Below are 72,089 nucleotides of genomic sequence, written 5' to 3'. Positions count from 1 at the left end.
AAGAATTTTAATATATGGCCTACAGACTGTTTTGTGGTATTTGGGTGAAGAATGTGGCTGCTTTTTGCCCTTGTCTGAAGAGTCTACCTGAGGCTAGAGTAAAGAGATTTATATTAATTGCATTGACAAAGAAAGTCTCAAAAAAGTCCATCAGAGACTTTGTTCTTTTGTTAAGTCTCATGAAGAGCATTTTGAACAAGCATAGAAAGCTCAGAAAGGAAAAATATAAAATAAATGGTCTGAGTATTAAAGGGGCACCAGGAAGTGAAATGGACATGAATCCTGTGTTCTAGGAAATAACAGAGTGGGGGCAAGACCCTATCCAGCTAAGTTTAGATCCAGGCATGGTTGTACATACCCTTAATCCCAGGAGACAAAGCCAAACAGATCTCTGAGTTCAAGGACAGCCAGGGACAGAGCAAGTTCTAGGTGAAGAAAAGCTTAAGTCCATGCATGATGGTACACACCTTTAATCCCATCAGACAAGCATGCAGATTTCTTGAGTTCAAAGTCAATCTACAGAGCAAGATCCAGGACAGCCAAGCTTAGGCAGTAAAGAAGTTGGAAATCAGAAAGCTAGTGATAATGTTAATAGAACAAAGGGACCATGTTCCAGTTCCTGCAAGTAGCAGAACTCAGCAGCATTGGCCACATGGCTCTGGCTTTAGAGTCCAGAATAGAAGGGACAGCTGGGACAGTTGATGCTGGTTAGCTGGAACTAAGAAATTAGTGGTGATTAAGAAGAGACCAGCATCACTGAGGTGAAATTTTCTGGGAAGTGTTTTCTGAGAGCACAAAGAAGTTGTGTTCCAGAGATAACTAAGGTTGCAGTGCATGGAAGAGTCACCCGGGTAGTACTGGCTTTGAAGGTATGAAGGGATAATGAAGAGCAGCTGAGGCCTAGCACTGTGAGAGGCCATGGAAGGACACTGGTTGAAGGTATAGTCTCAGCTGCAGTGAATGGCCCAGGACTGGCGGGTCATGCAAAGGATTTGAGGCCTGGCACCATGAAGAGAACCTATTAGAGGCTACTGATAAAGCCTAGTTGCAGCAGAAGACCCCAGTGTATTGGGTATGCCAGCACCATGGGATGACCACCAAGAACAGCAGCTGTAGTGGAGTGGATCAACCTGAGCTTTAGAATGCTACAGAAGGCAGAACTGGAGAAGTGATGCCAGCCCATTGGAGGAGCCTAGAAGATCATGCCTGGATCCCAAACATTGAAACAAGAAGCTATAAAGTTGAAGCTGTCTTCGAGACTCAGGGTTTTCAAGATAACACAGTCATAGGATATCTCCTGAGGAGTGCTGCTAACAGGGCGGAGAACCAGTCCAGGAAAGAAGTTTGTTGCAGTCAACAAAGATGAAATAGAAGTTGGAGATCTGAAAACTGCTATGACATCAGACATGGAGATGCAGAGTTTGAGTTTGCCCAGCTGTTTCCTGTCTTGATATGAGGATTACAGTTAAGTGATCGGATGGATCTCAGAAGAGACTTTCAACTTTGGACTTTTAACATTGCTGAGACTGCTATAGACTATGGAGACTTTAGAAGTTGGACTAAATGTACTTTTTATTATGCTATGGCTAGAAATAGCCCCCACAGACTCATATGTTTGAACAAATCTGTGGGGGGCCAGGGAATAGAACATGATGGTTTACATATGGTTGGCCCAGGGAGTGGCACTATTAGGAGGTGTGGCCTTGCTTGAATAGGTGTGTCACTGTGAGCACGGGTTTAAGACCCTCCTCCTAGCTGCTTAGAAACTAGTTTTTTCCTAGCAGCCTACAGGTGAAGATGTAGAATTCTCAGCTCTGCCTGCACTATGCCTGCCTGGATACTGCCAGGTTCCTGCCTTGATGATTATGGACTGAACCTCTGAACCTGTAAGCCAGCCCTAATTAAATGCTGTCCTTCTAAGAGTTGCCCTGGTCACAGTATCTGTTCACAGCAGTAAAACCCTAAGACAAACAGTAAAGAAAGTCACGTGTTCATGTTTTATATCTGAAAGCTAAGAGAAAAGCTTTTGAGTTCAGCAAGACACGCTATTACAACTTTATTTCTAGAGGTACAAGAATTACCCAAAAAAGTGAATTGGTTGGGACAGCCTTGGGCAGTGAAGATGAAGAGGAGAAAGGAAGTAAGTCTGGGTTTCTAGCGTGTGCTGAACCATTGGTGTGTGTGTGTGTGTGTGTGTGTGTGTGTGTGTGTGAACATCTTCCCACCCTCCATCCATAGTGTCTGCATCCACAGATTCAACTAACTGTAGATGGAAAATCTTTGGGAAAAAAAGCGTGTGCAAAGAGATATATATATCCCCTTTTTGTCAATAACCCCAAATAATACAGTATAACATCTATCTATATCATATTTGCCTTGTAATTTACATTCTAAGTACAGTTTCTAAGAGCATATAAGAGTATGCAAGTCAGTTTTATAAAATGCTGTGCACTTATAGAATGGACTTGTGTGTTTGTTGATCTTGGCGTGGGCAGAAGACTCGTGGCCTGCAGATGTCAACAAAGAACAAATAACTCCATAAAGGGAAAAAGACATTGTGTGTTTTCATGGAAAATAGCCAAAATAATATTCCTTTGTGTCATAGAGAAAAGAAAAAGTAGATTTATTTTCATTTGAAACAGATTAAAGAATTATTTTTAAAAGAATTTATAATATTTTATCTATAGTTTTGTTATGCTCATGGTTAAAAACAATGATTTATTTTGCACTGAAAATTACTCCCCAAACAGATTATTTTCAAACACTTATATGTGGAAAATATATGAACTCGGTATAAAAGTAAGCACTACATTTTCTAATCTCTTTTGTCAGGTCTAAGTTTGTATAGTGTTGTCTTTTGCTGCTTTATTTTGTATTTTGGTGGTATTGCTGCCTGGATTTCAATTTTAAAATTTATCAGCAGAGACCTGAGTAGAAAACTATAGTTTTCAGCCAAGTACCTTACTTTGATGAAAGTTATTGAGTCCCACAATTACTTCTTCTCAGTAGAACAATGTGTTCCATAAAGATGGATCCACCTTTACGAGACGGAACCAATACCATAATTATGAAACCCTAACAATAAGGAACAACTTACTGAATTTGGGTCAGTTTGTCTGCCTAATGACACTGCTCCTCTTTACTGTTTCAGACTTGACTAATCTCCATTGTGTGCCTGACATGTTTCGTAACCGCTTGTAGGTAATTTTAAATCTTCATTTTTGGAAAATTACATATTTATTTAAGATGCGTGGGTGTGCACAGGTAGCGTAGCTAACCTGAAGTTTTAACACCGTGAAGAAAATTAAATGGCACAACTCATCTAAAGATCTTTGGAGGAAATCCATGACTAGGAGGTGGGGGAGGTGGGCAAAGTCTGCTAGAATCAGGAACTGCTGAAAACCTGCCCCCAAGATCCACATCCACGGACAGATTCAAAGAAGCATAAAAATAGAAAAGCCAACGGGATATGCCAAGATGGTGCCAGAGTAGGAGCTTCCACCATGACCGTCAATGCAGTGGGGGTCAAAGGGGACTTTCCTCCAGGGACTTCTTAAGTCATCTTCAGTCGTCTGTGGCCTGCCCTCTGATTGGCTACTCATGGGGATTCTTTTACCCAGTAGGACATTTGTTGCCACTAAGAAAGGCACAGCAAACATAGATGCATTTGATTTCCTTGGGATTTGGTGGTCTTTCACTGAATCTCCTTTACATCCAATAGCATGAGAGTTAGGAAGGGCTCCAGTTTGCTTGGGTGGGAATGTCCTCTAGTAGGACCCACAAAATAAGCCACTGTACACTAGCTTCCTGAGAGACTCAGCTGTGCTTTCTAGTGTTTAACTTTGACGTAATGTGTACTTTGTAATATTAGGCTCACAGTTTTTTCTCATCCTTGCAAACATTTGAGAAGAAGCATTGGATGCAAAAAGAGGTGTTCTGGGTGTCTCCAGGTAGCCTCAAAGTTAACTCTGCTTCACTTAGGCAAATATACACAGTTATACTGAGAGCAAAAATTCAGTGGGCAGGAAACCAAACAGTAGAACTTATCTGAAATCTTTGGGTGATGCCCATGGCTAGGAAGTGGGACAGATAGCAATGTCTCAGAACAGAAGACTGTTGAAAACATGCCCGAAAACCATTCACTCTTGGTCTAAGGTCATATGGACTCTCAATGCTTTCTGAGATCCCACTTCAAATCTTTGCTAGACAAGCTTCCTTCTTTCCCACTGTTAATACAGAAGATGGTTATAAGTTTGCTCATTTTCCCCAGTGAGGAGGAACATGGCTAACATCAGCAGCTTCTCAAAAATTCTTGACTTCAACTCCATCCTGGTCCTTTTACATTATATTCTGTATCTCTTACTAAGAACAGAGTTTCTAAATCTATTCTTGATCTTTCTCTCCAATGTTCCACTAATCTGTCTCCTACGCAAAAACAACTTCATTTTCTATGATGCTGAAGCCTGAGCCCCAGAACAGGACTTGATCTTTGTTTACTTGTGTACTTTCCACTGTGCTTCCCCTGTCTAGCACAGTGTCTGTAAGTGTTAGCTCCACCCACTCTCTATTCATAGACTCTGCCACCTACATTCTTTGTGTGAATGACAAAAGCCTCAATAGGTTTTTACTTTCTTTCCTACTGTGCACATGGCCACTAGACTAACCTTTAAAAACAGATGTCAAGAGCCATCCACTGTCAGTATCCTTGAAGCCTAAATGTCACAGTGTGGTTTACAGGAGTCTGGTGTGGTTGTGGTCCATGCCCACATCTCTAAGTCTCATCAACCCTATTTTCCTTCTATCTCTGTGGATGTCTTTCACTTGGCTGAACATGGCTGAATTCTTTTTCAACTTGGGACTTTCATATACTTAAAGAGTTTTTTTCTCCCAGTGCTTTGTTTGATGATGCCCCCACTTCCTGCCTTCTAACCACCCCTTCATTGTCACTTACTTAATGTTTTTTATCTGGGGCTGAAATATGAACTAGAGACCCTGCTAATACATTAAACTGTTACTGTGGGATTCATCAGCACTTGAACCACTATGTTTGTAAATGTGTGTGTGTGTGTGTGTGTGTGTGTGTGTGTGTGTGTGTGTGCGTGTGTATATACATGTGTGTGTGCTTGATACTCAAATATGAGTTCTATGCTAGAAGGAACTGCATCTCACTCATTTTTCTATTTTTAGTACTTAGCACAGCACCTCATATGCAGTAGTATTACGGTTCAAGTTAGAAATATCCCTAGAGACTCATGATTTGGACACTCAGTCCTCACACCAGTCATGGTGCTAATTTGAAGGCTGGTGAAGGTGGGGCCTGGCCAGCAATAGCAGCTCATTAGAGGGTCTGTGAAAGATATGCTTGCTTCTACTTCTGGTCTGTTGTCTCATCTTCCTAGTCTCCACGGTGGCAACAATCATCACCACAAACTTCTTTGCTCATGCAAGTGAGTCTTTTCCACTGCCAAACCATCCCCACAATGATGGACTGAGAGCCATAGAAACCATAAGTCAAAATGAACCCTTCCTGACTTCTGCTGCTTCTGTCAGACATTGACTACAGTGAATGAGAAAACAAAAGACATGTAGGCAGCTACATACCTGCGTACTATTTCTATGAATCGGGACAGATAGTGAAGGTCAGTCGATAAGAATCTGTGAAAACAGGTTTCTGGGTGGTAACTTAAAATATGACACACAAAAAAATTAAAGTTTGTTGGTCACTAGGAAGGATAGGCCACACTGCTACAAGCACACAGAAGAGAAAGAATATGAGATAACAGGATAAAGAAAGGCAGGAATGGCAAGCTAGAGCAGAAACAAGACCACTCACGATGTCCCAGAGCTGCACATAGCTCCTTGCCCACAGGGCACTATGCCATGAAAGCCTGTGAGTCACATCGCGATTTTATTCCTTCCTTTTAGATTTGTATTTATTTATTTATTTATTTATTTATTTATTTATTTATTTATTTATTTATTTGTATGCAAGTGTATCTGTGCACATGTACGTGTGTGTGTGTGTGTGTCTCTGTGTGTGTGTGTCTGTGTGCTCCTAAGTGCAGGTACCCACAGACACCAGAAGAGGGCACTGGAAGCCCTGAAGGTAAAGTTACAGAGAGTTTTGAATTAGGTGTCTGGGACCAAACTCAAATCTGTGCTAGAGCAGCACGTGCTCCTAAGTCCAGAGCCATCTCTCCAGTCACCACATGTGTATGAGCTTAGATTGTCTATTAGCTACATTATAAAGCATAAGTGAAACTGATGAAATTAATTTTGATACAGTATATTTTACTTATCCAGCATGTCAGAAACATTACTCCTCCGACATGTAGCCAATACAGAAAGCTATGAGACATTTTACCCTATTTTTCAAAGAAATCTTCACAAGTTACTGTGTTAAACAGGCAGCAACTCTCAGTTCAGGCCACTTACCTTTGAATCAACTTATAATCACTAAGGATGGTAAGTGATATCCACATTTGGACAGCCTTTCAGATTTCTTGCATTATATGGTTGGGTGTTTAAAACAAGATGCCATGGCCCGGGGCTCCTAAATTTCAGATGGCTAACTTTCCATACCAGAGTGGCACTGTGGCTAAGATTTTGGGAAGGATTTTTTTCCTGACTTGATGATGGCTTCTTTTTAGCCTTGTCTTCAGAGAGCAGAGAGGGAGAGGAAGGGAGAGAGGGAGAGAAAGAGATAGGAAGTGGGGGAGAGACTGTGTCCCCTTGCTTCACCTTATAAGGCCACTAATCTTATCCTTTGGTCCATCTTCACAATATCGTCCAAGTCTAATTGCTGTCCAGAGAGCACATCTCTAGACACCCAATGGAAGGCTAAGTTTCTTCCCATATGCATTTTTTGGGCACTCAAGCATCCACTCCTCAGTTGGTTTCCAAAGCTTATCTCTGCCAACCACAAACTTGACTTAATTTTCTTATTCTAGGATACCATGTCAGGTAGAATATGTTTCCTTAAATGGCACATCCTGGGAAACTTGCATACCTGATATGTAGGGCTGATGTGCAAGAGAGGAAGCATTTGTGTCCCTCCAGAATACAGAACTAGAATGGAATTTCAAGGGGGCAGATTGCTTTGAGGGCTTTAAACAATAAAGTGCCCTGTTCTGCAGATTTTTTTTTTCTTATGAAAAGAGCCAGGCAGAGGCTGATGCCCACTTGGGCCAGAATTCAATAATTCACTGAAGGCTACTATCAGATGATCTTTCAAGTGGTTTTGAACCAGGAGATTCTATAATTGAATTAATCTTGCAACATTCTTCCAACAACCAGTATTTTCTTTTGGATTCTCATTTGGCATTAGAAAATGCTTTAGCTGACATTTTATTGTCCTAGCAAATACACTTTTTGTTATAGCCACACATGCCTGCAGAGAGAATGAAAACAAGGGGGTGGGCCTCTCTTTAACCCGTTGTTCCCCGACTATGAATTTATCCTTTCACAGCATGTCATATTTGTCCTTAATACCAGTGGACTACACAGCACATGTGAGTGGCAGTTGCTCTTTTTTTTTTTAAACCTTGTCAATGAAATGCGAGCAATCTGAAGAAATCATTACTATTTCTCAATAAGAAAACTTTCTGTGTTATAAAACTCTGCAAGCCAAGTCAATGGTGACTTACCAATGGTATCTACCCTTGGCTTGTTAGGTTCTTGTGGGATGAAGTGTGCTTGTGTTTGCTGTTAGCCATAGCCTTGGTGAAAGCCAGGCCCGTTTGCTGCACACACTTCAGCCTAGCCAGAAAGTAAAGGAAATAAAGTATTAGCACGTTTTTAAAGTTGAAGAACACATAGACATCCAGCCAATGATATGAAGAAGAGTAGAACGTTGTTCTTCACAGCAGCGGTCACTTCTGACACGTTTCGCTGAAGTACTAAAGTTACAGTTGTGTGATGGTTCATATGTGAAATGCCCTCAGGGTCTCAAGCACTTGGACACTTGGTCTCTAGTGATGGCATTGCTTGGTGGTGTTCAAGGTGGTAGAGCCTTACTGGAGGAAGTTGGTCACTGGGGAAAGGCTTTGCAAAACACATCCAGCTCCCTCTCACCATGCTTATGATGTTAGAACATGTGAGATTTCACGTTCCTGCTCCCACTCTTACACGTGCAGCTTGTTGCCATGCCTCCCCACCATCATGGACACTCTCATGCCTCTAGAACCATAATTCCAACTCTCAGTCTCTTCTATCATCTACCTTGGTCATGGTGTTTTAGCTTAGTGACAGAAAAGTAACTAACAGGCTGTTTCTAGAAACTTGCAAGTTACCTTTTGGCATTTTGGGTGTGATTATTTTCAATGTCAAGTGCTTCTCTATTTGAGAAGAGAGTCTTCCTCTTTCAACTCCATGGTCCACATTCTTCAGCCATGGCCTGCCTCCCACCCTCTGGCCACAAGGATGAGCACACTCAAACCAGCAAACACCTGACAATCGGATCCTGCTCTGCTATTGAAACACTTCCCTTTTTCAAGTCTAGGTGACAGGTACCTTTGCCTCTCTTAGCTCATCATAGGCTCTTCCTGTCATATCAGCTACTGGACAGGACACATTCAAAGACTCATCTCAGAGGTATTAACTCTGTAGTGTAAACCACAGGAGAAACTGTAGGATTCAGAATACTGTCCTATTAGAAATAATTTCACTTAGGTGAACATTCAGCCCACTTTCTATTTTATTCTTAATAATTCCCTCTTTCATTTGTTCATTAAAAATTTCCCAAATACCCACATGATGCCAACCACAGCACAGAGAGTAAAATTCATTTCATGTATGCAGGAACTCATTTTTTTACACACTACCCTCACTGTAAGATTGTAATCCACAGAGTGGACAATGTGTGGTGTCATGTGGCGGCCATGCTGGGGAGGGAGTGAAAGCTCACAGAGGAGGTAGGCTTTGAGCCAGGCTTTCAGGAATGCTGGGCACTCCTGGCAGTTGGCAGAGGGAGGGTGGGGGCTGAAATGCAGGCTGGGAGGATAAAGCAGAAAGCAACAGGTGAGAGAGTAACCGGGCTCTAGAGAGATGACTCTGAAGCCATGGACGGGCAGATTCTGAGAAGAGTGAGGGTTGGGTATTTTTGACCTAGGAATTTTCCTGTCTCCCTTAACCTTTAGAATGAAAACCAAAAATCTGTCTAAAATGGAGACTATAAAGTCTTCTAGAATAAGAAAAACAATTATGTCACATTTTGGTAGTGGTGGTGGCCTTTATGGCCTCTGCCTCCTCCCTCTCCTCCACTCTTTTCTCCTCTGTTATAAAATGTAAGAATGCCTTTTGTTGTTATGATTTTGCAAACAACAGTGCATAGATTGTCCAAGCATAGCCATACTGGGTGACACTCTGTACTGGTTTCCTATTCAGAAACAAGACATAGTTAGTTCATGCATAACCAGTGTTACTGAGCTGAGCTCTGTGTGCTGTGTGACCCATGGGGCAGGATCTGCTGTGGATGGCTCTGGGCAGTGCTGGATAGAATGTCCAAATTCAAGTAACCTCCTCAAAGCCCTACTGTAATAAAGTTGCCCTTAGCGTGAAGGCAGATGCTCACAGGCAGGCCTGTGACAACAGAAAAAGAGCTATCCCATCATCTCGAAAGGGTTCCGCAGGTTTCGGTAGCAGCATGGCTGTGGGCTTATCTCCTCAATTGAGCTTGTGGATCCCACGGGGAAAATGGAAAATCCAAAGTGAAAACCTGCGCCCTGGACAGCTGAGACATCCCAAAGCTAGCACAGTAAAAAAAATGAGTGATTAATTCCATTGGCTCTGGAGAGCTAGTAATAGGATCCCAAGAGCCAGGATCATGATGGTTCTCCTAAAGGTTAGATTAATCCAGGGACCACGCTGTATTGTGCATAGAGACACAGCCTGGATCCTCATGACACATAGTTTCTTGGCCTGAGTTTTGATAAAGTGCTGTGTGCTTATATATGAGATTAGCTCTAAATCCTTGCTGCTGACCTAAATGCCATGCTCTTCCAGCCTCCAAAAATATGAGGCAGCAGGCTTCCAACCTTGCAAACTCACCACCATAAACACTTTTCGCAGTTCACGTAAGCCACCCTAGAAACTCCAGCATGCATTTCAGAGCAGCATTAGGAGAGAGACCAGTGAACTGACTTTGGGCAAATGTAAGCGTCTTAGATTTTGACCAGTTTTTCCAAACTCTGTCTCAACTCTCCTCATCCAGCCGTGACAGTTCCTCATCTGTGAGCATAACACCTGTTTCTTCCTCTGGTAGCTCTGTCACCCAATCAAGTGTGTCACTTTTATATTGGCTCCCTCTGTGCTTCCCTACATCAGCCTCCTTTATCTAAATCCTCACCTTTCTTGCCCTTGAGGCCCTGGCTCTTATTTCAAGAAAACACAAATATGTCCTCCCGTTTGTTTGTGTTTTCACGGATACTTATAGGATGGTGATCTTAGGTCATCGTTATAGGATGTGAGGAACAAGGTGAAAACATCCCATCATCTAAGACCTTACAACTGCAAGGAGAAAAGCGTTAGGGAGACAAATATGCAAGACTGTCTCTGAGAAATAACATACCAAATCACACCCGCAGTCCTGTACAGGAACCCTAAACATCAGAGTGACAATGGGGAGCTAAGAGAGACCCCAAAATGGCTGCACTTGAACTTAATACAAACAGCTTAGGATTTTTCTACTGTTTTCCATACATTGGTCTTATTCGAGGCATTTCATTACACATGGTGCAGCGCTCATAAGCCAAATGAACAGCTTTGTCCACTGTGGCAAGTCTGATGTCAGAAAGACAGCAAGCACCTCCAGCATGGGCCCCACCCTGACATGTTCCCACAGTCTGCAGCAGACAGCACATGCTTGGTTCATCCACATACATCAGAGATATGTCATCACAGACAGGAATATGACGGCTTTATAATTGCTGCAAGCCATCTAAAGGTTAAGGATGCCTGGCTTCTTTAAAATAGGGTGTTCCAGGCTGGAAAGACAGCTCAGTGGCTAAGAGTGTTTGCTGTGAAAACAGGAGGACCTGAGGTCAAATCCTCAGTATCACGTGAAAGCTGAGCGTGACGACAGATGCTTATAGCCCCAGCGTCAGGGGTGGAGACAGGTAGATGCCCAGAGCTCACTGGCCAGCCAATTTAGCTGAAACAGGAAGCTTCATGTTCAGTGAGTGTCTTAAAAAAACTGCATAGAGGACATCCAGCATTTTCCCCAGGGCACTGCATGTTCAGACACAGACACATGCACGCAAACATGCACATGTACTTGCCACACACAAATAAAAGAAAACATAATGCTTTGCACAGAATAACTGCAGTCATTGCGATGCATTTCAAATAGGACTGTTCTCTCTAAAGCACCACACCACCATCTACCTAGAGTCTGTAGAGATGGTCTGTGGAGCCCTTAGAGATGCTGAGATGTTGGAGTCTAAATTTAAATCTGAAGTAACTTGCGATCTCAGATCAACCCCTTCCAGAACATAGTCACCTCATGGTCCCGGGAGTGATATCTTGACATCAAATAGCAAAACCCATTTTCGGTGAAAGGTGGGCATCTTGTTTATATTTATTCCATGTTCTTTATGTTCAAACAGCATTCTTTCTGTTGCTTGGTGAGCTCTTTGCCCCAAGACACCTCAGATCCTTTATTGAAGGTCTTTCCTGGTAGTTATTCTGGCCAATCTTCTTGTTGGGCAGGATGGGACTAACCACTCAGAAGCCATTGCTGTCTGTGAAAGCCTTCTCAGAGGCTCTATGCTTGTGCCCTCTCCCCCAGCAAACCAGGACCTACAGAATCTCTCTATACCAGACACTAGCACACCCCGATTCTCCAGCTGCTCTCACACACAAAGGGACAGAGCAAGGTCTGACCACTTGAATGTCTCTGTGTCACATTACTGTCAAGACTGAAGTTTTCATGTTGTGCAATTGTGCCCTTTGGATCAGAAGAGCCCGGCTGTCTAAGGACTTGATTTTCTGGACTGCTGGCTTGTGTTTGAGTACGTTTCCCAAGCATGGCACTAAATGGTTCGAGGAAATGCTGATACGACTGTAGCAATTTTCTCCAATTTGTTCCTGACAAAGAATTCTCTTCAAAATTGAGTTGGCTTCTTTTCTTTTGTTCAAAAATGCTGGTAAACACAATTAGCCTCATTAACCTCAGTTTCTATTTCATAACCGAAAATTAGCCTACAATCACTGGTTTGCTGGAAAGCACAGTTGTAATTAGTCTTTAACTGACTGATACAAAAAAATCTGCCTCTTTAAAAATTTTCTCTGACATCTCAGTGCGTATGAAAACAAGTCTGAACCTTTCTATGTTAGCACTGGGGATGGAAGTAAAAATAAATGGGACTTAAATCAAGGCTCTCAAGCTGAGACATGAAAAATGGTATTCTTGGATGTAGAAACTGGATAGATGATGCATTTGTTAGAGGAAGCTGATGGTGTTAAAGGTAGATGCCATGAAGCCAATTCTCAACATATCTCATGCCCAAAGCAAGTTACCTATGACACTAATGAACATGCTATCTACAGGCCAAAGCAAGTTATCATTTGAAAAAATAATAATAAAATAGAAATAGATTGGAAAGAAGGGATTTTCTTCCTTGGCACAGTTGAAATGTCACTTTCAGCCCTTGAAATCCACATTGTTGGCTACCAAAGGCAACCAAAGGACAGCTTTTTTGGGAAGAGATGCTAAAGTCACATTTCATGAGCTGTCTCCACATTGAAGACTGGACCACTCATTTTTCGGATCCGCAAGCTAGAGTCAGAGGTCCTATCAAGAATTTGCCTGGCCATTGCAGTACCCAAAGCAGAAGGATGAAGTTGTTCATTTCTTTTCTTTTTCTTTTTTTTCTCAATAGCTAATCTTGAATGGAAAGGAAAAAGAGAGAAAGAAGTTTGAAGTAGTTCAGCTAGGTCTTTGGAAGGTGGTAAATGCATGCCTATAGGCAGCAGAGTCAAGCCACAGCAGGCGTCCATCAGGTGGATGCACACGTCTGATTAGTCACTGGCTAGTCTGATCTGTGGCTACACAGTAGACCAGATTGCTTCTAAACGGCGCAGATGCACATTTCTGATAGGTGAATTAAAGAGCCAGTGTCACGGAAGATCCTGTGGTGAGAAACAGTTCAGTTCCTAGTTCACAGGCTGCCATCTTCTTACCCAGCCTTCATGTGATAGGGCAAGCGGCTCTGAGGAGCCTCACTTAGGAAGACACCAATGTCATTCATGAGGGCTGATTCTTCATCACTTAACAAGCTCTAACGGTCTCTTGTCATTATCCCACTGAGTTGGCATGATTTCCATGTTGTTATGTTTTAAAAGGATAGAGAGAGAGAGGATTACATTCTATGGAGGTCTGGGGGAAGGGGTGCCTCAGTGGGTCCATGCTCAAGCATCCTTCCTCCTGAGGGACCAGCCATACGACACTGTAATATATAAGAGAGTTTATTCAGGACATGGGAAGGGAAGTTAAAAGGTTAGTTGGACAGAGAAACAGAGAGCATAGAGAAGAGTAGGAGTAGAGGAGTAGAGTAGAGGCCGGCCATGAGCAAGTGGAGAGAAGGGACAAAGGGGCAAGAGAGTGCAAGAGGAAGCAGGGGCAAGAGCAAGAGAGTGAGGAGGGGGCAAGTAGCTCCTTTTACAGCGTCAGGCATACCTGGCTGTCACCAGGTGACTGTGGGGTAGAGCATACATGGCTGTTGGCTGTTGCCAGGTAACTGTGGGGGTGGAGCTTAGACAGAATGCTAACACATGTGGGTTTAGGTAAGCATTAATTGAGGACCCATGCAGTTAGTGCGGCACATGGTCCTGGTGTTTGTCATTCTGGGCCGGACAGCATTATAAAAAGAAGCATTTCAGTGATCAGAAACTTGAACCTATAAGACATTTTATTAGTGATTGATGTGGGAGGTCCAGGTCACTGTGGTGTGATGCCACCCCTGGGCGGTATATAAAGCAAGCTGAGCAAACTTGGGGTGCAAGCCAGTACACAGCGTCATTCTGTGATCTCTACAGGAGTTCTTGCCCAGGTTCCTGCTTGAGTTCCAGCCCTCCTTGAACTTTAGTTTCCTTTAGTGATGGTTGTGATTGGGACAAATAAGGCAGATAAACCCTTTCCTCCTCGTGTTGTCTTTGGCCTTTCCGCAGAAATAGAAAGCAAACCAGACAAGCAGCTCTGTGGGGCTTTAGGCCAAATCTGGAGTAACTTCAGATAAGATCTTTGGAATAGTGCTCTCCTAAACTTGGGAGGTGACAGATCTGTGTGGAAAACATCCCTTCTGTGATCGGCATCCATTGGGGAGTCCCAAGACCTCTCTAATCTCTGAGTAGATACTAAACAAGACCCAAATAAATCATCCTTAAAAGAGATGTGGTCCTTTCCTCCTCACTCCTCCATTCAAGATTCAGCAAATTCCTCATTTCCCCTAGCCCACTGGTTGTCAGCCTGTGGGTCTTGACCCCTTTTGGGGGTCAGAACAATCTTTTCACATGGATATCAGATATCCCCCATATCAGATATTTACATTATAATTCATAACTGTAGCAAAATTACGGTTTTGATGTAGCAATGAGAGTAACTTTATGCTTGGGGTCCCCACAACATAAGGAATTATAGGGTCACAGCATCAGGGAGGTTAAGAACCACTGGTGTAGACTTAAATGATGCCCCTGGTACCCACCCATTCCAGGACTCTGCACTGTCCCCGTTTATATAGACACTGACTGGGAAACTGCAAAGGGAGTCTAGGTGTCCTGTCTCAGTGCCCGAGTTGCAAATGAGAAGTCTTATAATTCAAATGGAACTTCCCTGGTGTCACTCCCTGAAGCTCTTATCAAGCCCCATAATAGGGAAATGAAAAAGTCACTGAGTCAGGAAATAATCCAGGGCAGTAAAGTGGATTTCATTAGGGACCTAAGGCGTCAGATGCTAATAAAGTAATGAGCGGGGAGATTAGTGTTATTTCTCTATGGCCAGTTGGAGAGAATGGCGTGTGACACTGGACTGCATGTCAGGAACTCTGAAGCATTTTCCCTACTCTCCGCAGCTTGTTTATGTAAGAGGCTCTGTTTGTGCAATAGCCAGTGGGAAAGATTATATTGCTGGGAAGTGGATATCATCACGAGAACTTTCTGACTAGAAGCATCTCTCTTTAACTTGGTTTTAAAATTCTCAGCAATGTGCCCTCTAAGAGCTGCCCTCTTCCAAAGAACAACAGACAGCCTTTACTTTCTAAGACATGGCGTTACTTGACTATATTCAACTCTGAGCATATTCTACTTTCCCTGATGTCTTAGACATATGCCTTTTCCCATTTTAATCTCCATTTGTTTCAAGCTAATAATATTGCATATCCTCCAGAAAGAGGAAAGACCCTGGGGGTGGTTATTTTGACAAGCTATTGCTCCTCTCTTTCCCTGACATTCATTTCTTGTTTCTTTTGGGTAATTAAACACAGAAAAGGTCACCTAGCATTCTGGCAATAACAGGACGTGGGGAGGGGAGCAATGGCAGCCAAACAATACGAGGAAGGCGGCACTATTTTTATTTTTCTTCCCGTTTCTCTAGGAAGGATTAGTTATTTCTTGATTATTCATATGGTATTTACTTCCTCTAAGACTCTCGAGGCAGTGAGATTTGAAAGCACCCCAGAAACACCTGCCTGTTACTAAGTTTAATTTCTTGGCAAAACACCATTGCCACACCAACACGAAAATTCGATTTGAGTGCTTCTAAGTTCCAGTGGAATGGAAAATTCATCTCACCTACAGCAGCTGTATTCACTGGTACCTGTTCTCTGTTCCACCATCCACTCCTGCAAGCCCCGGGGAGGCATTTCCCATAATGCCTTGCTGAGAGTCCCAAGCTAAAATGGTGGTGTACATGACGCTGCTCCTTTCCATTTCCTGTACTTGCTCTTCTCGGCTCCACAAGGGGCATAGGCTGCAACTTCTACAACCCAGCATTTCAAGGTCCTGGATGGTGCCGAACCTCATGCAGTGGGGCACCTTAGCTGGTTGATGGCTGTCTAGGCCAGTTCAAAGCACCACAGCAGTTGCAAACCTGGGCTGTTTTGTTAAATGGTGTCTTCGTTGTCGTGCTGTGAATACGATTTAGACTTTCTCACCCATGGTCATTGTCATGTTATTCTTTAGGCCTAAAAGTCTCTCTTTTTAAGTGATTGTAGTCCTGCTCATCGTCATGGCTTTGGTGAAAAGATTACTTACTGCTGTACAAAGCATGAGAACTGATTGTTGTTCTCCAACGTGGGTGCTCCGCTACCAGAGACAACAGCGCCCAGCAGCCCCAACATACCACCGCCACTGCTCTCCAGGGCAGCCGCCCCGACATATTGTTGCATTCCCTCCCCCATTACTCTCAAAGGCAGCCGTGTAGTTTGATCGCTTCACCTATATTCACCCACCTGTCAGCAGACATCTGTGTCTCACTTTTGGTGGAGTTCTTTCACGCGGATAGGGCTTGGGGAACTATGATGTAATCCAGGATCGCCTTCAGTAAGAAACATTTATTTCCTCCACACGGTTTCTCCTCTTCCATTAAGTGACTCGGGTTTTGTTTTAAGATACTGTCAGGTTTGTGGGAGAAAGACAAGGACAACCCCTTCAGCCTCAGCGCAGGGTTGGCACATTAGCCTTTGGTTTGAGTTGGCCCCCGTAGTTTCAAAGTTTGGGGAACTGGTTTATAACCCTTGTCACACCTCCCTGGGAGAGAGAACGAGAGCGAGAGTGAGATCACTGTGTGCTATCGGTCTGCTTCAAAGCTTTGGATAACCTGGCTTGAAGAAGGCTTCAGCTGTGGTTTATTTCTGCTGTTTTTGAAAGCTATTTTAAAACGGGGCTTATTTACACTTTATTTTATCTCAATTTCTGACTCCCTCACTGTCGGGAGCTGCTCCTCACTGTTTGAGCCTCTGGTTCCTCAAGCACACAAGCCATATCTTAAAACACTTACCTAACACCAAGGCAGAGACATAAAAATAAGTTCTTTAGGTCGGGACTGACCTCAAGAGATTATCTCTGCAGATGCCCAGGTTGGCACAGCCCTCTCTCATCGGAAGGGCAATAAGATCGGTCCCCAGAGCACATGCAATGACCCCTAACCTAGCCCTCCGGCCTTCATACTGCAACTTCCCATCCGTGGTCAGACATCTTCCCCTTTCTCCTTTGCTTTCCCTGCCTGCCTCCCCTCACAGTTCCCTGGTAACAGAGGTGACTCTGTCTGTCCTAGTCCCCAAACCCAGAGGCACAGAAGGAGATAGCTTCCACCATTAGAGCAGTCTTCTAATCAAGGGGTTTCCAGAAGAATTCTGGCACAGTTGGGGGAATGGTGGTTCCTTGATGTACTTTCTTGCTTCCCTTTCATCAGTGTCCGTAAGGCCTTCAGACATGTGACCCCCTCTGCCTACCGTGTCCTGATGCATCTTTCTGATGGAGCTATGTTTTGGGGCTGCAAAGGTGGTCCAGTGAAGGGCAGATTGCTCTCAGGAGGAGAAATATGGAGACGGCTCTCCATAGCCTTGTTAATATTGAGAACTCTGCAGAGTGGAGTTCAGTTCATACTTTTGTAATGAATCTCACTCCCACCCTGACTTCCTGGCGATGTTTGAAGCTTTGGTTTGCAGAACTCTGTAGCTTTTATAATCACGATACATCCCCATGGGTCTCTTGGTTTGGCTTAATTCTCCAGTCACAAAGCTGAGAAAAAAAGAGCCTGTCTTTAGGTCCCTGGAAAAAACATTTTTCCCCCCAGAAAGCCACACGGCCCAGTTTGGGGCCTTTCTTTATAGATTCCATAGCCCTATAGTAGAGCCCTGTTAGTAGAGCAGTGTCTTTCAGACTCACCCTGAACTTTGCGACTTTGGGATAATCTGATAGTCCTGGCCATTCCTTCTCTTTGACCATTGACTGGGGTCCTCCCAAGTTGTCTACTGTTCAAGGTGTCTGTTCCCTGTAACTCTCAGGTATTCTTACAGAGTCCCAGTCGCCCTTGAAACCTACCTTCTTGTCAGAAAAGAAAAGACATTTTGTTTACATTACTTCTCCAAGGAGGATCCCTTACTCTAAAATCAGTTTTGGTTGGATTTTTTGTTTTTTATCCATAATCAGGATCAGTTTGAAAACTCATGAGTCAGGTCTTTCTTAAGACTGTCTAGAAATGCTTATTAGATCTGAAGATTTATAACACGTTTGAGGAAAACAGAATGAGGTTCTCTATATTCTTTTAGATCATAGAAACCAAGACTCTACTGTACCTTGAACAAAATGCAGAATGTATTGATCCATAATAAACCAGGCATAATTTAGATACAAGAACTTGATGTATATTACATGTAATTCATATATAATTTACACACATATATGTATATGTGAATAGATATAAATATTATAGATTTATACATGTGTATGTACTGTGTGTGTGTTACTGTATGTCTGTCTGTGTGTGTGTAGTAAAGCAAGGTAGGAAACTATTTCACTGTTTTCAGTCACTCCCCTGTAAATCTATTCTGTTGTCTTCCCTCCTCAGAGATTTTGCAGTTATTTTCGTGTGTGTGTGTGTGTGTGTGTGTGTGTGTGTGTGTGTGTGTATACCTCGGCTTGGGGGAGAAGGTTTCATTGGCAAAGCATGAGGTTCTGAGTTTGATCTTTAGCATGGACAAAAGAACAGGGTGTAATGGCATAGGTCTACAACCACGCCCCTGAGATAGAGATCTCATGACCCTTGAAGGGGTGAAGCTCATGCACAGTCTTGTAAAATTAGTGAGCTTCTGCTTCAGCAAGAAACCCTGACTCAAAAACTAAAGTGAGTCCTGAGTGACAAAGACATCCAATGCTGACCTCTGCCTTACGCACATTGTGTGCACCCTACTGCCAAAGTGGGGGTGGGGTGGGGAGGGAGGGAAGGGGAAGGAGTTAAAAAAAAAAAACTTGATTTCATCCTTCTAACAGAACACGAAGCCTCAGGGCAGAGGGCACAGTGGTTCTATTGTTCTTTCCTCTGGTCTTTCTGTCCCTTGGTGGTCTGTACCCTAGCAGGAGAAAGCGCATGACTGGTACTGACACCGAGTGTGGTGGAAGTTATCTGGTCTGCTCCATGTTGCATATGAGAAGTTTCCTTAGATGTGTTTCTTAGAAATAGGAAATGCTGTTTCCTCCTGAACATTTATGATTTTAGGAATCCATGTTGTATTCTCCACTACTAATCACAGGCAACAGGGGCCTTAGCCCCGAGTCTTACCAAAGTGCTCTCCATCTACAGGCAAGAAGATGGTGGAAACGGCTTGTATAGCACGTCCTTAAGGCTGGTGGATCGCTCCCAGGAATTCCTGGCCTTACTGCCACCCAAATGTCACTGCTCACCTTCTGATGGCAGAATGCTTCTGGAATCCATTCTCTTACACCAAAAGGCAGCTATTTATGGGCAAGCGACGGCGTTTGCACACACGATTCTACTCCCCTTCTAACTGAGGGATGGAGTTGGGGCAGTGGGCAAGGGAGTATCTTCTACCAGAGGAGGAGGAGCCAGAAAGTCGGGTGTCCCCACAAAGCACCTTCATGGGTAACATTTGGAGATGCCTGGCAACTCTAAATTCACACCTAAATATCAAATGTGTGTGAAAGCGTATTTGTGAAGGTGTGAATGGAGTTTAATGTAAGCTGGAGTACTTGGATTCGTGGGAGTGGTACCTGGCTTCAGGCACTGTCAGTTAGCAGGAAGCCCTGACCCTTTCTCTAGGGTTATGGGGACAGCTTCTGTGAGGTGATCTATTCTGGCTGCTCTGCACTGCCCTGCTTGTAAGAGAAGCAAGCCTTTCTCCACCAGCTTCCAGCTGCCCACTTAGGCTCTCAGGGTCTTTTTTGTCCCACATTTTTCTAGGTGTGGACTGAGTGCCATCCTTTGGTCTCCCCACCCCATGCCCTAAAATCTATGCCATCAACTGCAGGCACAAAATTTGATCTAATTTTCATCAACAAACTCAGTCATCAATGCAGTCAAGACAATGCCTATCCTCAGCCCCCAAACGTCCCCATTCCCTCTTCTTTGATCTTTGGCCTCTCATCTGCTTCCTAAGTTTGGATGTTCCACATTTCCTGGTAAATGGAGTAAAGCTGCCTTTTAACTTTTGTTGGCTTCTTTCAAGGTAATTTTTAATTTTAAAAATCAAAATATAATTATATCATTTTCTGTTTCCCCTTTTCTCCCTCCTACCCCTCATATGTGCCACCCAACATACCTTTTCTCACAAACTCTTGGTCTCTGGCCTTTTTTTGTTACACACACACACACACACACACACACACACACACACACACCACACCACACTCAACCACAGACACACTCATACACTCACACAATCTATTCAGTACATACAATGTTATTTGTATATATATAATTTCAGGCTTACCATTTGGGATTGGATAACCATTTGGGAGATCCCTCTAGGGAGCAGACTGCCTCTCCTGCTCTGAGCACCCTTGATAACCGATAGTTCTTTGTCCAGAGTGATACCTGTGAGGTCTCCCCTTCTATGCTAACATGTCTGTTAGTTCAGGTGTTATTTAGTCAGCCACGTTGTTCAGACTTCTTTTATGAGTAGCTTCCTGACAGTTCTAGGAGACACAACCTCACGGCAGACATCCCACTCCCGCGGATCTTACAATCCTTCCCATCCCTCATTCCTTGATGTTCCGTGAATCTTAGCTGATGGAGTTATGTTGTAGATGACTCAGCTAAGACTGGCATCATGTGCGTACTTATTCTCTGCATTTTGATTGACTGCGGTTTTCCATAATGGTCTCTGTCTGTTACAAGGAGAAATTTCTTTGCTGAGGGTTGAGAGCTACACTTAACTGCGGATATAAAGGTAAATATTTAAGATGCGGTAAGGGATTATGGTGGTTTAGCAAAGTAGTAGTTGTAGGTTCTCCCCCAAGATCCCTCCAGCCCCAGGTAGTTAGCTAGATTTCCAATACCAGGTATGATTTCCCTCCTGTAGGGCAGGTTCTAAGCATTTTGAGCCTCGTTTGGATTGTGTTTTTAGGATTGAAAAGTTTGTCCTTTTTGATTGTTTAGTCTTCTATTGTTTGAATATGGCACTGTCTGCTCCCAAATTAATGGAAAATGTAGTTGTTTTCAGTAGACATGTAATGAGAATTTGCACAAGATTTTGTGTGAAAGTGTATTTTCAGTTCTCTTAAATACCTAGAAATGGATGGTGGAATATATGATGGCCTTATAAGATACCTTGGCATGCAGTGTTTCAACTCTAGCAATGGCACAGTCTGCCCTGGACTTCAGTGTGTCAGCCCACTGAGGCACCAGGACTGTCAGAACCTTTACTGTGACTCACCCTCCTTCCTATGTAACTTAGTTGTGGATTACAAACTAGTAGTCGGTGTCAGAATCACTGAATGAGGACAGGATCCCTGGACACGGGTCTTATTGGATTCTATGGGGGTTCTACTGAAGATGGTGATGTAAAAACTACCCTTACTGTGGCTGTCTTTTCTCCTTTTGAGTTCTTCTTCCTTCTTTGCCCTTATTCTTCTATCCTTCAACTCCCTAAACCTAGATAAGGGGGGTGAGGATAGAGAGGAGGGTAAAGAGATCCCTGAATAAAGTCAGAGGTTGAAAAGAGGGAGCTAGTATCATTAGACTGCTTCCTGATGATTAGGAGCCTTGAGTTACTTGGGACAAGTTTGACCTTCACCATCAGGATATCTAATTTCTTCTTGTTTCTTCTTTCTGCATGACTGCTTAAACACCAACCAACAACCCACACTGCCCGTCTGGGTCACAGCATTTATATATACCCTCTAAAAATTCCCCAGAAGTTCAAACATCACACGATCTCAGAAACTATCTACAGCAGGCAAAATCATACCCCTGCTAGAGTAGTAGGCAAATCACAGTCAGCTGTCAGGACAATCAAAGCAGCCCCAGAACCCACACCTGAGATTAAAACAAAAATATATTCTTATAATATTTCCATGTTTTTTAAAAGAAACTAAAATTCCAAAATTGTCACTACACCTTATTACATTCTTGTATGTCAGAACTTGTAGAAGGGACAGTTCAGTACAAAGGAGTGGATACACAGGCCCATCGTCCCCCATTCAAGTCACAGCCTGAGTTAATCTAAGGAAGGCCCTCACAGAGATTGTATAGCAAGGTTAAAGATAGACACCAGTTATGTCTCCACACCCTCTCGTCCTTGAATGGTTTCTCTGGCAGAAGCTGAACATCATTCTTGGTTTCAGTTCTCACCCGAAAAGCCTTTACTGTTTCTAGATCCTTCTACTGACTACAACCTACTTGTTTCTGCATAGCCCTTCTCTTCTGTTTTGCCCCAGATGTGGTCATGATTCCTATGTTACTGATTTCTGGACTTCTTTTCTCTTCTCCTGGTTGGTTCTCAACTCCTGATTGATGCTTGGCTTATCTGTGTTAAGTCCTCTCCATAGTGAAATGTCTTTCTGGTTAAATTTTCATTCTGTTTCATTAGGCCACTATAGTTCATATGTACAGCTTCTTTATTGGGGATATAGTGATCAAGAAACAAAATGCACAAGACACTGTCTGAACCTGAAATGAAGAAAATTTCCCTCCACAAATAGAGAAAGTGACATCATCCAGAAAAGGGTAGCAAGAACCACACTGGGGATCCTGATAGATAGATTCGTTTTCCTTTATTATTTAAAATAAATTAAATATGTATATTTAAATATATAATTTATTGAATGAAAAGTAAAATAACTTTAATATGTAGAGACTAAATAATTTTAAGTTTCAATATATAACTGATTAAAACAGCTTTGTAAAAATACAAGTTTGTTTGTTATGTGTTTGTATAAGAGAGACACTTACACAGAGACAAAAGGCACAGGGACTGGGAGAGGGAAATGCCACAGCACATATGTAGAGGTCAGAGGACAATCCCTTGCCTTCCACCTTCTTGAGCAGGGTCCCTTGCTTCTGCTGCTGTATGCTGGACTCCAGGCTAGCTGGCCTGTGGGCTCTATCTCCACACTCTGCACTCCGGCTCACTGGGATTTCAAGTCAGGAGATCAGGTGTGTGAGATTACCCACTTTTATTCACGAGTAAGCTCCCCAGAATAAAGGTTTTCTAAGCCATTTGACTGTGAACTGGTTTTATTATTGTTCTCATGAATTTGTCTACTTTGAACTACCACTCTCCTTTTACAGTCATATAGGAAGAGATGACTAGACATGCTTTAAGTTTACTGATGAGAAGAAAGCCATCCATGAGACCGCTTGTCTTAGTAAGGGTTTTACTGCTTGCCCAGACACCATGACTAAGGCAGGTCTTATAAAGGACAACTATTAACTGGGGTTGGTTTACGGATTCAAGGTTTAATCCACCATAATCAAGTGAAGAGCATGGCAGCAACTAGGCAGGCATGGTGCAGGCAGAGCTGAGAGTTCTACATCTTCATCTAAGGCTGCTAGTGGAAGACTGACTTCCAGGTAGCTACAACTAGGATATTAAAGTTCACACCCACAGTGACTCACCTACTCCAACAAGACTATACCTCCTAATAGTGCCACTCCCTGGCCTAAGCATATACAAACCATCACAATGATCCTATCTCTTAAGCCTTATATTCCACAGTGCCCCCCCACCTCTGTGTGTGTGTGTGTGTGTGTGTGTGTGTGTGTGTGTGTGTGTGTGTAAAGGTCAAACTTGGGTGTCATTCCTCAGAACTGTCTCTCTTATTTATTGAGACAAGGCATCTCACTAGGACCTAGAGCCTCCAGAAATGTTTAGATTGGCTGGACAGAAAGCCCAGGAATCCATTTGTCTCTACCTCCCCTGTGCTGAGACTACAAGCAAGCACTACCATGTTTTGCCCTTTTCATGAATTCTGTTAATGAGATTAAGGTCCTCTAGTTTGTGTAGGAAGTACTGTCTCCCCAACTCCTACATAGTCATTTCCTCTGTCATCACATTAACCACATGGCCAGGCCACAGTGGCTACACACTGCACGCACATGTCCTCTTGTCTTCTCCCTGGGCTTTGTGGTTCAATTCTTTTGTTAAATGAGCTCACCATGAGATATGTGCATAGGACCTGGTACTTTCCAGGAGCCATTTCCTTAGTCTCTATCTAGGTCTGTTAGTCTATGATCAAATTACCCATCTTCTAACTTTATGCTGTACTCCAACCTCCCACACCATCTCCTTTTATCTTTTTCAACAGATCTCCCCAGCAACTGGATCAGTTCTCAGACACAGCTCTTCTTACACTAATTTACTAGGATGATGGAGACCAGCACCTATTTTGTCTAACCATTTTGTCTGCAATTCTGGGTATAATGATCACAGCTGTTAGTCAAATCAGGCTCTGAACTTGGTCATGGCCACGGAGACCCCATTTTTGGTGCCAAATGTCTCTATGACTTCTGGACAAAAGGATGATCCCAGCTATGAGGCAAGATAGAGATAGAGAAGTGACAGGTTCAAAGGTAGTCTTGGAAAGTTAGCAATATTTCTGTGCACATTTTAAAGATCATTGTTTTAAGGGGTACAGCATGTGCCTCTCATAGACAAAGGCTTACGTTCAATCCTAGTAAACCACAAATGGTGTGTACTAGAGGGGCTCAAAATGTTAAAGAAAGCTGACTGTTCAAGATTCAGAAATGTGAATCAATGTTTTAACTACTCATAGCTCAAAATGGATCAAGTTGGGTCTATTTTCTGTCTTCCCAAAAATTGCTTATCAGAATACTCCTATGTTTGGATAACTAAAATAAAATGAGAAAAAGAAAGAAATGTTTTCCAAGCATGAGCAATCAGACAAATTTTGTTGAAAATAAATTTTTAATTGGAAGTACTTTTAGGTGGGCTTTTGGAAGTTTATGCTTCAAAACCATTCAAACAGGCAGGCAAGTAAAAGAAAAAGGTTGATAAAGGGGATTTCACCAAAGTAAAAATTTCTAAACTGCTGTTTAGAAAATGAAAAGGCACACCACACACTAGAGAACATAGCCACAAAGTGACTAAGGAATTTATGTCTCTGTATAGACATGCCTACAGGCTACCCATTTATAAGGTATTTCCATACTGATATGGGGAAGGCTTTGAGAAGATACTCCTCAAAAGAAGCTATGCAGATAGTCAATAATCACATGGCAAAAAGCTTCACATCATCAGGGAAACTTCGGCCCACAGTGAGGTGGGATTTCATGGCTCCCAGGACACCTGAGCGGAAGACCGAGAGCAGCGAGCAGCCAGGGTTCTCCCAGACTGCTGACAGAAATGTAAAATGAAACTTCTTTGGAAAACCATTGGCAGCTCCTTGTACCTTACACATGCATCGCTGCTTTGATCTCGTAATTCTACTCCTACCCAAGAGAAATAAAACTTAACCACGAAGGATTTGCAAAAGGCTCTTCATGTCAGCTTTAAACTGGAAACGCCCCAGAAGTCGGCCGTGCCAGAGTGAATCTGTACAGTGCAGTGCATTTAGAGTATGGAGCACAATTAAGCAGTAAAAACGAACAGACCACTAATGCAGGCATCGGCACGCTAACATTTGTTTCACAGAAGGATCAGTTGTCAAAGTCTATATTGCTTCTATTTATATGAGGTTCAAGAGCAGGCAAAACGACCTTTGACATCAAAATAGCAGGTTCCTTGCAGAAAGCAAGGTATTTGTGGATAAGTACAAAAAGATTCGAGGAAGTTTCTGGGGTGACAGGTTACTCTGCATCCTGCTTAGAGTATCAACTCAATGCTTGCATTTATCACAGCCCATGCTCTGTATGCAAATCCAGGTCTACAAAATAAACAAGAATACAATTAGGTCCTCCCCTCAAAAAAGCAGCTCAATGAACAAAGGCAAGTGATTTCTTAATGTCTCCAGGCAAGGAGGAAGCAATGTTTTATCTGCTTTAATGACACAAGTACAGACCAGTAAATGAAACCGCAGTGTTGCACTGTAAATTGGGAGAGCATACAGCAGAGAGCAGCTTACCTTACAACATCGTGCATTAAACACGATGTTACCTTAACGCCATCTACCAACCATTGCACTGCAGCTTAACGGTGATCCAGGAATGGGACTTTTATTCCTAGTTTGGCCTGTTTATTCATTGGTGGAAGTAAGCAATTCAATATGTTCTTGCTCTTTGTTGGCGCAGAGCTGATGACTGTCAGAATAGCCACCAGCTTTGCTGACTGCCACACAGCCAAGAAGATTTGAGATGATTAAAGGAGCAGTTGTGGAGCTGAGTCCACGACTCATTGTGGACTTCCACAGGTCATTGTGGAAGATTGGAGACTCAGACCAATAGAGCTTTTCTACAACTAGGTGTGTGGTCTGCTCTCACACAGGCTGCCAATGTGCTCCGAGGGCAAGATGGCTGCTGTGACTTCCACTAATGGTTACTCGATAGTGAATCCCAAGTTGTGGACTTATGTGTTAGTGATGGCTTTGACATTAAAGTAAACACATTCCTTATTGTACTGAATACATCTTCAGTATTCTTCTGAGTGTTTCTAAGAATGTGCGGTCTCTCTGGGCCTTGGCATCACCCTTCAGACTCTCAGGCCCTCCTAGTCTGTGAGGTCCTGGGATCGTCTTGTGCAGGAGCAGCGTTCTGTAGTCTACTACATTTAGCCTCATCTAATGTTCCCAGACCAGGTTTTCTGAACCTTGATCCCTCAAATCAGTTTAAAAATAGGCATTGCCAACTTTTTCTTGCCATAACCTCCAATGTCCTTAGTTTGCTATGGTGGTCATCTCCTTGTCCATAAGCCTTCTGACCTACTGGCAATGCTATTTCACAGGAGCATGGTTGAGTATGACTACCTAGTCTGGGAGCTGGCAGGCTGAGCCCAAGGGGAATCAAACTCAGATGACTATTTTAAAACGGATTTAATAAAAAGGATAGCCATTTGTCACAAGAAAATCTACTTTTTGGAGCACTCTCAGGCCATCTTTAGATGGTCTCTCTTGCCTTTGTCTTTACTGTCCTGCCACCATATTACAATATTTATGAAAAATTTCAGGAATGATACAGGGCCTGGGAGGTTTCGGGTTTACTGCCTGGCTGTTTCTTCTACTGTGATGGATTAAGAAACTGGAGCTGAAAATGAAAACGTTCACCGGCAATTTCTCCATCAGTGCACCAGGGGAGCCAGTCAGGCTGCATCTTCCTCCTCCTCCTCCCAACCCCTGTAAATGAATAGCACTAAGAATTATAGACAGGCACAGCTTGGGACAACTTTAAAAGCCCACCCTTAGATTCCCACTAAGATAAGCAGCCTTCATATTAAGGGGCTCCACCGTCAGCTAAAAGGAACGGCTGGGGCCCACAGTAGGAGAGAAGGAAAGATGCTTTTACAAAAATTACATAATTTGGCTCCCAGAGAAAAGGAAGGATAAAGTACAGGCTGTGTTCCTCCCTGATTCCCTTGCCTGGCTCCCCTATGGAAACCCTGAGAAACTTGATGTTCATGAAGGTGAAATTAAAGGGAGACCGATGAAGATGAGGACGCCTCATGAAGGCGAGAGTGGAAATGCTGAGCTGTTAGGGTATCCCGTGGGCTCTGAGTGGGTTTCAGTAAAGATTTAGGGAAGGGGGGCTTTCTGTCTTCCTTCAGCAAAAAAGTGGGAGGACTCAGGTAATGCAGAAGGTGAGGTCAGGAAAATGCAAACCATTCTGTGTTGCTTCAGGCAAACATTGAGTGCTTATTGTGTATCCAGCATTGCACCTGCTAGGAAAAAATGTTTTGAAGGCTCAACCACAGAACTCATTTTGGTTAAAAGGAGGAGGAAGAGGAGGAGGAGGAGGAAGAGGAAGAAGAAGAAAAGGAGGAGGAGATGGAGAAGAAGAAGAAAAGAAGAGGAGGAGGAGGAGAAAAGGAGGAGGAGAAGGAAAAGAAGAAAATAGGAGGAGAAAGAAGAAGAAGAAGAAGAAGAAGAAGAAGAAGAAGAAGAAGAAGAAGAAGAAGAAGAAGAAGAAGAAGAAGAAGAAGGAGGAGGAGGAGGAGGAGGAGGAGGAGGAGGAAGAGGAGGAGGAGGAGAAGAAGAAGAAGAAGAAGAAGAAGAAGAAGAAGAAGAAGAAGAAGAAGAAGAAGAAGAAGAAGAAGAAGAAGAAGAAGGTGACAACGACTTACCAAGTCTGATGACTCAAATGATTCAGACTCCAGCCACAGCTGAGATGCTGAAATACCCTGTCCTGGCTAATTTCCGAGTTTCTACAAGGCAACCTAGAGTGACTGTGCAAGCATTTATCTTTGCTGCTTTCCTACAGCTCAATTCTGTGCAGCACATGATATCATTATGTGAGACAGTAACCAGATTTATTCCCCATGTTTGACCTCAGTTTCTCCGTATGTGTTGCTGTAGTATCATCTGGCTCTGAGTCATTCAGAGCCTTATGGCAGATGCTCATTGCACTCAAAACCATTATGTGCTTGTTTGCAGTCACGGTCCAGACATACCATCCTGTCAGTCAGGGCTCTAATTGGTGCCCACACATTGGATCCATAAAGCGCCTTACTGGGAACTTCTGAAAATAGTCACTGAGTGAGTTGTCTACTTTTCCTTACCAGGTGTTTCTTTTTCTATTTGGTGAATACAAAGGTTTCCCAGATATGTATCTTATGTTCAGGACAGTGTACTCTCACAAAACGGATTCTTCCGCTTGAAGGCGCAGCTGGCTAAGTGATACTGCCAGCAGCTGGAGGTGGCACGTTAGTACTTTGTCTTTTTCCAGCCTAGGATAGGGGTGGAGGGTGACTTGTGCCCCCCCTCATATGTGTGTGTGTGTGGTGTGCCTATGTGTCTGTGTTTCTGTATATGGGGGGAGGGGACACCGTGTGCATGCGATGGGACTGAAGGGTTAGAATGGAAATGGAACTAGGCATTTTTTTCTTTTGCAAAAACAAAGCAACCGTAATTTGTTGATGTTTTGTCAAGTTATCAATGACCCCTTAACAGCATCAAAAGAACAAAAGAACATTGCTTGGAAACAGAAAAATAACCATCTGAGGGAGCAAATGAGAGCTTTGGTCTAGGTGGAGCGCCTAACACTGTCCTCACCCACCCAGGTAACCTCAGCTGAGGCCAGGACCTCATAGCCCCACTAGTCTGAGACTTCCAAGCTCCCCAGAGAATCCATGTTCTGGCAGCAAAGCAAATCACTTACGCGTTTACTGTCCGTCGAGTTTAAAACTGAAGATATTTTTGTGATAGACTGAAGATATCTCGTAATAAGCTGAAGATATTTCATAATGGGATCTGGAAATTTTTACCAAGTATTTTATTGCACTGTGTTCCTCTGGCGAAGTGTGCAAGATATAGTGCCAAGAAAGACTAATAAATCTAGGCAAGTATGAAAAGCTTAGGGACGATATTTATAAAAACTTGACCTGTAGGAGGAAGCCTTTCTCCAGGTGCTGGACTGGGAAATTCCTTAGCTCTTTTGAAGCTTCTCAGAGAAGTTAGTATAAACTATAGACACCATTTCCCCCTTCTGGCCTTCTCTTTCTTCTTCCTTGATGGTTTTTAGAAGGGCTACCATGTAGCCTCAGGTAGCTTTGAACTCACCGTGAAGCTGGGGCTCTCTTTGAACTCCCTCCTGCTCTGACCTCCCAAGTTGCTGGGATTGCAGGTGTGCACCGCCAGTCTCTTGGCTCTTTGTCATTCAGGTTTGCCTACCTGCATTCTTAACCCTAGAAGAGAGAAATCGATCTCCTAACGCACTTTGGAGTGGCAGTCAGACAGATGCATCTTTCTAACTTTTTGGAGGTCATTTTTGTTGTTGCTGCTGCTGCTACTGCTGCTGCTGCTGCTGCTGCTGTTGTTGCTGTTGCTGTTGCTGTTGTTGCTGCTGCTGCTGCTGTTGCTGCTGCTGCTGCTGTTGCTGTTGTTGTTGCTGTTGTTGTTGTTGTTGTTGTTGTTGTTGCTTAGCCCAAGGATAGATGTGAGAGACCAATTCTGAGGTGTGTTCAGATAGTAAATCCATTGCCAGTGCCAGGCACACAGTCAGGCAGCTTTGGGCTTGTTTTCCTTTTCCTCCCTTTCAGATATCCTGAGAGTTCTGTAAGGGCAAGCGTTAGTAAGCTGCAGGGTTTGCTGGGAAAGCCTGAGTGCATACTGGACCAGTGTGCAACAGTGGCTCTATTCCTAGTTGTCCTAGTTACCTAATGTTGGGTCCAAACCATCTCAGAACATAATGGCTGGACATGACAACTATATATAACACTTTCCACGGGTCAAGAATTTGAGTCTTCACTGGAGGTTCTGGATCACTTCTAAGTTGCCATCAAGATGTATATAAGGGCTATGAACATGTGAAGGTCTCACTGTGAGCAGATGACTAGATTTAAGGTGGCACGCTCATATTGCTGTGGACAGGAGATCTCAGTTCCTCGTTGGGTATATTCCTCTATGTGTGGAAAGCCCTCAAATGTGGCAGCTGCCATCCCCCAGAATGTGAGGGCTTGAGGAAAATATGGGAGAAGGCACTGACTTCTATGACTTAGTATTTAAGGTCATAGGCTGCTGTGCTAGTCATTTGGTAGAGTCAAGTCACTGGGTCAGGCCCACATTAAAGGAGGTAAACATCCTCCATCTCTTGAACGGGGGAATGATAGGTACATTTTCCAATCATCCCACTGGCTGAATAGAAGTTCTGCTTTGTGCAGAAGGAAAAGAAAGGCAAAGTACAATCTCTTCAGTCTGCTCAGGTCTCTCTTCAATCCTCCTTTTGTTTAGTCTCCCTGATAACCGGCCCTCCAAGCCCCAGGCCCGCCCCTGTGTTCCTTCAACCCCACTTGTGGCTTTAATTACCATCTTCCCATCCTGACTCACTATTGTCGATCTTCCATTAATAAATCTCAGCACCCACACTCACCTACAATTAAAGAGAGTCTGATACAGATAGACTCAGATGACCCTGAAACATGGAGTTGAAAACCCTGCTCATCCCTCAAACCCTACGAATCCAGAGGACAAAGGTGAAGTAGGCACAGAAAGGGGAGAAGCACTCTGTCTCCACTCATGGGATTCTCCTCTGGTCTGCAGCATCCTTGAGTTCCCGGAATTGTTGCTATGGCTTCCCAGAGGATTCCCTTGGCTCTTGAAAAGGGTGGGTAATTTATCAATGTGGGGCCAGCCTGACGTCTCACCCATCACACCTCTGCGGCTCCCCTGAGCATCTCCCCCCTGCTTAGTAGTAATCACGGCAGTAAATCACTCCCAGCTCATTACTATCCAGACCCTGTCCATAGACAACACTATAACTCACCAGGAAGTCTGATCAGCCTTTCTCCCTCTCAGGCTTGCTAGTGGCTTCTGGGACTACCAGCTCACAGGGCGCAGTCAGTCCTAATGGCCTTATCACTCGGCTACCTGCTTCTCCTTCCCAAAGGGAACACCCCTTAGTGTATCTGAGTCAGAGAGTCTGGCTGAACCATCCTATTACTGTTTTATATAAAGCACTTACAGAATTCCTAGAGGAGAGAGAAGTCTCCAAGGAGAACTTGTCTCATTAAGCCGCAGCCTGCTTTCCAAGCAGCCAGAGAGGCTCTGAGCAGAGAACTAAGATGTTCTGGGGACTTGGTGATGCTAATGCACTGACCGACCTCTGGGTACAGGGGGACCATAGTGGGGAAATGATCTCAGAGAAGAATGGAGAAACTGTGGTTTTTTTTTTTTTTTTTTGTCTGCCCCACTTAATGGGGTTGAAGAAGCAGAGACGTCTATAGTGTCTATAATGTGATAAAAATGTACCCAACATAAAACCCCAGGGTTCCTACACCTAAAAACTCCCTATGATACATTCTTTCTTTCCTTTTAAAAATTCTCCTCTCTCTGCTGTATAGGACTCTCAACTTAGCCATAGATAGATAGAGAAAATGGCTTCTGAAGACGTGGTCTTTTAAAAGCCTAGAGAAGAAAGACCAGACATTTCTTTAAAAGGCTCCTGGCCACTATGTCTTTCAATTCTGATTTATAGGAACCAGTCAAAGAAACTCCTGGGAAATGGCTTTTTTTCTTGCTAAGAAAGCATCACAGAAAACAAGCCAACTCCCAGGTTGACAGGAGGCTGTCTGCAGAGAACTTGGGGGTTGCATTTAGAAAGGTTTGCAGAGCAACCCAGTGAATCAGGATGCAACGAGCTCTGAATGCCGACTCTTTGGGGAGCTCATCCTGCAGCTTTGGGTTCTGCAGAGAAGTGAGCCACAGCACAGGGCAGACAGCATCAGTGCTGCTTTCTGAAGACCACGGTTTCTGCCAGAATGATCCTGGGAAGTTTATACATCTTCCCCTCCGTGCTCTTCAACCCAGGAGGAACACTTTAGGAAAGCAATTATGCCAGGTGACTTTCAAAGGGAGGAAGAGTGAGCGAGCAAGATAGATAGATAGATAGATAGATAGATAGATAGATAGATAGATAGATAGAGAGACAAAGAGAGACAGAAAGAGAGAGAGAAACAGAGAAAGACAGAGAAAGACAGAGACAGAGAGATAGACAAACAGATAGAAACAGAGACAGAGAGAGACAGGGAGACAGATAGAGACAGAGTGACAGAGACAGAGAGTGTATTTGCACACGTGGCAACACTACTTTCCAAGTCTGAGGACCTCAGAAGAAAAAAGTTGCATATGGAAAAAAAAGTTCTAGCAGGACTCAGTTTGGTTCTTTGACAGTAGGGGCCATGATCATCAGTGCTAGAAGCAGGTCTTCAAGACATTCCTTCCTTAACATTTTCAGCAGATAAATTTCCCATTACCTTTAGAATAAGCTGTATTAGGTCTGAGTACCTGACTCTCAACCTCACTGAAAGTAGGTGGCAAAAAAAAAAAAGGAGTTATTTCCTTGTTGAAGCTTTAAGAGTTACCACAAAATTCACACTTCTTGCAAGCATGTGTGACTGGCAATTGTCCAGATGATGTATGCTTACAGCTTGAGAGTGACTTAGAACAGGGTTTCCCTGCCCACTTTGGATGGGCATGTAGAGAAGCGATGAGAAAGCTGTTGCTATTATAAGATAGGGAGAGAAGTGGTTACGTTGTTATTGCAGCTCAGCATATCCTTTTCAATGTGATGCATGGTCCCCCTCAGAAGAGGGGACCTACAATTGCTATGTCCTTTCCGTAAGAGTGATTTATCTTTCCAGAAATGTCTTTCTACATGAGGGTTTGAAAATGCCTCAAGTTGGATCCAGGGGCCCATATATTATCTCTGCCACAGGAAAGGAAAGAAATATTTTAAAAATAGTTTTATGTGAGTCTTCTGTGAAAGGATAAAGACTTAGTTTCTTTTCAATTGCACTATTAAAACTTAAAATCATTATTCTCCCTATGCTTGTGTGTAATAGCCTTCTACAAAATGCATGTGTTTCTCATGTCCCCTCTTTGCTAGAATACAGATCATGCTTTGAACAAGATCAGGACAGGAGGTCATTATCTACTCATGCCTCAGAGGTGATGAGATCTAGCAATGTGCTATCTAGAGCAAAATTAGTTTTGTAATGAATTCTTTTTACATTTATCATTAATATAAAAGACGTAGGAACAGATCTATTTTGGACTGATAGAAACAAACAAAAGGTTATAAACAGTCAACTGTTACTATTTTCCTACTATCCAGTAGGCCCAGGTGTGGTGACTTGCCTCAATCCCAGCACTCAGTTAACACAGGAGGATCTCAAATTCCAGGCCAGCCTGCCCTACATTGTAAGACTATATAAAAGATGAAATACAACAACAACAACAACAAAATCCAAATATTCAACTGGGCAAGGAGAAGTGCTGTATGAAGAAATGACAGGGTAAGATTCATTGTTTACAAGCCATGGTTTCTTCAATGGTGGGCAAAACCCTTGAACAAACACAATTATCAGCCAGATCCTCCAGAACAGGTCTAAGGCAGTGTTGAAATGCTAGCATTCCACTGAGGTAGATCATGGGGGTATAAAGAGTGTGTCAAGAGAGCCGGCAGAGCAAGTAAAATGCAGTGGCTTCTGAGCCAGCCACGGGTTCCCAAAGAAAACCAGCTATGTACTTGCAGGGCTCTGAATATGCCAAGGGACCTCTCTGCCCTGCAAAGGAATCTATCAGGGAGAAGAAGGGGCAGTTGGCCTGTTGATGTCTCTCTGTTCCCTTCTCCGTGGTATCTCACTGAGGCTAATTCCCACATACCCCCATCCCACTGCCAGCCTTCATGACTCAGTCCTCCTGGGTGAGTCATCTACTTCTCCAAATGAGAAGGATCCATGGCCTTCACGGATTCAAGAAGGCTCCAAAGAGGGCACCTGAGCTGCTACTGGTGAAAAAAGCCAATTTGATGTCCAAATTTGGGCAAAATCAAGGTCTAGGGCAGTGACTGGGTAAGGTGCATAAACTGATTCCAACTTAAGTACTCAGTATTGAGTTGTAAGAGTTACAGGATCTGTATGGAGATGATGGTTAGTGTTGGAATTTTGTTATATATGTTGTATATTAAATGCTTATTTTTACAGATGGTTGGAGGGTCGTGGAGCTGCCCAGGAGAAGCAGGATGAATGAGGTCTCAGACTAAGAGTGCAGGCTGTGTCAGAACTGCTGTACCTTGACTTCTCAGACTGTTGAATATTACAAAACTCATTCAGTTTACTGGAAACATTGTCAAGACAAAATCAGAGTGACTGTAAGTCTTTGTGAATATCTCCTTCAAAGCCAAAAATGCTTGGAGATCCCACACAGCATTGCAACCAGTCAGGGTTTACCAGTACACAGGCATGTCCACAGTCCAGCCTGTAAACATGGTTATTAGAGCACTGAATTGCTGAAATAGTTGGGCTAGTAGGCTCTGTCTATCTGGTACCAGAAGTCATTTAGTTAGCTGAACCATGAATATCATAAATACCAGGATGCAATGTGCTCTGAAAGTCAGGGATACGTAGTCAAGGGCACTATACTTGCTGCCTTGAGTAGAACACTTCAAGGACAAGGCTCCAAGGTACATCATTTTAAAAGTACTTTAAATTCATCTTTAAGTGTGTGTGTGTGTGCACATATGTGTGTGTGCACATATGTGTGTGTGCACATATGTGTGTGTGTGTGTGTGTGTGTGTGTGTGTGTGTGTGTGTGTGTTCAGTGTCCACAGAGGCCAGAGGTATCAGATTCCCTTGAACCGGAGTTACATGTGCTTGGAGTTGCCTGACATGGGTATGGGACCTGAACGTAGGTCTTCTGCACGTCCACTAGGTACTCGTCATCACTGGGCCTTCTCTCTTGCTCCCATGGTGCCTTATTTTAAAGAATCCTACATAATCCAGTGTCTCCTAGAAGTTTTTCATTATATACCATTCCTCTGTGTGTAACAATAATCCACCATCTGATGCACTGCTAGCAAAGAAAATATGCTGTCTCTAGACTCTCTTCAAGTGACATGTAACAGGCTTGAATTCTGGCAGCTACGAACTAAGTAAGCATTGTGCTCCAGGCCTGCTTGTGACATCAATTCTCTGTCACTTTAAAATCAAGTCACACACCCACACTCTGACTTAGTTTCTTCATTTTCTAAGTAGGGAAAAAAAAATACTATCTTACAAGGCAGATCAAGGACTGGATGCAAAGACGTTTTGAAGCTAAAAAACAAGGCAAGTGAACTCCTCGCTCCTCAAATGAACAATGTGGCTTACGATTGATTCGACAAGCGCTCTCCTTTTTACAAATGAGTTCTGCACTGATCTGAGCAGGTTTTGTCTTTTCCAGCAGACTCTCACATCATTTTATGAATGCAGAGAGCCAAGAAGAGCGGATGTTGAGTGGTTGCCAGAGTGAAATGAGCAAACCCTGCTGCCAGCTTCCCACCAAAAAGTAGGTGCTTGGACCATTTTATTCAAAAGCTGTTCTTTGAAAGCACTATGTGCTGAATAAATACCCAAAATGCAATGTGTGGGGACTTCCTTGCTGGGGTGACAGAGTGGGAGTCACTGAGCAGAAGTGCACACATCACTCCTAGGCGCTCCTTCTGAGTCAAAACGGAAAAAGAATCAGTCACAAAATCCTAGAATGAAAGAATAGAAAGGGACTTGAGGTCTATCTGTCTCCCTCCCCCATTTGGCAGAGTGGTAAACTGTGGGTAGAGGGCTAAACTGTCTGACTCCTGATAAACGGGGTTTTGGAAGAAGAACTAACTCAGTTCCCTTATATCAAAGCCAGTGCCCCTCCTTAGGCAGTACCTCGCTTCTGCCTTTTGATTTGGAAGCCTTCAAATATAGTTCAATCACAGACGAGCAAGTCAGGATTGTGCAAAACCCCTCTGGTTAGAATATGGAGTGTCTGTCCCCTATATGCTTGAGTCCTTGGCCCTCTACCTGGCAGTGGCATTTTGGAAGTACACCTTTAGGAGGAAATACATGGTTACAGAAAGAAGGTCCCGTCATGAGGGGTGGGCTTGAGGTTTTACAGCCTAGCCCCACGTCCTGTCTGTTCTCTGCTTCCTGACCATAGATACAATGTGACAGCTGCCTTACACTTCTGAGGTCACGTCTTCCCCTGGGGTTATAAACCGTAATAAATCCTCCTCCCTTACCGTGGTTCTTTTCAGGTATCTGGCACCAGCATCCAGGAAATTCGTGATACTCCTCCCAAATGTGGCTGAGCAGCCGCATGGCCTTCGCTGTAGGAAAAGCGGCTTTCTACAAAGGCAATATGGAAGGCGTCAGAGAAGAGATGAACAGGCTGTGTTTCTTAGTCAAAGACTGACTCAGGGAAGGATGTGGCTGGGCTGTGTTCGGATCCATGGAAGGAAGATTCTAGAACACAGGCCACACAGAACAGCTCTGCCTTCTAGGCAAGGAACTTGGCTATTATCTCTCACATCTGCTGGCTGCACATTTCTAGAGAGGAGGTTTTTTTCTTTTCTTTTTTTTTCCCTTTAAAGCAAGATGGTTCTTGTCCTCAGAGGCAGTTTTCTGGGGAAGGGGCAGCTGTGAGACATTGTCAGACTGTCTACAGCTCCAGGTGTGATTAGGATCATTGCTAGGCCAATTATCTGAGCCACAGGGTTCAGGAACAGAGTGAGGGTACAGTGGAGGGAAAGGCTAGGAAGAGAGAAGAGGCCGATGCTAAGATCACTGACTTAGAAATTGGTATTTCCTAAGACTCCCCAGAACTGGATAGGACAGAAGGCCTGGGGAACCAACCACATTGTGCCTTTTTTATGTCCCTCTCCACTTATCTCCTTTAGGGTCTCTCCTAGGTTTCAGCTGCTGGGACGAACAAAGGCGAAGAGGAAGACAGGTTTGATGCTGTCCTCAGGGCCGTAATAACCATCCCCAAGCCCCAGGCTGTCCAGAGAATTCTTCTCTAACTGTCTAAGGCTGTAGAGGGAGTAGCCAGCTGTGTTGAGTGCTCCTGGAGAAGAAGTGGGCATGGTGTTCCCACCCTGAAATGCTGGGAAGCATGCCGTTTACCGGTCTCTCAGGGCGGCGTGCAAACTCCTGCTCTCGGCCGTGAGTCAGCAGAGATGGGAATGTTCACTTATTTGCACAAACATATGTCAACAGTGCTTTCAAAAACAACCCACTCTTCTTATCATACCACAAAGGAAATATTAATTCTTGTTAGTCTTCAGCGTAGCTCACATAGCAGTCTGTTGCTGGGAATGGACTTAGTACACTCCCACGTGAGAAAATAGAGGTTCGGAGAAGTGGCTTGACCAAGCACACAGAGTTAATTAATGGCAAAAACTTAGTGTTACTCCTCTCTTTCTCTCTTTCTCTCTGTCTCTGCCTTTCTCTTTGTGTCTCTCTCTGTCTCTTTCTATCTGTCTCTGTCTATCTGCCTCTTTGTTTCTCTCTGCCTCTCTGTGTTGGTCTTTCTGTCTTTCTGCCTCTCTATGTCTGTCTCTCTGCCTCTCTGTCTCTCTGTCTCTGCCTCTCTGTGTGTCTCTTTCTCTCTGTCTCTCTCTCTGTCTCTCTCTGTCTCTCTGTCTCTCTCTGTCTCTCTCTGTCTCTCTCTGTCTCTCTCTCTCTCTCTCTCTCTCTCTCTCTCTCTCTCTCTCTCTCCTCTCTCTTGTCACACTGGGGACTGAACCTCATGCAAGTTTTACCACATAGTTATATCCCCAGACCTTTTCATGCTTTTTGCTTTTGCACAAAGTTTAGCTAAAGTTCCCAGGCTGTCCCTGAACTCACTGTAGCCTATGTAGGCCTCAAAACTTGTGTACCTCTACTTCAGCCTCACATTTAGATGGGAGTACAGTCCCGAGCTAATAGGTCCAGCTTAGTGTCACTCTTATTTATTAGAGCACATGTATGCAGGTGTGTTCTTGTGTCTGAAAGCCAGAGGCCAGTGGCGTTTCCTATTTCTATCTACTTTGTTTCTTGGGACAGATTTTCGAGGGCTCACTGACTTTTCTAGGTTGCCCGGCCAGCAAGCTTTAGGAATGCTCCTGCCTCCACCTCCCCAGCCTCTTGTTTACAAGTCTGTGACTGTGCCAGGGTTCTGACTTTAGTGTTGGGTATCCACATTCAGGTTCTCATCATGGTCTTTTAACAAAGAGCCTTACCAACTGACCCATCTTCCTAGCCCAAAGTGTATCTTCTTTTAAATAAGCAAACAATTGGATGGCACAGTACCAAAGCTTGGGCTGAGAATCAAATATTCTCTATTGCATCAAAGCCAGTGGCCATACCTCCCATCCAAGAAGGCACAGTGCACATGAAGTCTCAGTGGAATGGGAAGGATGAAGGTGTAGAAGGGACATGAGACTGAGAAAATGTGGAGACTGCCTTCCCCAATCTTAGAGAAAACCTGGGGAAGTCAGAGAAGATGGGACAGGAAATCACACTTACAGGAAGCAGAGGTGAGCACAAAAGGTGTTCCAGGGTGGGGCACAGTAGCAAAGGGCAGTAAGCTGGGGCGGAGTCTGAAGGGGAAATGGGTGTGAGCTTTGATTGGGAAACCAGGCTGTGAATAAGGAAGTAACAGAAGGAAGGAAGCCAGAGCTCCCAAAGGCCTGTTGGCTTTGGAATCTGGCGGGTCCTACCAGATAGGGTCTCCGGCATAAAATTCACTTTTATGTTGTGTTCTTTTGAGGTGCTAAAGATGTGTTTGAAGTAAGCACTATTGAAATCCAAGGCCCCTAAGGAAGACTGGTGTGATGTCCTGAGTAACACCCCAGGAAATGGGGAGAGAAGAATGGTAGCTAGCAGAAGAAAACAAGGTAAAGCAAGGAAAGACCACGCGAGGGGCATGAGGCTGGGTGCCAAGAGGCAGCAGAAGATGCCAGGACAGAAAACCTTACAGTCTGTGCCTGAGGTGGCCGTGCCGAGGCCAGATGTGAAGCAAAAGGAATCATCTGGTGGGCAATGGTTCAGGAAAGTCTTAGATTTACCCTTTTCCTTCTGAAATTTTAATAAATTTAGTCTTTGAATTGAGTGGACAAAGCATAGATAAACAGGACAAAAACTTAACAGTTGTCAACATGTCTAAGTATGGGAGTCACAGAAAAAGTGTGTGACCCAAAGGAGACAGTAGCTGGTCATTAAAGAGAGATAAACAAAGGGACATTGTTGGGGCTGCTGGGAGTAGGACATATGCTATGAGAGGTGGACAGCCTCTAGGGTTGTCTTGTGAGGAAGATAAGTCCCCCAGCCAGCCACATGTGGTCATCTCTAACTGGGCCAGGTGTTGGATCTCCACTCTTCTTACTGTTGGAAAAAAATCTTTGCTATGATAAGAAGCTGTGATTGCCCTAGAGGTGTTTAGAGTTCCTTTTACAAAAGGATAGCTCTTCAGAGTTCTTCCTGCATCTGCCGAGAGATCTGGTATTACAATAGGCATTTGGAAACACGTCAAACAAACATGTTTCCAGTAAACATGACAACATAGTCTGGTCCTTCTCAGTGTCTGGACCCTCTGAAAGGAAGCACACTATCGCCCAAACAGGGAGCATCACCTCCCAGGAGCCTTGTGGAGCAGAGGGTCCAGGTTGTATGCTCACCTCATCTGACTAGAAGTAGGGAGAGGAGGAACCTGGCTCTCTGCTGTGGGGAAACAATGAATATTGTTGACTCCAAACTGGAATATTCTTAGGCTGTGCTTAGAGCCTGCTTCTATAGACAGGAGGTCTCATGAACTGGTGTAATTTTTTACAGACACACATTATGTTTACCAACAAATTTTAATGATACTCTCTACCCACTCTTTTTTTTTAAATTTTAAATGTATTTGTATGAGCATATGCCACGTGTATGAAGGTACCCATAGACTCTAAAAGAGCTCAATCCCCTGGAGCTGGAGTTTAAGATGGTTGTGAGTCAAGTCACCCAACCACCTATTCTGATATTCAGTCATGGATCCCGTTGGCCAGTGGTAGCCGGTAGTTTTTTTTTTTAATCAAATTAATTTATTTTTATGTATATGGGTGATTTGCCTGCATGTACGTTTATGTCTGAGTACCGCATTTATTCCTGGTGGCCATGGAAGCCAAAAGACGGCATCAGAGCCACTGAAATTATAGTTACAGACAGTTATGAGTTGTCATATGGGTGACAGGAACTGAACTTAGGTCCTGTGCAAGGTTAGCAGGCACTTTTAACCCCTGAGCTTCTGTCTAGTCCCTAGCTGGGTTTTAGGATGACTAAATTCCCGATGTTATCATCCCAATCTACCTGGAAGGGAGCTGACAAGTGTCTAGAATAGCATGTGGGACCCAAATAGTTTGGCCTTCATTAGTTTTCAGAAAAAAATATAAAATAAAAAAACTTATCTTAAAAAAATGAAACTGAGCATGCAAATTACCAATGTACTTGTGATGGAAAGAACAAGAAAAGCCACCAGTGTGCCACGCTTCTGATTCATTGTCACTTTACCAACAGTGAGACACACACGAGGACACAACTGTACAAACACAATATGTGATTTTGCGGAAGTATAACTATTATACTCACTAAGCTAGGCATAACTTTATTTCAGCACCTAATGTATATACTGAAGCACATCAGTAGCAATGAAAATCATTTTCTTTACTTGTCCAAGATAGTTTACCACTACTAGCCATGTTACAACTGTCATCTTGAGCCTGAATACTACAAAAAAAAAAAAGAAAAAGAAAAAGAAAAAGAAAAAGAAAAAGAAAAAGAAAAAGAAAACAATCACCCCTGCTCCAAAAATAAAACAGGGGGAAAAAGCACTAACAAACATAGTTGAACAGTTACTTTCCAGTTTTGCTTTATGAAGATATATTTGCTAGAGTAGGAAGAAAACTATAATTTCACTCAACAATTAGCATTTATAGCATTAACATGTTAGGCATGGAGAACGTGCCTTTTCATTCTGCCGACCTCACAAATGGTACAAATGGACAGGATGATTCAGAACTAATAAAAGATACAGGATGCAGCGTGCCTGTACTTTACAGCAAAGATCAAGAAGAATGGACAGAGGCCAAGGTAGGCAGCTGCTGTGTTTTCTTTCTCCTCCTTCCCTCTTCCCTTCTTCTTCCTTCCTCCCTCCCTTTCCTCCTTCCTCCTTTCCTTTCTTCTTCCTTTCCTTTCTTCTTCCCTTCCTTCCCTCCCTCCTTCCTTCCTTCTTTTGTCCCTTCCTTTTTCCTTCTTTTTCTCTTTCTCTTCCTTCCCTCCTCCTTCCTTCTACCCCCTTTCCTCCTTCTTTATTTTTCATTTTCTTTTTCTTTCTCTTCACCTCTCTTACTTGTTTTCTTTCTTCTTCTGGTTTTGTTTTTGTTTTTGCTCTTTAAACAGGCCTTTCTATATAGCTATGTAGTTCAGGCTGCCCTAAAATTTTCTCTGTAGCCAGGCTTATCCAGAGCTAGTGGATCTCTTATTTTCACTTCTGGAAAATGACAGGATTACAGGTATGTGCCCCTAGACAGGAGCTCTCTCTCTGTAGTCCAGCCTGGCCTTGAACTCACACCCCCCTTTTCTTTCTTCTATATGAAAATACTAGAATTATTGGAGTGAGCCACTATTCCTGGCAACTGGGGGATTTTATTTTTAAATGCTCTGGAGACACATCTGGTGTGGATGTCCCATTTGTGGCTGAACACTTCATAGACACTTATTTTCCTCACTTGAACAGTGTTGTAACTCTGCAGTATCCATCATATCCTGCACAAAGAAGCATCGCAGATCAGGTCTGAGAGTTGCACTTGTCTATGGGTAGTAAGATACAAATTTCGAAGACAGTTTGATATTGGACAAACAGATTTAATAGGTTCACCCCTGAAACCTGAGTTCCCAAACCATGGGTTCTTGACCAGATTTGTAGAAGTAGGAATGTTTTCTCATACAGTCTAAGCAGAAGGCAATTGATTATCCTACAGCATGATAAAACTAATGATGACCTCTTGTCCCTATAGAAGCCCTGTCCAGCACTATGAAAGCCAGCCAGCATGAAGGAAGCTTGTAAGGTGGAATTGGTTTGATTTCTCTAAGTCCTGTGGCCAAAGTAAATGTTATCTTCAGCAATTGGGTCTTACCATCAAGTTATTGCAGAAAAACAAGAACAATGGCAAAAGCTTGTATATTTCGGGGACAATCTCTGAACAAAACTGGAGAGAAGATATGTCACGCCGGTCTTGTGTCTGGCTTCTGGGAGGAGCATTATGCTCTGTATAATATAAGTCCAATTAAACTCTATTTAAAAGAATGTTTTCTTAATATGTACAGGTGTTTTGTCTACATTTAAGTCATTGTACTATATGAATATCTGGTGCCCACAGAGACCAAAAGAGGATTTCATATACTCTGAAACTGGAATTATAATTGTAGTACTTGGAATTGAACCCAGGTTCTCTGGAAGAGCAGCCAGTGCTGTAACTGTTGAGCCATCTCTCCATGTCCCAGATAAACTATTTTATTATACACATGTGTGTGTGTGTGTGTGTGTGTGTGTGTGTGTGCGGGTGTGTGTGTGCGTGTGTGTGTGTGCGTGTGTGTGTGTGCGTGTGTGTATGTGTGTGTTGTGTGTGTATGTGCTTGTGTATATATGTGTTATATATGTGATACATATGTATGAATTTGCAAACAGGTTTTTTTGTTCCCATCTTCCTCCCCCACCCCCTCTGCACTACTCCCCCTATTTAAACCTCCTTCTCTATTATTCTCCATTTCTCCTATCCCTTTGTGTTAGGTAGTGTTTTACTGCTGTGAACAGACACCATGGCCAAGACAAGTCTTTTAAGGACAACATTTAGTTGGGGCTGGCTTACAGGTTCAGAAGTTCAGTTCGTTATCATCAAGGTGGGAGCATGAAAACGTGGTGCAGGAGGAGCTGAGAGTTCTACATCTTGATCTGAAGACAAATGGGAGAAGACTGGCTTCTAGGTAGTTAGGAGGACGCTCTCTCAAAGCCTATCCCCACAGTGACATACTTCCTTCAACAAGGCCACACCTCCTAATAGTGCTACTCCCTGGGCCAAGCACTTTCAAACCACCACACCCCTCTCCTTAAGATCTATTTTTCCCTTCCCACCAATGGTCCCTTTCTAGCTCCCTTCATTCTACAGTTGCTTCCAGTTAAACACTCTAATCTAAAGTTTCAATACAAGGATCCACACAGGAGTGAGAACATGGAACCCTTGTCTTTACTGAGTACTGGATACCTCCCTCAGTATAATATTTACCATTTTAATTCCACTTGCCTGCAAATTTTATAATCCTGTTTTTCTTTACAAGTGAATAAAAATCAAGGTTCAGAGACTGTCATCGATGTGGAAAGAGAGATTGTTAAACTCTAGACCTTGGGGAGGGACCTGAGCAAAACAGTGTCTTCAGGACCTGAGAGGACCATTACCTCACAGCAGCTGTGGCTGCCTGTGCTAGGCCTGCACACAATTAAGTCAGTGAATATGCCAGTTCTAGGTAGGGAGGACCTCACTAGTCTCTGTGCCTAGCTGAGGAGCTGCTGGCAGTTGTCCTCTGCAGGAGAGAAAATCATTTTTCTTTTAGGAGTGTGGCCCCTGGTAGATCATGGCTCAGTGGATAACCCCAGAGCCATAAGTAAATGTATATGGGATGTCTCTAGGTGAGGGTCCTCGTATCCTTGGTTTGCTTCCTTCCCCAAACTCTCTGTCATTTGTAGTTTTTCCATGGGCAGCTGTTTCTTTTACCAAACTACTGAAGTGAACGTGTATATGGATATTTATAGAAAACAGAAAACAATTAGTTTACCTGCAAATAATAATTGTTGGGTAATTTGCTTAATTGGGGTCCCTGGATCAGTGGCACCAGCCAGTGTTAACCTGCTAGACTCCACCTGAGGTGATCTGCCTCATTGTGTGGTTTGCATAGCACCATATGCCACCCAGACTGAATTTTTTACCCAGTGTGAAATAATTCCTATTGACAGGATAACCACAATCACAGCAGGTAAGCCAAACTAGGGGAAAACAATAATCATATTAGGGAAACAGTAATTGCCTGTACCCACCACCAAATGTTGCCGTTAATCTGCTGAGGATGTCTGCCGAGCATGTGGTTGGGAACAGCTTGAGGGCCACTTGGAATGATGCTGGGACACGAGCATAGGTCCCCTTAAATGCACTTGACTATGAGCTATGTAGGATTTGCTAGTGGCACTTGGTCTTAATTTTCACCATAGTCTGAAACATGAATATGTAATCCAGGCCTCAAAACCTGAAGGCAGAGGTCCAGGACCAAGGCTGTAGCTAAAAATCTGCTTTTCTGCTTGGCCAGATGGCCTGCACCTTTAATAACTATGGTGTTTTTAAATCTGAGTATCAAGAGCTAATGTTCAATCCACCGAAACTAGATTTGCACAGAATGCACCCCATCCTCAGACTCTGCCAAGTCTCCCTTTTATGCCATCCATGAGCAAGACATCTCAGAGTGAAGTGTAAGTACAGAGATACCCCACAGAGCAATGGCTCTCAACAGTGGTCTTGAGATCCCTTTGGGAGGTCAAATAACCATTTCACAGTGGTCACCAAAGGCCATCAAAACCCACAGACATTATAATTCATAACACTAGCAAAATTATACTTATGAGGTAGCAATGACGATAATGTTATGGCTGGGGGTCACCACAGCATGAGGAACTAACTGTATTAAAGGGTCCCAGCTTTCCGAAGGTTGACAATTGCTGCCCTAGAGAGTGCTGTTGAAGCAAGATTGCCACGGGCACTAATCAACTCTTCGCTTTCAATACCTCATTTTCTCTTCAGCATGAACCAACTGACGCCTATGTGACACCCCCAAGAAAATTGTTTCTGCTCTGACTTTCCAACAAGTGCTCCTGGGCAGAGCTGGGCACCCCCCAAACCTGTGAGGATCAGGGTTTCATTGGACAGTACTTCCGGGAGTGAGCAAAGCTTCTGTTTTGAATGAGGCTGAAGGATGCTGTGGAAGTGGGAATGCCTTTAAAAACATTTTTTTAGATTCGTTTATTTTATTATCTTATTTAAATGAGTGTTTTGCCTGAATGTATTTCTGTGCTCCATGAACCTGTTTGATTTCTTCTGAGTCAGAAGAGGGCATCAGATCCTCTGGGACTGGAGTTATACATGGTTGTGAGCAGCCATGTTGGGTGCTAGAAATTAAACCTGTGTCCTTTCTTCAAAAGCAAGCAGTGCTTTTTACCATTGAACTAACTCTCCTCATCCCAGAGAAGTCTTTTTAAATGTCTCCTGAAAATAGAAGAAAAATTCCTAGTGGAATTATGGGATTTGATGGCTTTTTTGTGACCTAGGTCTTTAATCAATTAAAATTTACCCATTGGAGCCTTTTGCAAAGCAAATCGGTATCTCACTTATTAAAAATTAAGAAAGCCATAGTGTCTAACATGCACATAGAAGGGCAGGGAAGAGTAGCAACAAAAGGTTAGGCATAGGGAATAAAGCTACACTACACAGTTCTGATTTAAATGTACCACAAAGTTTGGGTGTCGCCACCTGCAGCGCATGACATTAGCATAATTGTGTTTGCTTACTTTTAGTTTATGAGTTGCAGACTGCAGTTAGGATCGTTTGTATGGTTTCATCTGAATTATGGGCTGGAGCTTGGAAAGCCAAGAAAGTAGTTAGAGACAACGCTTACAGCAGCTGGAGAAACTAAGCAGTTTCTTTGAAATAAACCACAAAACACAACACAGCGACACGAAGCTTTATCACACTAGGCTTTTCATTAAAAATGGGTCTATCTACCCAAGAAGCCTCCCCAGCCAGCCAGGTCCAGAATGTAATTTTGTGTACCACATACCTGCCTGTTGCCCTCAGAGGTCAGAAGAGAGCTTCAAATGCCCTGGGATTGGAGTTACTGATGGCTATGAGCTGGCAAAGGGTGCTGGGAACTTGGTCCTCTCTGCAAGAGCACTAAGAACTTTTACCCGCTGAACTCACTCTCCATCCCTGAGGAGATTTTTAAATTATTGCTAACTTCCTCCCTACTCCCCCAATAGGGAAAAATGCAGGCTCTGAACTCATATCCCATCTCCCCAATAAGAGGCCAGCATTAAGCAGTCCCCGTGGCTCCTCCATACATCCATGGCTGCTAAGATATTCATATTAATACTAATGGTAGATAGACATGTTTTGGAAGTCAAGGACTAATATCATTTCTGTCTCCTCAACAGACATACACACAGATACAGAGATACAGAGATGGGGGTTGGGGGACAAGAAGGAGGATGGAGGAGGGACCAAGGAAGGGAGGACAAAGAGGGAGGATAGGAAAGAGAGGAAGAGGGAGATAACACCTGGTCTTTTCAGATATTTTGATAACTAAGTTCTTGCTTCTCTTCCTTACACGCAGACTCATTGTCTCTCTCTCTCTCCCTCCTACCCATCTCCCAGAGGTCTGCCTGCCCAGTGACACTGACCAGCTACTCCACTTTGCCTCCTGTTCCCATTCCTGACATTTCGGTTGTGGACTATGGAGCCTCCATTGCCTAATTATCAATCGAGGCAGCAAACCTCTATTTCTGATTGTTCCCTTGGTCCCAAATGCAAAAAATCAAATCAAATCAAATCAAAACAAAACAACAACAAAAACAAACAGAAAGCAGCTAGAGGCACTTCAAGTCCCATGTTCAAAGAGTGACTTAGCTTATCAAAAGCTCAACAAAAACAACTTGGCATCCCATGCCTCAGTTTGCTCCTCTCCTATGAAATTCCCCCAGCCAAGTGCAAAGCATTCCAAACCTGTGGTTGTAAAGGCAGGAACCCAGCTTGGAGTTACCAGAGTCTCACTTTTCCTCATGATCTCAGGCAATCATCTGTGAGAAGGCACCACAGGGAAGCACTCTCTCGCCCTGTCTACCCCCATTCAACCTGATCCATTATTCTAGGTTTCCAGTTCCCGGATTGGTTTCCCACTTATGAGCTTTACGCCCACACAGAGGTCAGATGTTTAAAATCACTTTCTGGAGTACAAACCTCCCCATCCAAACCATCAGTTGACCTGTAGAGCATCTAGGCAGGATATCGTGGCTGTTGAGCTTTGCCTCCATCTCTGTCTCTTCCAATTCTCCTCCTCTCTCCACTCTTCTCATGGGCTCACCTCATCTATATACATCCTCACTGACTCTTCTGGCTGAGTATCTGTAGTTCTCTTCCCATTGGGAGCAGCATGATGATCTTTCTCTCTATTCAAGCCTACACTCAAGTTTTTTGTTCACAATAAGGTCAACCCCTGGCACCCTGGCTGAAGTAACTTCTCATACTAGTCCAATGTTCTTGTGTGGCTGTTTAGGCTTGTCACTCTGTGAAGTATCTTGCTGTCTTAGTTCCTTCCTGATTGCTATGATAAAACACTATGATGATGGCAACTTATATAAGAAAGAGCTTACTTGGGGCTCATGCTTTCAGGGAGTCATAGTCCATGGCCACCATGGTAGGAGCATGGCAGAAGGCAGGCAGGCTTGGCTCTGGAGCAGTAGCTGAGTTCTTACCTCTGAGATGCAACCATGAGGTAAAGAGAGCTTACCCCAATGGCATCACTTTTTTTAATTGGGTATTTTTTTATTTATATTTCAAATGTTATTCCTGGTTTCCTGTCCATAAGTCCCCTATCCCATCCCCCTCCCCCTTATTCTATGAAGGTGGTCCCTTCCCCAATTTCCCCCTCTTCCCACCTCCCTGTCCTGACATTCCCCTACACTGGGTGGTCCAGCCTTGTCAGGACCACGGGCTTCTTGGTGCCCAACAAGGCCATTCTTCTGCTACATATGCAGCTGGAGCCATGGGTCTGTTCATGTGTACGCTTTGGGTAGTGGTTTAATCCCTGGGAGCTCTGATTGGTTGATATTGTTGTTCTTATGGGGTTGCAAACCCCTTCAGCTCCTCCAATCCTTTCTCTAACTTCTCTTAAACCTCTAAGCCTACACCCAGTGATGCATTTCCTCCAATAAGTCCACACCTCTGAATCCTTCCCGAACAATTCCAAGAGAGACCAAGTAAACAAACATAGAAACCTATGGAGGAGGCCATTCTCATTTAAACCACTGCATTTATTGATATTTTTCTTTCATTTTCCCCATTTCTGGTGTATCACTCTTGGACTATTAAAAACTTGAGAGCAATTACTTTAAATTATTGAGTGATTCTTTTTTTGTACCTAAAGTGAAGAAAATTATGGCATGAAATCTGACAAATGTTAGCCTTATTTCTGTGTCCATTTATTGCCAAGTTAATTACTCTGTTTAGTAAAGAGAATGTGAAAACCAGCTTGTACAGGTTGGGAATGCCAGATCACCGGACCCATGCTTGAACCGTGCTTGGAGCAAAGGTAACTCAGCGTGCCCGACAGGAGCTGCTGTGGGAGGACTGTACCTGTCAGGGCACAGTAGTCAGAGTGCATTCAAAGAGCTCCTCCTACTGAGTCCAAGGCAACAGAGCCTTGTGAAAGGAGTGAATGGGATGGAATGCGTAAATCTCTGACTTCCCAGAATGAGAAACATTTCCTTCTTGAGTTCTCCTTTCAGTGGTGTGTGTTTCATCCCAGACTAGAACTAATGTCCTGCCCCAAGAGACTGGCCCGTGTAGCATAGAGGCAGACAGTCCACAGAGGAAGTCTAGACTCCTGACTTGGAGGACTTACCTCAAGCCTATGCCATGGGTTGTCTGCACTCCAAAGCATGACAAAACATAAGGATGGTCTGATTCAAAACATATAGACCTTGTTCCTTTGCAGTGTTTTGCCTTCCATCTTCCTGAGTTCTGTCTTTGCCTCCCACAGTATCCGTCTTTCCGTGGAAATCTCTTTTCCCTCATTTATGTTCATTCATATCCAGGATTTTCTTTCTTCCATCTTTATTAACTTGGTATTTCTTATTTACATTTCAATTGTCAATTGTTATTCCCTTTCCCTGTTTCCGGGCCAACATCCCCCTAGCCCCTCCCCCTCCCCTTCTATATTGGTGCTCCCCTCCCCATCCTCCCCCCATTGCCGCCCTCCTCCCAACAATCACGTTCACTGGGGGTTCAGTCTTGGCAGGACCCAGGGCTTCCCCTTCCACTGGTGCTCTTACTAGGATATTCATTGCTACCTATGAGGTCAGAGTCCAGGGTCAGTCCATGTATAGTCTTTAGGTAGTGGCTTAGTCCCTGGAAGCTCTGGTTGCTTGGCATTGTTGTTCATATGGGGTCTCGAGCCCCTTCAAGCTCTTCCAGTTCCTTCTCTGATTCCTTCATATCCAGGATTTTAAGGATATCTAAAATACTGCTCTTTCTGTCTTAGATAAAAGTTTCTTTCCTGAGCTGCAGACATCTCTGCTCACCTGCCAGTCAGATATTAAAATTAACAGCTTTATTGAGGCAAAACAAGCACATGATGAGTTTCACACATTTGAAGAGTAAAATTTCTTACATCTGACAGATGCTTAAACCTGAAAAGCTGTCACAAGAATCGAGGAACGTACTTCTCAGCAAAGGTTCCCTTTTTGCTGTCCTTCTCCACTTTCCTGTTCCAAGGAGAACTGATCTCTTCTTTGCTGTAGGATATTTTCCATGTGCTGGAGTTGACATAAAGAGAGCCATTCAGTATCTGCTCTTCATTGGGAGGAAGAAGTATCTGGCTTCTTTCACTTAGCATCAGTCTGGTGAGGAACATTGAAGTCATGATTCAGAAATTCACTTCATTTTATTATCGAGTAGCGTTCTGTTGAATAGTTATGCTACAGTTGATCTATGCAGTCAATCACTGATGTTCTTTATAGTTTGTGGCCATTAGGAACAAAAGTACTGTGAAGTCACTCCATTTCCTAACCATAAATACCCAGATGTGGAATGTCCAACCTACAAGGGCAAGAAAAGAAAAGAAAGCAAATTGTTTCCAAAGGTTTGGACCTTTGCCTTGTGACCTTTCAGATAAAGTCAAGTACAGAAGAGACGTGCCTACAAGCGCCACCGTGCCTATCTTTGCCAAACGCTGAGCCTATCCACATTGCCTTCAGACTAATTCCATTCACAGAGTTGTTAAAATTAACCTGAGCAGCTCAGGCTCCTGCTCTCTGCTCTCCTCTTCTATATCCCGCCTCAGTGCCATTCTTCAAGACCCTACTGGAGTCTCTGACATCTTCCCACAATTATTCCATTCAAAGAAACTTAGGCATCCTAGAGACTTGGCCACTCCCTCCGTAGTACCGTGTTCAAGTACTCATGCACCTGTCAGGTATCTTGTCCCACCTCAGGAAGGGAAAACAGAAAGAATTTAAGGAAACACCTGCAGCATCACCAAGTACACTGGAATTCACAAGCATTAATGTTTCCCTTCCTCAAGGAGCAATGAGTTCTGCCCCAATCTAAGCTGAAACTGAAAACAAGCTTCACTTTCAAATAGTTTCTTTTCCTTCAGTGAGTCTCCTTTCACGACAGGACCAATCACAGTGAAATACAGCATTCCTATTTCTGAGCAATAAGCCAAAAGAGCGCACTAGCAAGAGATGGCTACAAATTTCCATTCCTTTCAAGTTTCATGCTTACAATTTAAAAACTTCGAGCCCAGGGGAGAAAGGAACTCTAAGGTTTCTCAGCCGTTTATGGTAAGAAGCAGGACTGTTTTGGTGATGCCCGTGGGACTGCTACAAAAGCCGCCTGACTGGAGGATTCTGTGCTGCCACTCCATCCTGGGGCTGCTTCGACTCCGGTAAGGAGCAGAAGAAAGGAGATCATCTTACAGGGCAATTCCATTGTGCTCCCTTTCCTTTGCTAAGTCATGCATCTGCAGAAGGTGATATTTTTAACTGTTTCTGCACTTCAGCAAATAAAAGACCTAACTAAAGAACACACTTACCACACATCCTAGTCAATGAGCAAGGACAAATTTTTAGAGAGTTTTAGTGCACTTTGTTGTTGTTATTGTTAATTATCCTCTCTCTCTCTCTCTCTCTCTCTCTCTCTCTCTCTCTCTCTCTCGTGTGCCTGTGTGTGTGTGTGTGTATGTGTGTGTGTGTGTGTGTGTGTGTGTGTGTGTGTGTGTGTGTAAGAGTGCATGGCATAGCATATCTGCAAAGTCAGAAAGATAGTTCTCTCCCTCTATCTACTGTGTGGTTTCCAAAGACACAATCAAAGTTCTCGGGTTTAGTAGCAAGTGCTTTTACCTGCCAGGCCATCTCATTGGCTCACAGAGAAATTTTAATGCCCAATCTCAGTGACTTATATTTAGCTGACTGCCCCACTCAATAGCTCACAAGTAATTGGTCTTGTATCTCTTTCACCTTTCAGTCTTATGCTCTGTATTTTATAAAGATGTTGTAAAGTCACCTGACATGTCGAAGGAGAGAGGGCTCTGATTTTAGGATGTAGGCCTCTGAATTCTGCATGAACTGAAAACCAGATGTTTCATCAGGAAAGCTGTCCAGCTCTGGCAGCTAGAAGATCTATCCTGTGACTTTTCTTTTAAGTCAGAGAAGGAGAAGGAGGGGGGCTGGGCCAGGAAGGTTGGGATGAAAGGCAGGATTTCCTGAGGAAACTCAGCTTGGGCTTCTGTAGTTACTGATGTTGCTTTTCCTCCTCACATGCTAAGCGTGAGCCTGAGTCTGCAACCCACTGGCTCTCCGCTTACGTCATTACATCATCAAGCATTGCCTTCCCCGGAGCAAGTTCTACAGCATTGCACCAGACATGCTTGGGGCAACACTGGCGAGAGGTGAAGAAGGAAATGATTTCATGTCCAGCCTCAGAAGGGGGTTTCCCAAGACATGGTGGGTGAACAGCTCTTAAGATGTCTGAGATCTGATCTTTGATGCATGTGTACTTACTCCCTTCTCTACTGTGAGGGGATATGGATGTGGCAGATTGGAGATGGTGGTACGCTTTTTTGGCAAGCTCGCTGTGAATGTGTGTTGGCTAGTGAGTGTGAAACAGTGTGGAAGTGATCTTTGCCACATGTGTGTCTGGCCTTCACAAAGATGGGCTGGGCTACTGTATGAGAAGCCTAACTACAACTTCTCATTTAGAAGTGCAGAGAAGGGAAGGGAAGAGGTCCTTGCTGAGATAGGCCTTCCAGCCATCTCTACTACTCTGGTTTAAAATGTTGTCTCCAGGTAAATGCTGCTGTTTTGAAGCTTGTGAAGCCCTTTGAGCATGGGACTTACCTGGCAGGCAGTGTATCTACCTGGCAGGGCTTTCGTACTTGCGGGCAGTTCCTCTCTGTTTCCTCTGTTGGCTCAAGCTCTGTTTCCTGATCCACTGAGAGGTAAGCAAGCCAAATGACACTCCCGCCATCACAGAAAGGAGTCTCTCACTGTCCTAAACACCACCATGCCTTTCTATCATGAAACTGAGAGCCTGAATAAACCTTCCTCCTGCTAGCTACTTCTGCTAAACACTTTGTAAGGGGAAATGAATGAGTCTGCCAGGCCTGGTCCTTTGTTACCTTCAGCCCAGTCACCATCAGCATTACCAAGAGACCCCATTCAACTCCACAGTCAACTACTGACCCACAGAAAGGAAAAAAAATCCTGACCTGTAGGTAATGGTTGTTTCTCAGCTTAACAAGTTTTGAGGTGTTTTTCGTAGAGAAGTCACCCCTTGGAGCTGTGGGTAAGGACAGCTTCTGTAGGGCTTCGATACCTTATATGGCTTTTCAAGACCTCGGTCCTATTCTTTTACTTTTTAATAAACTTTATTATTAAAAACTTGCAAATCGAAAAACCTAAAGCTAGGTAATAATAAGTAATAAACTAGAAATAAATAAAGCTCATTGTTTTTCTAGCTCTAATTCTGTCATAGGCTTTCTTGTTTTTGGTGGTGGGTAAGTTCACAAAGTATATTTGATACTGAAAGCATAAAAATTTAATGTGCAGTTTTACAGCTTCTGTTCTGAATATCGATTTTTAAACATATAGAAGTTCATTAAGATGTGTAGACTTGGAGTCTGATTAATTTTGGTGAGTGATTTTTTTTAATTGTCAGTCCTATTCCTTATCCATACACTTCAGTGGGTGTTTATCCCTTAGATGCAGACATCCAGAACCCTGGGCATGTGCTTCCCATGGGAGCATTTGGACTTGTAGTGCAGTATGGTGGTTTGAATATGCTTGGTACAGGGAATGGCACTATTAGGAAGTGTAGGCTTGTGGTAGTAGGTGTGGCCTTGTTGGACAGAAGTGTGTCACTCTTGGGGAAGTACTTTGAGACCCTTCTAGCCATGTGGGAGCTAGTCCTCCCCTATTGGCCATCAGTTCTTCCATCCCCACATCTGTCTGGACACTACCATGTTTCTGCCTCAATGATAATGGACTGAAACAGTAAACCTATAAGCCAGCCCCAATTAAACGTTGTCCTTCATAAGAGTTGCCTTGGTCATGGTATCTCTTCACAGCAATGGAAACCCTAAGACGAGGAGTTTTAAGCATTTCTTTAGTGTTCACGATTGTTTGCATATGAAGAGGTCAACTCAGAATAATAGAGCCCTTTCTTCCACCCATACCACACACACTGTTGTACGGCAACCTTTCCAAGCTGTTGTGGTTGTGGTGATTTTAAAGTTAAAATGCAATCATGTGATCAGGCGGCATTTTGAGATTGTTCCTATTAGAAAGGAAGGAAAGCTCAAGGACAGCAAGAATTCACCTACCAGGGGCACTTTAATCTTCTCCTTGTTCCTTCTCTTAATCATTCTGCTTCTCTTCCCCATGCTCACGTTCTCAACACCACGCTGCCTTTCCAAACACAGATTCACAGTTCCCAGTCATTAGTCTCCCTCAGAGCCATTTTTCCCCATGTTTTCTCTTTTCTTTTGCCCAGCTAAAATTAGCCTTGCTAGCCGGGACCTGTAGTTAACCCAGCACACAGTTCCAGCTCTGAGTGAGATGCCAAGAACACCTTTTCAGCCTGGATCCCAGGGTGTGCTTGGATGTTTTGTGCTGAGGGCATCAATACGATGCTCAGCCATGCGTGGCTGTTTCTATTCTAAGGGATACATTTGGCTGTTTATTAAGCAGCAAGAAACAGTGTAATCTTCACCTACTGACAAAATGAATGTGGGTGAGATGCTTCTAGATGCATGGCATTGATGTTTTGAGCAGTAATCGGCTGTGTTTCAATGTGGCTTGCAGCAGGCAAATGCCTACTAGAGAATCTGACATCCCGAATGGCCTTTTTATTTGGTCCAGACCCCAAAAGAACTCTACTTAGATGAGCAAAAGCAAGATGTGTCTACAAATTTGATTTGTTACCTCATAGCATTTATTAGGATGTCTTATTTTTTCTGTTTCCCTCATTTCAAGTTGTGGGGTATTTGCTAAAAGCCCAAGATGAAATCAAGTTAGACTGAGGAAGAATTGACTGGGTTAATCATGATGTGTTCTAAGTTATAGAAAAATTAGGGTAATTATATCATTTATTCTCCAAAGTAGGATACTGAGTATGAGATGAGACACTTCTGATCATTAAACCAGGACAACAGTCCCACACCCGCGGATCCCGGCCTGCAGCAGCTCTCTGCTCCCAGACCCGTGAGAGAGAGAGACCTCACCGCCTGGTCAGGTGGGCACTCCTGAGGCTGCAGAGCGGAAGAGACCACCAACACTGCCCACCCCTGCCCACATCCCTGGCCCAAGAGGAAACTGTATAAGGCCTCTGGGTTCCCGTGGGGAAGGGCCCAGGAGCGGCAGGACACCTGCGCCTGAGACACCGCCGGAACCTGAAGGAAGAGACCGGATAAACAGTTCTCTGCACCCAAATCCTATGGGAGGGAGAGCTAAACCTTCAGAGAGGCAGACACACCTGGGAAACCAGAAGACACTGCACTCTGCACACATTACTGATTCCAGAGGAAAACACCAAACGCCATCTGGAACCCTGGTGCACTGAAGCTCCCGGAAACGGCGGCGCAGATCTTCCTGGTTGCTGCCTCCACAGAGAGCTCGTGGGCAGCACCCCGCAAGCAAACTTGAGCCTTGGGACCACAGGTAAGACCAACTTTTCTGCTGCAAGTGACCTGCCGGGTGAACTCAAGACACAGGCCCACAGGAACAGCTGAAGACCTGTAGAGAGGAAAAACTACACGCCCGAAAGCAGATCACTCTGTCCCCATAACAGGCTGAAAGAAAACAGGAAAACAGGTCTACAGCACTCCTGACACACAGGCTTATAGGACAGTCTAGCCACTGTCAGAAATAGCAGAACAAAGTAACATTAGAGAGAATCTGATGGCGAGAGGCAAGCGCAGGAACCCAAGCTACAGAAACCAAGACTACATGGCACCATCGGAGCCCAATTCTCCCATCAAAACAAACATGGAATATCCAAACACACCAGAAAAGCAAGATCTAGTTTCAAAATCATATTTGATCATGATGCTGGAGGACTTCAAGAAAGACGTGAAGAACTCCCTTAGAGAACAAGTAGAAGCCTACAGAGAGGAATCGCAAAAAATCCCTGAAAGAATTCCAGGAAATCATAAATAAACAAGTAGAAGCCCATAGAGAGGAGTCACAAAATCCCTGAAAGAATTCCAGGAAAACACAATCAAACAGTTGAAGGAATTAAAAATGGAAATAGAAACAATCAAGAAAGAACACATGGAAACAACCCTGGATATAGAAAACCAAAAGAAGAGACAAGGAGCTGTAGATACAAGCTTCACCAACAGAATACAAGAGATGGAAGAGAGAATCTCAGGAGCAGAAGATTCCATAGAAATTATTGACACAACTGTCAAAGATAATGTAAAGCAGAAAAAGCTACTGGTCCAAAACATACAGGAAATCCAGGACTCAATGAGAAGATCAAACCTAAGGATAATAGGTATAGAAGAGAGTGAAGACTCCCAGCTCAAAGGACCAGTAAATATCTTCAACAAAATCTTAGAAGAAAACTTCCCTAACCTAAAAAAAGGGATACCCATAGGCATACAAGAAGCCTACAGAACTCCAAATAGATTGGACCAGAAAAGAAACACCTCCCGTCACATAATAGTCAAAACACCAAACGCACAAAATAAAGAAAGAATATTAAAAGCAGTAAGGGAAAAAGGTCAAGTAACATATAAAGGCAGACCTATCAGAATCACACCAGACTTTTCGCCAGAAACTATGAAGGCCAGAAGATCCTGGACAGATGTCATACAGACCCTAAGAGAACACAAGTGCCAGCCCAGGTTACTGTATCCTGCAAAACTCTCAATTAACATAGATGGAGAAACCAAGATATTCCATGACAAAACCAAATTTACACAATATCTTTCTACAAATCCAGCACTACAAAGGATAATAAATGGTAAAGCCCAACATAAGGAGGCAAGCTATACCCTAGAAGAAGCAAGAAACTAATCGTCTTGGCAACAAAACAAAGAGAAGAAAAGCACACAAACATAATCTCACATCCAAATATGAATATAACAGGAAGCAATAATCACTATTCCTTAATATCTCTCAACATCAATGGCCTCAACTCCCCAATAAAAAGACATAGATTAACAAACTGGATACGCAACGAGGACCCTGCATTCTGCTGCCTACAGGAAACACACTTCAGAGACAAAGACAGAAACTACCTCAGAGTGAAAGGCTGGAAAACAACTTTCCAAGCAAATGGTCAGAAGAAGCAAGCTGGAGTAGCCATTCTAATATCAAATAAAATCAATTTTCAACTAAAAGTCATCAAAAAAGATAAGGAAGGACACTTCATATTCATCAAAGGAAAAATCCACCAAGATGAACTCTCAATCCTAAATATCTATGCCCCAAATACAAGGGCACCTACATACGTAAAAGAAACCTTACTAAAGCTCAAAACACACATTGCACCTCACACAATAATAGTAGGAGATTTCAAAACCCTACTCTCATCAATGGACGGATCATGGAAACAGAAATTAAACAGAGACGTAGACAGACTAAGAGAAGTCATGAGCCAAATGGACTTAACAGATATTTATAGAACATTCTATCCTAAAGCAAAAGGATATACCTTCTTCTCAGATCCTCATGGTACTTTCTCCAAAATTGACCATATAATTGGTCAAAAAACGGGCCTCAACAGGTACAGAAAGATAGAAATAATCCCATGCGTGCTATCGGACCACCACGGCCTAAAACTGGTCTTCAATAACAATAAGGGAAGAATGCCCACATATACGTGGAAATTGAACAATGCTCTACTCAATGATAACCTGGTCAAGGAAGAAATAAAGAAAGAAATTAAAAACTTTTTAGAATTTAATGAAAATGAAGATACAACATATCCAAACTTATGGGACACAATGAAAGCTGTGCTAAGAGGAAAACTCATAGCGCTGAGTGCCTGCAGAAAGAAACAGGAAAGAGCATATGTCAGCAGCTTGACAGCACACCTAAAAGCTCTAGAACAAAAAGAAGCAAATACACCCAGGAGGAGTAGAAGGCAGGAAATAATCAAACTCAGAGCTGAAATCAACCAAGTAGAAACAAAAAGGACCATAGAAAGAATCAACAGAACCAAAAGTTGGTTCTTTGAGAAAATCAATAAGATAGATAAACCCTTAGCCAGACTAACGAGAGGACCCAGAGAGTGCGTCCAAATTAACAAAATCAGAAATGAAAAGGGAGACATAACTACAGATTCAGAGGAAATTCAAAAAATCATCAGATCTTACTATAAAAGCCTATATTCAACAAAACTTGAAAATCTGCAGGAAATGGACAATTTCCTAGACAGATACCAGGTACCGAAGTTAAATCAGGAACAGATAAACCAGTTAAACAACCCCATAACTCCTAAGGAAATAGAAGCAGTCATTAAAGGTCTCCCAACCAAAAAGAGCCCAGGTACAGACGGGTTTAGCGCAGAATTCTATCAGACCTGCATAGAAGACCTCATACCAATATTATCCAAACTATTCCACAAAATTGAAACAGATGGATCACTACCGAATACCTTCTATGAAGCCACAATTACTCTTATACCTAAACCACACAAAGACACAACAAAGAAAGAGAACTTCAGACCAATTTCCCTTATGAATATCGACGCAAAAATACTCAATAAAATTCTGGCAAACCGAATCCAAGAGCACATCAAAACAATCATCCACCATGATCAAGTAAGCTTCATCCCAGGCATGCAGGGATGGTTTAATATACGGAAAACCATCAACGTGATCCATTATATAAACAAACTGAAAGAACAAAACCACATGATCATTTCATTAGACGCTGAGAAGGCATTTGACAAAATTCAACACCCCTTCATGATAAAAGTCCTGGAAAGAATAGGAATTCAAGGCCCATACCTAAACATAGTAAAAGCCATATACAGCAAACCAGTTGCTAACATTAAACTAAATGGAGAGAAACTTGAAGCAATCCTACTAAAATCAGGGACTAGACAAGGCTGCCCACTCTCTCCCTACTTATTCAATATAGTTCTTGAAGTTCGAGCCAGAGCAATCAGACAACAAAAGGAGGTCAAGGGGATACAGATCGGAAAAGAAGAAGTCAAAATATCACTATTTGCAGATGATATGATAGTTTATTTAAGTGATCCCAAAAGTTCCACCAGAGAACTACTAAAGCTGATAAACAACTTCAGCAAAGTGGCTGGGTATAAAATTAACTCAAATAAATCAGTAGCCTTCCTCTACACAAAAGAGAAACAAGCCGAGAAAGAAATTAGGGAAATGACACCCTTCATAATAGACCCAAATAATATAAAGTACCTCGGTGTGACTTTAACCAAGCAAATAAAAGATCTGTACAATAAGAACTTCAAGACACTGAGGAAAGAAATTGAAGAAGCCCTCAGAAGATGGAAAGATCACCCACGCTCATGGATTGGCAGGATTAATATAGTAAAAATGGCCATTTTACCAAAAGCGATCTACAGATTCAATGCAATCCCCATCAAAATACCAATCCAATTCTTCAAGGAGTTAGACAGAACAATTTGCAAATTCATCTGGAATAACAAAAAACCCAGGATAGCTAAAACTATCCTCAACAATGAAAGGACTTCAGGGGGAATCACTATCCCTGAACTCAAGCAGTATTACAGAGCAATAGTGATAAAAACTGCATGGTATTGGTACAGAGACAGACAGATAGACCAATGGAATAGAATTAAAGACCCAGAAATGAACCCACACACCTATGGTCACTTGATTTTTGACAAAGGAGCCAAAACCATCCAATGGAAAAAAGATAGCATTTTCAGCAAATGGTGCTGGTTCAACTGGAGGTCAACATGTAGAAGAATGCAGATCGATCCATGCTTATCACCCTGTACAAAGCTTAAGTCCAAGTGGATCAAGGACCTCCACATCAAACCAGACACACTCAAACTAATAGAAGAAAATCTAGGGAAGCATCTGGAACACATGGGCACTGGAAAAAATTTCCTGAACAAAACACCAATGGCTTATGCTCTAAGATCAAGAATCGACAAATGGGATCTCATAAAACTGCAAAGCTTCTGTAAGGCAAAGGACACTGTGGTTAGGACAAAATGGCAACCAACAGATTGGGAAAAGATCTTTACCAATCCTACAACAGATAGAGGCCTTATATCCAAAATATACAAAGAACTCAAGAAGTTAGACCGCAGGGAGACAAATAACCCTATTAAAAATGGGGTTCAGAGCTAAACAAAGAATTCACAGCTGAGGAATGCCGAATGGCTGAGAAACACCTAAAGAAATGTTCAACATCTTTAGTCATAAGGGAAATGCAAATCAAAACAACCCTGAGATTTCACCTCACGCCAGTGAGAATGGCTAAGATCAAAAACTCAGGTGACAGCAAATGCTGGCGAGGATGCGGAGAAAGAGGAACACTCCTCCATTGTTGGTGGGGTTGCAGACTGGTACAACCATTCTGGAAATCAGTCTGGAGATTCCTCAGAAAATTGGACATTGAACTGCCTGAGGATCCAGCTATACCTCTCTTGGGCATATACCCACAAGATGCCCCAACATATAAAAAAGACACGTGCTCCACTATGTTCATTGCAGCCTTATTTATAATAGCCAGTAGCTGGAAAGAACCCAGATGCCCTTCAACAGAGGAATGGATACAGAAAATGTGGTACACCTACACAATGGAATATTACTCAGCTATCAAAAACAATGACTTTATGAAATTCGTAGGCAAATGGTTGGAACTGGAAAATATCATCCTGAGTGAGCTAACCCAATCACAGAAAGACATACATGGTATGCACTCATTGATAAGTGGCTATTAGCCCAAATGCTTGAATTACCCTAGATGCCTAGAACAAATGAAACTCAAGACGGATGATCAAAATGTGAATGCTTCACTCCTTCTTTAAAAGGGGAACATGAATACCCTTGGCAGGGAAGAGAGAGGCAAAGATTAAAACAGAGACTGAAGGAACACCCATTCAGAGCCTGCCCCACATGTGGCCCATACATATACAGTCATCCAATTAGACAAGATGGATGAAGCAAAGAAGTGCAGGCCGACAGGAGCCGGATGTAGATCACTCCCGAGAGACACAGCCAGAATACAGCAAATACAGAGGCGAATGCCAGCAGCAAACCACTGAACTGAGAATAGGACCCCCGTTGAAGGAATCAGAGAAAGAACTGGAAGAGCTTGAAGGGGCTCGAGACCCCATATGTACAACAATGCCAAGCAACCAGAGCTTCCAGGGACTAAGCCACTACCTAAAGACTATACATGGACTGACCCTGGACTCTGACCTCATAGGTAGCATTGAATATCCTAGTAAGAGCACCAGTGGAAGGGGAAGCCCTGGGTCCTGCTAAGACTGAACCCCCAGTGAACTAGACTGTTGTGGGGAGGGCAGCAATGGGGGGAGGGTGGGGAGGGGATCACCCATAAGGAAGGGGAGGGGGGAGGGGGATGTTTGCCCGGAAACCGGGAAAGGGAATAACACTCGAAATCTATATAAGAAATACTCAAGTTAATAAAAAAAAAAAAAAAAAAGCAGGACAACAAGTGTTAATTCGGAGAGTCCTAGGATCATGGATGTTCCAAATCGCCCAAGTCACAGCCGGGGAGAGAGCTGTGAGTAATGAGCTTCGCAGCACAAGCATGGTGACGTGTCTTGGTCCCCAGAATCCACATGGAAAGGTAGTTTCACTGATGTTTCCTTGTAGTCCCAGTGCTTTGGAGGCAGGGCCAGGGTGATGCTGGAGTGCTGCTGGGAACCAGCCTCCTCTAATCATTGAGTACAAGGGTCCCTGGGAGAAAGCCTGTCTTAGAAAACAAAACAAATAATTCCTGAAGAATGTCATTCAAGATGCCCTTTGACCTCTACATGCATGCAGACACACATGAATGTATACTTGTGTGTGTGTGTATGCACCCATGTGCACATGAGCGTGCGCACGCGCGCACACACACACACACATACACACACCACCTACCAGTACCCCCAAGTCATACGGGCTTAAGTAATGAAAATAATTCATTGGCCTAGACCACAGAAAGGCCAGTGGTCCAGAAATTGAGTAAGCATCTAATTGGTTCTAGCAGTTGGCTTTAAACGTCTCCCTTTTGCCTTCTTCGCTGCAGGTGCATGCTGATGCTTCTCGTGGTTGTTGGAAGGACACTGGTAGCTTTGGGAAGTTCTGGGCTTCCTTTCTCAGACATCAACAGAAATAGCAGTATGTCCCAGCATTGCAAGTGAGAATTCCAAGACTCTGGTACTTAGATCACATGCCCACTGTCATTCCCCTGACTGAGGGATGGGAACACCTTGATTGGCTTCATTCACTCACAAGGCCTCAGTATTCGAGCTGTGAAGGGAGCAGTTTCTCTTTAGTGGTTAAAACAATCTCCTCCATAAAATATGGATAATGTTTTAAAATAGTTTTTAAAAGGCTGGTGCTTTTAAAATGGCTCCGTGGGCAGAGGTCCTTGTGCACAGGCATGGTGATATGAGTTCCATCTCTGATGCCCACAAGGTGACAGAAAAGAACCAACTTCTCAGAGTTGTTTTCTGACCTATACATGTGCACACCTTGGCATATATGCTCCTGTAATTGTGTGTACATGTACACTGCACATTCTACACACACACACACACACACACACACACACACACACACGAATGAATGAATGAATAATGTGTTTTTAAGAAGGGGAGGAGTTTTTAAGAAGGGGAGGAGTGGAACGGGTATCTAGCAAAATGTGCACTCTACAGAAATAAACCTATATTTAATGAAGTGGCTCCTGATCGCTAGGACTAAATGGAGCGTCTTTGGTGCCAGTTCCTAGAGTAAAACTAGGTTTCTACATTTCATTCCCAGGTGACCTTGGACAAGATGTTTAAACCAGATCTAATTTCTCCAATCCAGAACCAGAGTCATGGCAGTATCTGCCTTGTGTAGCTGCCGTGGGATTAAGGAAGATACTACTACAAAGTATGGTTGTAACAGTATCAGCTATGTAATAGGTGCTTAATAAATGTCAATGTCTTTTAAATAGTCATAGGTGACTTTAAAAGGTATGTTGCAGCGTATGTATTGTGGGGCAGGGGTTCCTGGAGTACCACTTATTGCCCTAGGCAGGCCACAGGACACATAGGACGTAACTTTTCTTTTGAATGAGTGGTCAACCCAATTCTAATCTTCCCTCCAGTCTGTCTTTGAACTGGCCTTGGAGACATTCTCTAATCTGCCCTTTTGTAATGGTAGATCTTCTGACCCTGTCAATCCAGAAGCTTCCGGTCTATACCCTGAGGGAGGGGATGCTGCACAGAAAAGCTAAGAAGAATGCTCGAGGCAGGCAGGTTTGCCCATCGTTCTAAGTGTACTTTTGTCACATCTGATGGGCAATCAAACATCCATAAAAATGTAGAGAGGGCAGGATTTTCCAGCTTCTAGACAGCAGATTGAATGGCTCTTAACAGGAAGTCAGGCGAGACACAGCCACCCCTGGAGGCTGGAGATCCCCGAGGACACAAGGCTATGGTGCCTGTCTATACTCTCCGCAGTGGGCTACCTCACCATAGGGCAGCTTTATTGATATCCTTCATAGAAAATTAAAAAATGTAAGCCCGGTGTTTCTTCTGAGTTCTATGGGCCACTCCAAGAAATTCATCAAACTTGGGGCTGTGAAACCGTAATCAGTATTAGTCAGAAGTTCCAAATTTGTGCTTAGGCTGGAAGTGTTGGTAGTTATGGAAACCAAACCCTCCCTCCATTCAAACAGCTTTCATCCAGAAGACACCCAGGTTGCTTCTGCCTCCCAGTCGCTGATGCTCTGGAAGGAGGAGTCCTTATTCCTCTTGAGGCTGCAGAAAACTTTTGCGTTGATTTGTGAGCAAAGGAAAAAACAGTTTGTTTTCTTTCCAGGCAGAGATGTTATCAGAAACTTAGAAATTAATTTACTTGGTTGAGGAAGAAACAAGAAAGGTGAATGTGAGCCGACCCAGGGACCCTGGTGAGAACTGCAGAGCAATACAAAGGGTGAGAGCAACTGTCAGGTCACATGACGCGTCAGGAAACTTAAATGTTCACTGACAACGGTGAGTTAGTTCTCCTCCTCCTCTTCCTCCTCCTCTTCCTCTTCCTCCCCTTCCTCTTCCTCCTCCTCTTCTTCCTCCTTACTATACTTTTCTATTAGAAAAATTTGAAGTTATATAACTACATCATTTCTCCCTTCCACTTTTTTCCTTCAAACCCTCTCATATACTTCTTCACTCTCCTTCAAATTTATGACCTCCATTTTCCTTAATTGTTATTACATGAATACATGTACATTATACATATATATACATGCACATCCATAATATACATATATATGTACACACACACACACACACACACACACACACACACACACACACACACACTTCTCAATATAACCTGCTCAGCGTGTATAATGTTATATAGGTATGTTTTCAGGGCTGATTATTTGGCATTCTTAAACTCACCACAGGGTAGCTTAGAGGGGTTTTGTAGTGGTTCATAGCCAAGAGATTCTCTCAGATTCTAGATAAATCCCTCTGGTTGATACATCAGTCCATGTGTCTTCCCATGGGATAAAAGTATCGGGGGAAGATTTAGAGACAGGAGCTGAGATGGTGCTTTAGAGATGCCACAGCAGGAAGGGATGAGGCTTAGGGACATCCGTTTCTCAGTGACAGGAGAAAGGGGGTGTCAGATGTAAGCCTGTGATAGCCAGTATGAAAGATGAGGGAGACAACAGTATCGCTGACAAAGAGGGAGAAAGCAGAGGCTGGCCTCTGATAGACGGTTAGATTTATAAATACAAGCTTAGCATGCCCAGGGCTTTGAAAGCAAAGTCAAAATGATGCTGAAATATTGAGGAAGTCATTTTCTCTTCCCCTCTCTCCTCATCTACACAATCAGGGAACTAAACAGTAAGCAAAGACAAAAATGTCACAACAATAAAAACATTCATACACTTGTTCATGTCCTGCCTGAGCTTACTCATTAGCATCTGTTAAAGCTAGAAGCTATCTAGCCCTACGTTTGGGTGTGAGCATAAAAGAATGAACTGCAGTGGTTGTTGTCTTCTCTTCCTACGGGTTTTTGTAACAAAAATACTACTTTAAAGGTGCTTTTTAATAGAAGGCAAATGCCTTATGGATTTGTGTTATAAACACAGACTAAACCATTAGCAACAATTATGCATGTGCAGTTTAGTTTTTATTATCCTGTGTTTCCTGGGGATTTTTATGGCTAGACAAGGATAAGTTCTTACATTCAAAATATGCATGCACACACACACATTTACACAGAGACACACTCACATGCACACTAAGGCACAGACACACACACATTCACACAGACACACTCCCATACAAACATGCTTACAGACGTACACACGCATACAGAGACATACACACACTCACACAAGACATACTCACACACACAGACACATTCACACACACATTCTCTCTCTCTCTCTCTCTCTCTCTCTCTCTCTCTCTCTCTCTCTCTCTCTCTCTCTCCTCACAGTGTAGACTAGATCGGCATAGGAAAAATAAGCAAACTGCAATTTCTGGACTTTGTTTGACAAAACATGGCAGACCAAGACAGTGGCTAGCTGTCCTTTGCTTTCTTACAATGATCATTTCTTATCATTTCCCATCATGCTTCTGTCTCTATGGCACATTTCAAAGGGCAGGTAAAAAGAAATGAACCTTATCCTGGGAAAGCCTTGACCCGTTCCTGGAATTGCTCACCAACCCCACTTTAACTCACGGGTGATACTCTTCTGTCAAAGTTTGCTTATGAAGCCAGCCATCCCCACACTCAATCATGCTTTAAGAAACACATTCACCCAGCAGGTCTGTACTTTTATTCTGTAATAAACTTCCTCTCCATTATTTACTCTGCTTCCTTAATGTATTCTTTCTCTGATAGAGACAGGGCCCAGAAGCCCTGCATAGAGACTGCACACTGGTCTGTGTTAGAGATCTCCCTAGCCTTCATCCATAGATAGATAGATAGATAGATAGATAGATAGATAGATAGACAGACAGACAGACAGACAGACAGAGATAGAGATAGAGATAGATAGATAGATAGATAGATAGATAGATAGATAGATAGATAGATAGACAGACATAGATAGATATAGAATTTCTTCTTTTCTTACTGTTGGTTTCTGCAAGAGACAGATTATTCAAATTCTAATTGCTCATTAATGAAATACCACAAAAGATAAATTCTTTAAAAACATGTTTTCATTACAAAACACTATTTACTATCTTTCAGAACTTAACATTTTTTTCTTGCTGTGCACATAGAACCCAACAGTCTTTGAAGTGAAGATGATAAAGTATGGCCCCCGCCTCTAAGCTTGTACTCTGATTTCAGAGGTGCCAGTGGTGTGCAGAGACACCACTGGTCCAACCTTAAATTTCATAGAAGACTCTGTCCTCTCAAGGGCTAGGAGTTGACTCTTGTTTTTCTGTGTCTGCCTTGATTCTGAAACCAGCTGTAGGCTTTCTCATGTGACCATCTCATCTCCACCATCAAAACAATGGCCAGCAACATGTTTGGTTTATATTAGCAGTAGTTGTTGAAGTGATGGTTATGAACATCAAATCATTGAATCCATTGTCTTTAACAGAATCACTTCAGTGAAAGGAGCTATTTCACAGGCAGTTTTTTTTTTTTATGTTTACTCATTTTTTTTATTAACTTGAGTATTTCTTATATATATTTCAAGTGTTATTCCCTTTCCCGGTTTCCGGGCAAACATCCCCCTCCCCCCTCCCCTTCCCCATGGGTATTCCCCTCCCAACCCTCCCTCCATTGCCGCCCTCCCCCCATAGTCTAGTTCACTGGGGGTTCAGTCTTAGCAGGACCCAGAGCTTCCCCTTCCACTGGTGCTCTTACTAGGATATTCATTGCTACCTATGGGGTCAGAGTCAAGGGTCAGTCCATGTATAGTCTTTAGGTAGTGGCCTAGTCCCTGGACGCCCTGGTTGCTTGACATTGCTGTACTTTTGGGGTCTCGAGCCCTCACAGGCAGTTTTGAATTATTACTTGCGTTGATTCATTTGATGGATACATTGAAGTAACATTTTATATTTTTAAATGTAGCTTTCCTTAGTTTATTAACTTGTTTAAGAATTTAGCTCTTATTTACCCACTTGACCTACTACTGTCCACTCATCTCAATTATTTAACAGCTTAAACAGACACTTCATAAGTATGTAAATGGAAACACCTTGACAGAATGCAGGTTTCTTCCTAAGTGTCAATTATACGCCTCAACATTCCCCTCAATTTGAATGTGTTAGTAAGACTCTAATTACACTGGTTTACAGCTGATGGAATTACAGAAGGAGAAGATCTCTCCCCTACATACTTATTAGACCTCAGTAAGTGTTCCTTTGCAATCTGTTGCTATTCAATTATCAAGTAATAACTGTCTTAATGAATCTAATTGAAATGCTTATTTCAGACTCCTATCACACCAAAAGAAGAGTCTTCACTTGGAGTCATTCTCCCTGATTGAGTCTAGTTTGTTACCCAGGAAGAAGTGGCTTCCTGTGGCAGACGGTCACATGCTGAAAAGCCTATGAGGAATTTTAAGGGCATCTGGGTTTCTGGGATTTGTATGTCTTGAAACTTAAGCCCTGACTTGACCTTGCTACTCCAGGCTGCATCACCCCACATACACTTTCCCGTTCAAACCCTACAACCTCCCTGAAATCTGTATAGGTTATTATCCCAATGGAAGTGATTTAGAAACTAAGTATAGTTTGTTTTTGCAAGACAAAAAATCTTCAACTAACTTATATCTTAATAAATGGCAGAGGTGAGAATTAGTTAGTATTTCTCTCCTTCTCTGAATCTACCACAGGGTATAAAGTCTTTCACAAAAGCAAAGATTTGTAGTGAATATTAGCTCCTTTCTGATGACATTACTGTTTCCTCAGAAAGCTGAGGCTCAAACCTACACAACAGTGTGGGACCTGATGCAAGTCTCTGAAGCCCAGCCCTGCAGTCCATTATTGTGTTTTGTTTGTCATGAGATCGTCTTGCTGTATAACATACACTAGACTCAAACTTGTATAGGCCAGGCTAGTCTCAGAGCCTTGATCCTCCTCCATCAGTCTTGTCAAGAGGGCAACCATGTCTACATGAGGTTGGGACTACAGAAGTCAGATGTGCCTGTGCATGATGATCTAAATGGGACTACATTGTTTGAAAACACATACAAAACAAAACTGCTTAAGTTAAGCGTGCTATACAATACTCACAAGGTTGTAGACTTTGCACAATCTTTTCACTTTTGTAACATTGTCTGACTCTACAATTATGTAAAAAAAATCCTCCTTTACTTCTAAGTCTAGAGATAATTTAATATATAGAAGGCAGCTTAAAACATCTTGCTGTGCTAATTCCCCCCTTTATTAATTAAATTGATCTTTTACAATTTCTTGCATATATATATATATATATATATATAATGTATTCTGTTTTCTTTCGATAACATCCTTTATTTCCTTCTCCCCTCTGCCAGCTCTGCTTCTCCCTCAGTGACCTACTTCCCATATTTATTGGGTTTTGTCTGTTTAGTACCCCGCACACTCTAACAGGACATACTCTGTGCTGCTGATTTAGAACTAACTATCAAAGCCTAATGCGCTCGCAACGAAATGTGTGGGCATAAAACTAAATGCTATGCCTGACTTACATAGGTCCACTACCTGGAGACTGCCCATTAGCCTTTCTTACTTGCCATGGCCTGCTGTATTAAAGATGGCACTTAGCAGCCTTTTCCCTGCCTTTCAATCCTTATGCTCTTTCTGCCCCTTCTTCCTAATGTTGCTTGAGCCTTAGGGGTTGGGGTCACTGTCTTTGTGCGGATGAACCCTCAGCTTTCACTTATTCTTGGCAGCTGCAGAGTCATGAGTTTCTGTATTCACCTCTGTTCAGGGATGCTTCTCTGACTAAAGCTGAGGATAGTGTTTGCCTGTTGGTGTAAAGAGATATTTAATAGATATCTAGGAGCTGGAAAGATGCTTTCGTAGTTTAGGAGTGTTTACTGTTCTTCCAGGGGACCCAGGGTTGATTCCCAGCACCCATATATGGTAGCTTATAACAATCCGTAACTCCAGTTTAGGAATCCAATGCTTTCTTTTGACCTCTTTGAGAACCAGTATATAGACACACATATAGGCCAAACACTCATTACTCATACACTAAAAAGCTAACAAACACATTTAGGAAATTCGGTTTTCCTCTAGGTACCAAGACCTTTTCAGGTGTAGGGTTTGGACAGGGTTGTCAGTATTAAGCATTGATGACTTCTAGCAAAGGACGTTCGTTCTATAATAGCCAGGCTGTCATTGGCTCATCATACCTGGCAGATTTATACTACAGTTCTGGAGTTCACAGCAGAGTAAGACCATGGATGCTGTATCTCTACCCCGCTCCTACCCCAATAACCAGTATAGCACCATCTGATGCTGTGAGTGGTAGCAGACAGCGAAAAAGCTTCCACCTCATTTCCAGTTTGATTCCTTAAACTGGAAAATCTTATTTCTTTGGAGACTCAGTTGTGTCATGTGATATTTTTCTGGAAACAGTCTCATGAGAGGATTTTTTGTTGAAGTGGCAGATGGGAGGATGTTTTTCTGAGAACAAACACGTGATGCTTTTCTGGAAGCAGCTGGGAAAGGGGTCATATGATGTTTTGATAGTCTTGAGAGATCACATGATGTTTGGAAAGGGTATAAACATAATCCAACAGACAGTGGAGGATGCTCTGTGGTATTGGTGTGCCTTACCATTCTTTGTTGGTCATTATTGGGCTTTGCTGATGCTGGGTCTTTGCTGATGACCCTGCATGGTATTGGTTCACCTTGCTGTTCCTTGCTGGCCATAATTAGTCATGACTTCATGTAAAGAAACACACCAAGAACTTCTGGTGGCATTCTGGCAGCTTCTTGCCACTTCCACAGACTTGGCCTATTGGCAGAGCCTTGTGGTTTCTTCTGGATTGATTTTCTGTTGCTGATTCATAAATGGTATTTGTGACCAGATCAAGCCACTGCTGCTGATACATGTGAACTGAAGTGCTGCTATCTTGACAGAACAGATTGGATTCACTCTAAAGAACTATTTCTAAATAGGTGCACATCCTCTTTTGCCCTATTAACCTTTCCTTTTCCTCTAACTGTGGTGGGTGGTAGGTAGGTTTTGAAAAATATGAGCCCATAATGCCTCTATGTCATATATCCAGGGTATATGGTGTTCTCAGTAGTGGGATTTCATCAATCAGTCCTGGTGGGTAACTGAGAACAATGGCAGGAAGCTGAAGTATTCTGTGGACATCTGGGGCCTTCCTAACCATACTTCCTATGGAGCTCTCTCTCCTGGCACTGGTTCTTTTGTTCAGTGACCTGTTACTCCTAAGCACCAGCACTCTCTACTTTGGTGCGTTTCTTTTAATGAGGTAACAGTGTCTTTGTAAAATGATTTTCACACTATTGATCCCTGTTCTATTTTGTAGAATAATTTAAAGACTGTCAGGTTGTTTTCTTCTTTGAAGAGCTACCTAGTCTACCTAGTCCTGAGTTTTTTGGTTCTTTTTTTTTTCTTTTGAGGGTTTATTTCACTGTTTTTGTTTGGGACAGTTTGATTACAGTTTTACTCTCTTGAAGGTTACAGGTCCATTTAAATTACTTATGTCATCTTGCTTTGAATGTAATATGTCAAATACACCCTATAAGTCCAACCATTTTTTCACATTTCCACCTAATAGGATATAGGCTTTTAATTTGTTCATTGGCATTTGTTGCAATGTCATCGTTTCATCTCCAATCCTATCCATTTGTAGGGTTCTTTTGCTTTCTTTTGGTTAATTTATTAAAAACTCTTTGTTTTCCTCAATTCTATTTTGTTGTTATTATCGTTTCATTAAGTCCTGCCTTAATATTAATGATGTAGCCCTGTCTGCTACTTTTGAGTTCTGTTTATTCTTTTTTTCCCAGAGATTTGAGATGCACCCTTAAGTTATCTATAGGGGATTTCTTACTTTTGTGTTTGGTTTGGTTTGATTTTGCTTTAGGTGTTTAGCACTACAATTTCGTCCTACAACTGTCTTTGTTGTGGTTGATGGATTGGGGTATTTTCTTTGCCATTTGGTTCTGGGATTTAAAAAATTTTTCTTCCTGATTTCTTCAGTGACCCAGTTCTTATTGAGGAGTGTACTGTTTGTCTCCACATGTCTGTGTACTTTTGTAGTTTCTGTTGTTGTGGATATCCAACTTTATTTCATAGCGGTCAGACAGAATTCAACATATTACCTCAGTTTTCCTACATTTGTTAAGGATTTATCTGTGACCTACTATGTGGTCTAAAATAGAACATTTTACTCCTTAGTATTAGGGTGAATGTTCTGTAGACATCTGTGTGGAGTAAGGTATAAGGACCCAGTTTTATTATTTTCATATGTGGTTGATATCCAGATTTTTGAATATTATATGCTAAAGATGCTCTTTTTTCCCTCCAGTATATTTTTTGCTTCTTTGTTAAATAAACAAACAAAATAAAACAAAAACAGTTAACTGGGATTCTGTATGTACTTACACCTGGTCCACTCGTCTATGTTGAACAATACCCTTTGATGTCTTCTAGAATTTAGTTTTCAAATATTTTACCAATAATCTATGTACTTAAACCCTATTTGTGTATAAAGTCTTTTATCTGCAGTGTTTGCCTATTTTATTTTTTGTTTTGGTAGTCTGTCTATTGGTGAAAAAGGAATGTTGACTCTTCCCCAGTTATTGTGGTTGAGTTAATTTGTGGTGTCATTGCTAGTAGCATTTGTTTTATAAAATTAGATATACATGAATTTTGTATATGTATTTTACTATTGTGATATTTTCTTGATGTTATTTCCTCAATATATTAATATGAAGTGGGGTTCTTTATCTCCTTTGTTTGAAATCTATTTTGTCAACTATTAAAATGCCCACTTCTTGCTTTCATTTGCTTACAATATTTTTTTCTGTCCTTTTACTCTAAGGTTGTAACTATTATTTATCATTGATGATGACATACATTTTGAGTGGGGGACAGCAAAAAAAAAAAGATCCTGTTTTCTACTCCAAGCTGTTAGTTACGTTTTCCTATTAAGGAGTTGAAATCATTAATATTTCAAGTTAATGTGAAAGATGTGTTAATTCTGG

The 72,089-nt window shown here is 42.9% G+C and overlaps 2 long non-coding RNA genes across 12 annotated transcripts; one reads left to right on the top strand and one right to left on the bottom strand.

The window, feature by feature from the left end:
- Positions 1–24,859: 24,859 nt before the first annotated feature.
- Positions 24,860–36,843, bottom strand: LOC134486433 (uncharacterized). The gene is made up of 2 exons (XR_010065360.1): positions 36,600–36,843; positions 24,860–25,836 (listed from the first exon to the last, which is right to left on the bottom strand). It is a non-coding gene; the product is annotated as an uncharacterized LOC134486433 (long non-coding RNA).
- LOC102555070 (uncharacterized) lies at positions 36,791–42,682 on the top strand. Of its 11 annotated transcripts, none has more exons than XR_010065359.1 (5): positions 36,791–36,917; positions 37,257–37,309; positions 38,693–38,876; positions 39,119–41,466; positions 42,393–42,682. It is a non-coding gene; the product is annotated as an uncharacterized LOC102555070 (long non-coding RNA). The 11 variants fall into 11 exon arrangements; XR_010065357.1 differs by having other exon boundaries at positions 36,791–37,030; XR_010065354.1 differs by having other exon boundaries at positions 36,791–37,030; positions 38,546–38,876.
- The last annotated feature ends 29,407 nt before the right edge of the window (positions 42,683–72,089 follow it).

The sequence above is a fragment of the Rattus norvegicus genome, chromosome 3 (assembly GCF_036323735.1).
Source record: "Rattus norvegicus strain BN/NHsdMcwi chromosome 3, GRCr8, whole genome shotgun sequence".
In the NCBI taxonomy this organism is placed as follows: Eukaryota; Metazoa; Chordata; class Mammalia; order Rodentia; family Muridae; genus Rattus; species Rattus norvegicus.
Note: the sequence above shows the minus strand (reverse complement) of the source record. Positions and strands in the feature narration are given on the sequence as shown.